General features: G+C 32.6%; 2 protein-coding genes across 6 annotated transcripts; one reads left to right on the forward strand and one right to left on the reverse strand.

Annotated features, from left to right (window-relative positions):
- Positions 1-698: 698 nt before the first annotated feature.
- On the forward strand, positions 699-35,378 carry LOC127698801 (uncharacterized). Of its 3 annotated transcripts, none has more exons than XR_007980957.1 (6): positions 699-997; positions 7,184-7,320; positions 21,111-21,192; positions 21,977-22,154; positions 23,053-26,301; positions 35,322-35,378. XR_007980957.1 is itself a non-coding variant. In XM_052202483.1 (5 exons), exons 1-5 carry the CDS (start codon positions 851-853, stop codon positions 24,234-24,236), a joined length of 1,728 nt encoding a protein of 575 aa, XP_052058443.1. In that variant the 5' UTR covers positions 699-850; the 3' UTR covers positions 24,237-26,403. The 3 variants fall into 3 exon arrangements, 1 of the variants encoding a protein (XP_052058443.1); XR_007980958.1 differs by lacking the exon at positions 35,322-35,378 and having other exon boundaries at positions 23,053-25,725; positions 25,799-26,403; XM_052202483.1 differs by lacking the exon at positions 35,322-35,378 and having other exon boundaries at positions 23,053-26,403.
- On the reverse strand, positions 9,894-17,918 carry LOC127698800 (uncharacterized). Of its 3 annotated transcripts, none has more exons than XM_052202482.1 (2): positions 17,843-17,918; positions 9,894-11,692 (listed from the first exon to the last, which is right to left on the reverse strand). In XM_052202482.1, exon 2 carries the CDS (start codon positions 11,678-11,680, stop codon positions 9,935-9,937), a length of 1,746 nt encoding a protein of 581 aa, XP_052058442.1. In that variant the 5' UTR covers positions 11,681-11,692; positions 17,843-17,918; the 3' UTR covers positions 9,894-9,934. The 3 variants fall into 3 exon arrangements, with proteins under 3 accessions (XP_052058442.1, XP_052058440.1, XP_052058439.1); XM_052202480.1 differs by lacking the exon at positions 17,843-17,918 and adding an exon at positions 17,699-17,769; XM_052202479.1 differs by lacking the exon at positions 17,843-17,918 and adding an exon at positions 17,623-17,769.
- Positions 35,379-52,009: the final 16,631 nt, after the last annotated feature.

A 52,009-nucleotide genomic window follows, 5' to 3' on the forward strand; every position in this document is an offset into this window, starting at 1 on the left:
ATGTTCCAGAGAGGTATCATCTCCGCTAGCCAAGGGTTACGACCCAGTCCTCTCCACGCTACCCCTCCTCTCGACATGGAGAGGAAGGGACTTGATCGTAACCATTGGCTAGCGAAAATGGATAGGTATACAGCCAATAGAAAAATAAATTGAAGTTGGTACTCCAGGACTCCTAATTTATTCGCATAGCAACATTTTAAACACCTTTTAGACGGCAGAGCTCCTATAGCATGCTTTACTCGTCGTTTGCTATTAAATGGATTTTTTTTTCAATTTATTTTTATCTGTTACCAAACTAAGTAGCCAGTAGCCAAGACTTTGATGCATTTGTGTCTGGTCCACCATCCCAAATATATTGCTAGAACGAATAAATGTTTTTATCTATAAACAAATAAATGTTTTTGAACATAAACAAATAAATGTTCTTATCTATAAACAAAAAAGAATAAAATAGAAAAGTTTTGGAAATTTATTGTAAATTTGTTCAGATTTTTATTTTACCTTGAATGTTCCTTCTTGTAATCTTCAACATTTTGAAGTCAGTGGCGGATCCAGAACTTTTTGTAACGGGGGGGGGGCGCTGACTGACCTAAGGGGGGGCGCTCTAGTCACGCTTCAGTGATTCCCTATATAATCAACCAAATTTTTCCCACGAAAGGGGGGCCCGGCCCCCCCCCCCCCCCCCCCCTGGATCCGCCTATGGAAGTTAAGAAGTATAATGTAGATGGTACCCGTGAATCGGGTATACGTGCGGGATTTGTACTCTTACTTTTAGAAATTTCGTTCCAAAGGGAAGTTACTCTGTCTTGGTTATTTAAATTTTCCCGCTTGATATTTTTGGCTGGTCAATATGGAAACAGCATTTTCATTTTCAGTATTGGTTGGTGGCAAGCCTTTACCAGAATACAACATAGACGGAAATAAATACATAGAAGCAGACTTACACTCTAAATCGTCGTACATAATAAAAGACCTGGATGATGAAGGCTACCCACAGGTTCATTTTTTTAAAACCATAAGGCATAAATTTTGTTAATCAGGTTGGGAACAACCCCCCAAATGAGGGATATCCCATAAACGGACCTTCTTTTACTTTAGGGGTCCCAGCCCATATAGCGCCATACTAAATTATCCTTTACCCATAACCTTACCCTAACCCATACCTAAAGGCTAAACCTAACACTAGCGCTAACCCTAGTCCAAATAATTATGACGTCTTGGAAGGCTATTTTAAATTTTTGCTTTGATGCCTTCCTGCGTTGTAAGGCGTCAAAGAAAAAAATATAATAGCCTTTCAAGATGTCATAATTATTTGGACTAGCACTAACCCTAAAAACTAACCCATACTTAGACTCAGTAACTTAGAGGCTAGAACATCCCCAAACCTAACCATAACCATGAATGAACCATAAACCCTAAAGTATAGGGACCCCTAAAGTAAAAGAAGGCCCATAAACGAGGGACTGTCCCTCAGACAAGGGGTTATAATTTTTGCTGTTATAGAATAGAAAAAAAGAAAAACTTAGCGTTTTTAACTTAAAAGGAGGAAAATTCATCATATTTGGAATAACTTTTCTTAAAGAGCTTTAAGAGGGGACCGCCTCGGTGGTCTCATGGTACATGTAGCAGGTTTGCCTTGAGTGATGGAGGTCATGGGTTCAAATCTGGCCGGGTCAAACCAAAGACTTTAAAATTGGTACAAATTTGCTGCTTCTCCACTAACTGACTAAGCACTTGGCAATAAGAGAAAAGACTGGTCGGCTCGGTGTCAGAATAATGTGTCCAGGTCAGATGGCAGGTCTTCCTGCAGACTGTTACCTTGTGAGCTAGCACGTTAAAAATCCGGCTCAGCATGTCGGTCAAGAACAAAGCATTACTTTAAGGGGTTGTTCCCAACCTGTTGATTGGGTTTCTCCCTTATCCCTTTTGTGATTGAGGCGGTCAAATCAGAAAATTCTCTGGACATAGAATCCCAAAGCCTGGCAAAGGGGATTAGGTTCCTCTCTACCTATTTTATCAACATGTAATATCCAAAGGGTTTCCCCAAGTAAATGATTACATTGTAAAATATATACATATTACAGTTATGTACCTGCAGCATCTGAGCAATAAACCAATCCAGAGTCTCTGAAAGTACTGACTGAAAAGTTCATAATTTCAGTAATTACAAACACATGGTATGCATCAGTAATCATCAAAGTTGATAGATATCTGGATAGCAAAAGAGGAATATACATGACTTTCGATTCATGCATTATTTTTTACTGTGCATTATTAGATCACAGTATTAAGAAGTACAATAAATCGTTTGTTCAATGACGTAATTTACACTGATTGACCTCGGGTCAACAGGTTTAAATCATTCATAAAAAAAAACTTGAGATTGGTTTATAAATGTAATTCGTATTCCCATCATATTTTTCCATGGTTAGATATTTGATAAACGAGTGTATAGATGTATTCTCTAAAATTAAAGGGCAAGGTACTCATCAGCTTCTTAAAAAGAAATAATCATTAATTTAAGTTTCATTATTACTTTTTGGCAAAAATGGCTGTATTTCCTATGACTGGACCAACACATATAGTTATATTATGTACATCAAGGCTTCCAAAACGGTCATATATTCCGGACATTTGTATAATGTCCAGTAAAAGTCCGGCTGGGCAAAGCACGAAACGGTCATCTACTTTTTATATTTCAAGGCTTTCTTAAGAGACAGTCATTTTAACATAATTCGCGATCTTTTTGACCCAACCTTTTGCCTTTAACAGCCACACATTTCCGGTCATAAAAGTGACATGATCAATAAGTACTATCAAAACAACCCCTACTTTAATAACATCTCATTTTAATCAAGGCTAATTAGTTGTCGAACAGCTGAAATTTACCTGTTCAGGTGACAGGTAAACTATTTTGAACCGGACATTGATCTGTCTATTCAAAGTTATTTTCTTACATTTCACCGGTTAGCATATAATTATTTTAGTCAAAAAGATTTAAATTATCAGAAATACATTTACAAATAAGATTTGATGAAAAAATTAAAGAGGTGAAAATGAAAAATCGTCATAACCACGTTGTTTGAACCAGAGACATGTCTCTGTTTGAACTAGTACACGTGTGCGCATGTGCATGTGCGCAGGTGTGAAATTTAATTATGCATCCTAATTTCTTTTAAAAATGCTTAAATTGTCGTTGATACCTTTATCTCACGTTTATTTCGAATATTTTCTTGAAGAAATAACGTAGAATGAGCTACTTACACTCATTCATGCTTTGCAAATGTACACAGAATTTACGTATCCGTCTCTGGTCCATGTTTTACCATTGTCAAGATAACATCCGGTTTCAGAATAAAAACGAAAGTAAAGTTTTTGACAACGTTATTTTGCACAAATAAAGAGTCTAAGGCAGATATAAGTACGCTGATGTTGCACACTTCGGATGATGCACTGCCAATTTAACAGTTTACGTCAGAACTTCGAATTTGAATCAAAGAAAGTTTAATATCGTTTTTTTTTAAATATCAATCATTGGGATGGCCAACTCGGCAACTGATTACCATAATTGCCTTTTGTTTATTTAGTCTTAATATAAGGGATTAAAATCGGGATAATATTTAAAATGTCCGGCTGGCTAAAAATAATTTTGGAAGCCCTAATGTACATGTACATGTAAAATATATAAGTTAAATACAAATTATATCAAGTTTATATAAAGGTCACCTGAAGCAAGCTGGTCTCATCAGAAGGATCATTTATTTCAATACAATGTATCTAAATTTTAAAAAGATTTTTGTCTCCTGTCGACAAGGTCGAGAAGGTGAGACTTACATTTGCAGGTGTGCTGTTTCCGTCGGTGGCGTCAACAATGTATTAGTTTGAGATAAGGTCAGTTTAAGGGGAACTATAACTGGTAGGTCAGTGATATTTGGTATGCAGATGCATTGGCACATCTTAACCTTGTTATTACAAGTTAAAGTTTGTGTTTAACTTTAGGTTAGTTTAAAGGGAACCGCTTATAATAATTCAATTGTATTTGGTATGCAGTTTTATAAGCATTGATTGGCATTTCACATTTCTATAGAGGTTGTTTGGCCTAGCACCTTCAGTCATTGTTCATTGACTTCGAATGATGATTTGCATAGTTTACATCCAATTACAGGTTTAAATTAATAGTGCCATTTTAATTTCAACCTCATTATACTATCAAAATTACAAATAAAATGCTCCGCAGGGCGCAGCTTGATATGACTGCAGAGGTCGAACCCTGAACAGTTGGGGCAAGTATGGACACAACATTCAAGCTTGATACAGATTTGCATTTGGATTGTGATTAAATATTTGACACAGCATAGGTTTCTGACACAGAATGAATGTGGTCTAAGAACTTAAAAATTTTAAATTGGACATTCACCTATTATGGTCCAATATCCAAAATCTAAATACATGGTTAGATTCAGCATATCAAAGAACCCCAAGAATTCAATTTTTGATGAAATCAAACAAAGTTTAATTTTGGACCCTTTTGACCTCAATGTGGACAAGGTTGATAACGGGGCCCAAAAATCAAAAATCTAAATACATGGTTAGATTCAGCATATCAAAGAACCCCATATATTCAATTTTTGTTGAAATCAAACAAAGTTTAATTTTGGACCCCGATTTAGACCAACTTGAAAACTGGGCCCATAATCAAAAATCTAAATACATGTTTAGATTCAGCATATCAAAGAACCCTAAGAATTCAATTTCTGTTAAAATCAAACAAAGTTTAATTTTGGACCCTTTGGACCTTAATGTAGACCAATTTGAAAACAGAACCAAAAATTAAGAATCTAAATACACGGTTAGATTTGGCATATCAAAGAACCCCAATAATTCAATTTTTGATGAAATCAAACAAAGTTTAATTTTGGACCCTTTGGACCTCAATGTGGACCAATTTAAAAACGGGGCCCAAAATCCAAAAACTAAATACACGGTTAGATTCAGCATATTAAAGAACCCCAAGAATTCAAGAATAAAACCCCATTGAAATTGGTCAAGAAATAAGCAATTTATACGAAGTATCTTCTTTTGCACAATACTGTGCAATTAAATATTTCTTGCTATTGCACAATACTGTACAATTGACAATTTCTTGCTATTGCGCAATATTGTGCTATTGGATATTTCTTGCTATTGCGCAATACTGTGCAATTGATGATTTCTTGCTATTGCGCAATACTGTGCAATTGAAGATTTCTTGCTATTGTGCAATACTGTGCAATTGAAAATTTCTTGCTATTGTACAATACTTATTATATAATAATTTACACATCCTGTTTGGTGTGTATCTCCTACCATATCATTATTATTTGCTTTTAAATATAAATCAGAAATAACCAACTTAAAATGGAAAATTTTAAAAGAGAAAAAAAAGGAAACCCCCCCCCCCCCAAATTTTTTGAACTTTGAACCCCCTTATGATTCATCACCCCCAAACTCAATCCCAGCCTTCCCTTTGTGGTATGGTACCTTGCAGTACAATTTCAGAGAGATCCATACACTTGAACACAAGTTATTGTCTGGAAACTAGAAAAATGTGTTTTTTGGCCCCTTTTTGGCCCCAAATTCTTAAACAATTAGGGCAATTACCCCCAAACTCAAACCCAGCTTTCCCTTTGTGATATGGAACCTTGTAGTACAATATCAGAAAGATCCATACACTTACACACAAGTTATTGTCTGGAAACTAGAAAAATGCTTATTTTTGGCCCCTTTTTGGCCCCCAATTTCTAAACGTTTCAGCAAGTACCTCCAAACTCAATTCCAGCTTTTCCTTTGTGATATGGAACCTTGTAGTACAATTTCAGAAAGATCCATGCACTTACACACAAGTTATTGTCATGAAACTAGAAAAATGCTTGTTTTTTTGCCCCTTTTTGGGCCCCTAATTCCTAATATTTTGAGGCAATTACCCCCAAAATCAATCCCAGCATTCCTTTTCTGATATGGAACCTTGTGGTACAATGTCAGAGAGATCCATACACTAACACACAAGTTATGTCTGGAAGTTACAAAAATGCTTATTTTTGGCCCCTTTTTGGCCCCTAATTCCTTTACTGTTGGTACCATAACCCCCAAAATCAATCCCAACCTTCCTTTTGTGGTATTGAACCTTGTGGTAAAATTTCATAGAGATCCATTCACTTAAACTAAAGTTAGAGTGCGAAAACCAATGTGTCTTCGGACGACGACGCCAACGTCATACCAATATACGACCACAAAAATTTTTTTGCGGTCGTATAAAAATGCTACACATACAAATGTATCTCTGTGTCAACAGTTTATTTACATAGAACAAAACCATGTTCAAAAAGTATTAACAAAAATTATGAACTCCAAGGTAAGTTAAAAAAGGGGAAAGTCCATAAAAACTGACTTGGTACAGACATTTTCAAAGGAATTTCAATGTGGGAAGCATGCAAAATGGAATTCTCATATCTTCAGTAACAGTGAAATACAAAATGATTTTGGAGTCTGCTTTGGCAAGATTTTCTTATTTGTTCTCTAATAGAAATAATTGAAATTGTTTTAAACATTGAGAAGGAAAAAATGACCAAAGTATGTTTGTGAGTTTCCAAACAGCATGAATAAAGAATTATAGCAAATGAATCAAAACATACATGTAGGGATTACTATGCATTGTCTGTACAGTTTTATTAATCAACAACTTATAATTAGACCCCTCCCCTCTTCACCACCAGTAGAAACATGAGAAACCAATCCACTTGAACACATACAAGCAGGGTTTAAGCTAGGATTTTGAGGGCTTTAGTCACTTTTTGTCAGACCTACAGATTAGGTGTTCGGTGGTGAAAAGACCGACCCAAAAGTTGGGTCCCTTTTTTAAAACCAGGAATCACAGTATAAATGAACTTGTTGAAATTTGTAAGACTATTACACTGCATAATCATCCTTATATATGTAAGATGTTTAAATCGATATTTGGATTAATTTCTATAAAGTTACAATGATACAAGTGTCTTTCAGGAATTGCGCAGTTTTAAATAAATTTTTTATCACATGTATTTTTCGTACATTTTAATTCTCATATATATATACATGATATACTAAGGTAGAACACATAGGCAACACAAGAAGTCTTGATATTCATATCTTGTTTTGTTTATTACAGCATTATCCTGTCACCCCATTTGAAATAACTGGAAATTTTAAGAACAGAATGAGACTTCCATGCTACCTAAGGTTATGTGTAGATGGACAACAAATATGGATGAAGCCATTTCCTCCAAGTTATAGAGACCAGTATTTGTAAGGACAAATAACACTGAATAGAATGTAGTAAACACAGGTTGATTTAGTTAAAAATGGCTCGTGCTGGAGATTTTTTATTATGTATTTTTGAGATTTGCGCTTGAAAATATGGCTGTTTATTCTATACATGTACATGTATTACAAAAAAATTATATGTCACGTTTTCTAATGTGGTTGTTCTCATGCCAAAAACAGCAGATTTTTAACATAATCACATTGTGTTTACTAATACTGTAATGTCTGATATCCACAGAAACTATTTAGCCCTTTACCTTTAATCGCAGCTCATTGACTGAATATTTGCATGTTAAACTATTGTTGTTTTAATTTCAACATTTGCATTTTACTACCAAATTTACACCCAGTTGCATATATCTCTGCATCAACAATTTATTTAAAAAAATTACCTGAAAAATGACTTTAATAGTTACAAAGTCTGACAAAATATTGGTTGAATCCTTGTGCAAATTCATTACAGCTACATGTAGTGCAAAACATCAATATTTTGCCGTCTTTCTGTAAGTACAGGACTTGGGTAAAAATTATAAGATATATATATTTTTACACAAAAGGAACCAACCTTTCCCCAAAATATTATCTGATATTACATGTTCCATCTTATAAGCTGGTTTGGCACTTCATGAACATATCATCTGTGTATTATATGTCTCTGCTTCCACGATTAAGAAATTAACAGACCATTCAACAAATGTTCAATTATTTCATCTAAAGTCAAAATTTTACACTTGCTCTAATAGATATCGACAACACGTCACTTGCTGCAAAATATGATGGAATAACAATGATCAAACTAGTTATTTTCTTCAATTGTCTATTGCCAATAACCGATTTGATTCTGTTTTTCAACACTTTTGAGGTAAATCTAGAAAACACTTTGGATGCATGCAATTATAAAGTGTTGATTTTATTTTATTTAAAGCAAAATGGGCTGCTGCCCATGCAATGCATGATAAGTTGAAAGTGATATGTAGCAGTTTTAACTAATTTCTTTTTAACTAATTTCTAATAAAAAAATAGATATTGATATCAAAATTGTTTAGATTAAGTTGAATGAAGAGATTTGAAAAAGTTAAAAGATTATACATATTATGCACAGATAAATTTGGTATTTCCACTACATATAGTTATTTGTCATGTTTGTTGTCTAGAAAAATTCCTAGTTATTTTCTTCAATTGTCTATTGCCAATAACCGATTTGATTCTGTTTTTCAACACTTTTGAGGTAAATCTAGAAAACACTTTGGATGCATGCAATTATAAAGTGTTGTTTTTATTTTTTTTAAAGCAAAATGGGCTGCTGCCCATGCAATGCATGATAAGTTGAAAGTGATATGTAGCAGTTTTAACTAATTTCTTTTTAACTAATTTCTAATAAAAAAATAGATATTGATATCAAAATTGTTTAGATTAAGTTGAATGAAGAGATTTGAAAAAGTTAAAAGATTATACATATTATGCATAGATAAATTTGGTATTTCCACTACATATAGTTATTTGTCATGTTTGTTGTCTAGAAAAATTCCTGTCTGTCATAAGGAAAGCAACTCAAACATAGATCTCTAATTACAGGGTCATTAAGGGAGTTGGCAAATAGACTATTGACAATAACGCATCGACTTATTCTATTGAATCATTTTTTTTTTTGTGAAATAACTGTAATGGTTATTATTTGAAATTTAATCAATTTGACGCTAAGGCCAAAAAAAAATATATGTCTGTTTAAGGTTACATACTTTAAAAAAAAAAGTTAGGTAGGTCTGTATTCCCATTTTATTTTATTTTTTCATTTTATTTTTTGTGACATGATTTTGAGTCATGCCGTTTCGACTTTTCGTGGTCTGAGTTGATCATGGGCCGAGTTTACTCGTAGTTTTGATGATTGGATTATTTCCCTTGGAAAAAAATGGCGGCAAAGTGTTTATTTCATCACACGAGTTGCGAATTTCCTTAAAACAGCTGTCATATTCACGATTGTGAACATTGGGATGTATCAGGCAATTGATTTATATCATTTGCAACACAAACTTCGCTTTTGACACCAGTTCAGTTTATTTTTCACTTTACGACGGAAATAAAATGACTTAGGGTTGGCGCTCAAAAGTAGGGTCGGTCGGGTAACTGTAAACAGACATATATTTTTTTTTGGCCTAATGGTACATGTAGTAGAAAATGACCATTTGACGACTAATAGTAAAAGGCTTTACCACCCTCTAAGAGTAGGTATCAGAGACACATCAATAGGATTGATTGATTGATTGGTGTCTAACTCCACTTTCAGCACTATTATGCTATTTCGTGGTGGTCAGTTTTTATTCGTGAAGGAAGCCTGAGTGCCCAGAGAAGAACCACCGACCATGGGTAGGAAAACTGACAATCCTAGTCAATTAAGATTGGAATCTAGCGCACCTGTCACATGTGGGATTCGATCTCACAACCTCAGTGTTGACAGGCTAATGATACAGTAGTTTGTTTTCTAAGACCACTCAGCCACTGAGGCCCCAACGTCAATAGGAAGACTTATTACTGTTGGTAACAGTTAACACTAAGGATCTACTATAGAATTTAATTCCAAAATAAAAAATCTTACGTTTCACAATTTATAAACAAAAGCTTTGTGATTATATTTACAATCACTATCACCACTATCAATGCTTATTTGACTAGATACTATCATCGTTCCTGTTTCAATGTTGATATCTATTGCTTTAGGAGATTTAATTCCATTAGCCTCTGATAGTATTGTCTTACAGGTTTGACCATCGTGTGATACTACCACAATTCTGTTGTTATTCTTACAAGCTATATAAACACAGCAATTTTTGTCTAATGCAAGTTTTCCTGGAATGCCAATGTCATGGTGCTTAAATGTCCAGAGATGGGTACCAGAACTTTCAATGCAATAGACCTCATCTACAGTGGTACCATAGATATTTCCTTTAAATAATGCAACACAATAGGCCTTAACTCCTTCTAAGATTGTTTCAGACATGTCATTCAGATTCACTATGGTACTTTTCTCATTACCTCCCACAACCATTATTTGACCATCACTTGCTAACCCATAACAGAAATGAGAAAGTCTAATTTTTTTGATGATTTTTTTACTTTCTATATCCACCAATGCTGTCATCTTCTTTTCTTTTGATGATCCTAATGTAACAGCCACTGTATCAGCTTTCACAAAGCAAATATCCGATGAGTATCCAGTCAATGTCTTTACATCTCTCATAAATATGCCATCATTACCAAACAGCAGCAGATGACTACTTAAAGAATCGCTATCAAGAATTAAATATTTACCATCAGGTAATATTCTACAGGCAATTATATCAAGATACTTCACACTCAAATAATCTGATTCTTCTGGCATTGTCAGCTGTCTTAACATGGATGGCTTAATTTTTTCAATTATGGAAATCGTCGGAACGAGGTACTGTGCTTGATTTTTTCTTCCTGTCTTTACTTGAAGAGAGCATGGGCTGGTATTGATATTAATATCTCCAAATGATTTGACATCTTTTAATATTGATTGAACTTCAGATGAGATTGTCACTTCTATGTAATTTTCATCAAATTGGCCTCCACTTTTTAAATCTTCAATGTATTCTGCTGCTTGAGATGTAGTTTTCTCAATTTCTCCCAGACCAACATACATTTGTAAGTCAGTTGCATATTGTGTCATTTTAGAAAACTCACTCTGCAATTGACTGATCTCATTGGCTCGCTGTGTCAGTTGTTGTAGAAGAGTGTTTATCTTTGATTTCAGTTTTGATTGTTTAGATTCAAGATCCTCCAGAATGTCTTTTTCTATTTTGTTTAAGTAATCATCTATGGACTTCCTCATAGATTTAATATTTTCAGCTGCTTTCTGTGTTTGAATACTGCTGGTTTCCATCCTACTGTTCAAATGTTTTGTAATCTCTTCAAAGATTTCTTTCATGTCCTTCAAATCGTTTTCAAGAAGTTGAACGGAGGCTGATGATTTAACTTGCTCTAGAACGTCTGACAGGGATTTCATTTCTTGACATTGCTGGTGTGTATCAGTGATGCACGTGACACAGCAGGGACAGGCATGGAAAGAACAGTAAAGGTCAAACTTCTTCTTGTGGTCTCTGCACTGGTTACTTATTTCTTGCATGAATTTTGGTAGTTCATGGTAGTCTTCAGTAGACATGGTTTTATGGTCTTTAGATGTTCTGGACTTCTTGTGATGCTTTCCACAATCTGTACAAAGGAACACCTCACATTCTATGCACCATTCGACAGCATCTGTAAATGATCCGTCGTCATCATCCTCATAACAGAGGCTGCAGATTTTCATATCCGATGAAGCCATATTCTCTTAATTCTGAAAATAAGAGTAGAAAAAGTTTTTTTATAAATATTTCAATATCAATTGAAACAACACAATTACCAAGAAACAACTTGGCCAAGGAAGAAAACACACTAACATGTGGTTACACAAGATGTAGCAAGGATAGCATGACTTTCAGAATATTTAACTTATGGATATTTTTAGATTTGCAATGTATGTATGATAAAAAAAATTGCACTCTGATCAAAATATTGGATGAGAATCAGAAGTAAAAACATTTTACACTAGTCATTTTGGGGCACTTTATAGCTTGCTGTTGGGTGTGAGCCAAGGCTCCTATTGAAGGCCGTACTTTGACCTGTATAAGGGTTTACATTTTACAAATTGGAACTTGGATGGAGAGTTGTCTCATTGGCACTCATACCAGGGATCCTATACACTTCATATTTAAAGAAGTGATTACTGTGGATTCATTTATTTTCGTGGGTATTAATTTTCGTGGATTGAGGAAAACTTGCAATTTCGTGGATATTTGATTTCGTGGTTTTGCCAATCTCTGTATACAAAGCCTATAGAAAATTTGTAATTCGTTGAACATTTAAATTCGTGGTTCACCTGTACCCATGAAACCCACGGAAATTGGTATCCAACAAATAATAATGAATCAGTAGTACCCTTATTACCAGGAATAATCTGTTTGGATGAGTATTGAGGCCCTCATTGGGGTGTCCAAGAAATCACATAATCACAAATGTTTTGCCAATATAATTACATAATCATTAATTATTATTTTAAACAAGATAATCAAATAATCAAAAATACAGTCCTAGATTATCAAATAATCAAATAATCATGAAATATTTGGTCTGGTCATCAAATAATCACTAAAAAAACGGTCAAGTAATCACATAATCAAAAACCCCATGAGGAGGCTCAGTATTAAAAAAAAACAGGCTTGGGGTAGTAATAGAAAATTTGCTGAAATTAGTGTAGTACAATGTATATACTCACCAAAATATTTGATTATCAGAAAATTTTGATATACAAGACTATTAAAATGATGAAATTGCAAAATTATCCCATATATGATCTTGACACTGTGATGATGCTTTCATTTTTAGCTCACCTGGCCCATAGGGCCAAGTGAGCTTTTCTCATCACTTGGCGTCCGTTGTCGTCCGTCGTCCGTTAACTTTTACAAAAATCTTCTCCTCTGAAACTGCTTGGCCAAATTTAACCAAACTTGGCCACAATCATCATTGGGGTATCTAGTTTATAAAATGTGTCCAGTGACCCGGCCAACCAACCATGATGGCCGCCATGGCTAAAAATAGAACATAGGGGTAAAATGTAGATTTTGGCTTATATCTCTGAAACCAAAGCATTTAGAGCAAATCTGACATGGGGTAAAATTGTTAATGTGGTCAAGATCTGCCCTGAAATTTTCAGATGAATCGGACAACCCGTTGTTTGGTTGCTGCCCCTGAATTGGTAATTTTAAGGAAATTTTGCCGTTTTTGGTTATTATCTTGAATATTATTATAGATAGAGATAAACTGTAAACAGCAATAATGTTCAGCAAAGTAAGATCTACAAATAAGTCAACTTGACCAAAATGGTCAGTTGACCCCTTAAGGAGTTATTGCCCTTTATAGTCAATTTTTAACCATTTTTCGTAAATTTTTGTAATCTTTTACAAAAATCTTCTCCTCTGAAACTACTAGGACAAATTTAACCAAACTTGTCCACAATCATCATTAGGGTATCTAGTTTAAAAAATGTTTCCGATGACTGCCTGCGAACCAAGATGGTTGACATGGCTAAATAATAGTACATAGGGTAAAATGCAGTTTTTGGCTCATATCTCTAAAACCAAAGCATTTAGAGCAAATCTGACGAGGATAAAATTATCATTAGGTCAAGATCTACCTGCCCTGAAATTTTCAGACCAATCAAGCAACATGTTGTTGGGTTGCTGCCCCTGAATTGGATATTTTAAGAAAATTTTGCAGCTTTTGGTTATTATCTTGAATATTATTATAGATAGAGATAAACTGTAAACAGCAATAATGTACAGCAAAGTAAGATCTACAAATAAGTCGACATGACCAAAATTGTCAATTGACCCCTTAAGAAGTTATTGCCCTTTATAGTTAATTTTTTACAATTTTCATAAATTTTGTAAATTTTTACAAAATATTTTCCACTGTAACTACTGGGCCAAGTTCATTATAGATAGAGATAATTGTAAGCAGCAAGAATGTTCAGTAAAGTAAGATCTACAAACACATCACCATCACCAAAACACAATTTTTTCATGAATCCATCTGTGTCCTTTGTTTAATATGCACATAGACCAAGGTGAGCGACACAGGCTCTTTAGAGCCTCTAGTTTAGCTATCCAGGGCCCAAAGGGCCGCATGTGAGCTTATGCCATCACTTGGCGTCCGGCGTCGTCGTCGTAAACTATTTAAAAAATCTTCTACTCTGAAACTACTGGGCCAAATACCTTCAAACTTTAAATAAATGTTCCTTAGGGTATGTAGTTTATAAATTATATCCGAAGTTTTGATCCATCGACAAACATGGCCGCCATGGCTAAAAATAGAACATAGGGGTCAAATGCAGTTTTTGGCTTATTTCTCAAAAACTAAAGCTTTAAGAGCAAATCTGACATGGGGTAAAATTGTTCAATTGGTCAAGATCTATCAGCCCTGAAATTTTCAGACGAATCGAACAACCCATTGTTGGGTTGCTGCCACTAAATTGGTAGTTTTAAGGAAATTTTGCAGTTTTTATACGCCTGTCAATTTTTGACGGGACATATTATGTTATACAAATGTCCTGTGTCCGTCTGTCTGTCCGGCGTAAACATGTCGCACCGTAACTTGAGAATGACTTATCCAAATTTCATGTAACTTAACATAATAATTAATTGTTTCTTATGATGGTCAAACAATCTGTATACTTTTTGGTGAAAATAAGATTAAAACTTTTTGAGTTATGGGACTTAGTAACTAAAACAGGTGTGTGATTTTTTTCACGTCTCGCCGTATCTCAAAAACAATTTATGATTATTGCTTAAAACTTTACACACTTCTTAATTATATTAATCTTAAGATCTGTATACTTTTTGGTGATGATTCAAAATTTTATTTTAGAGATATTGAGTATTTTGTTAAAAAAGGGGGAGGGGTTTTTCACATGTCGCGCCGTATCTCAAAAGCAGTTTATGATTATTGCTTAAAACTTTACACACTTCTTAGTTATATTAACCTTAAGATCTGTATACTTTTTGGTGATGATTCAAAATTTTATTTTTGAGTTATTGAGTATTTTGCAAAAAAAGGGGGAGGGGTTTTTCACATGTCGCGCCTTATCTTAAAAACGATTTATGATTATTGCTTAAAATTTTACATACTTCTTAGTTATATTAATCTAAATTTCTGTATACTTTTTGGTTTTGATTCAAAATTTTATTTTTGAGATATTGATTTTTTTTTTTTTAAAAGGGGGGTTGTCACATGTCGCGCCATATCTCAAAAACGATTTATGATTATTGCTTAAAATTTTACACACTTCTTAATTATATTAATCTAAAGATCTGTATACTTTTTGGTTTTGATTCAAAATTTTATTTTAGAGATATTGAGTTTTTTGTTAAAAAAAAAGGGGGTTTTTGCATGTCATGCTGTATGTCAGAAACTATTTATGCTTATTGCATAAAAATTCACACACAAGACGACGGGCGTATCATGCGCTCATGGCGCAGCTGTTATTATCTTGAATATTGTTATAGATAGATATAAACTGTAAACAACAATAATGTTCAGCAAAGTAAGATCTACAAAAAAGTAAATATGACCAAAATTGTCAATTGACCCCTTAAGGAGTTATTGCCCTTAAAAGACAATTTTACACAATTTGTTCATCAAGTTTGCTAACATTTAAAAATCTTCTCCTCTGAAACTAATGGGCCAAATTCCTTAAAACTTTAACTAAATATTCCTTAGGGTATCTAGTTTATAAATTGTATCCGAAGTTTTGATCCATTGACAAACATGGCCGCCATGGCTAAAAATAGAAGATAGGGGTCAACTGTAGTTTTTGGCTTATATCTCAAAAACTAAAGCTTTCAGAGCAAATCTGACATGGGGTAAAATTGTTCAATTGGTCAAGATCTATCAGCCCTCAAATTTCAGACGAATCGAACAACCCATTGTTGGGTTGCTGCCACTAAATTGGTAGTTTTAAGGAAATTTTGCAGTTTTTTGTTATTATCTTGAATATTGTTATAGATAGATATAAACTGTAAACAACAATAATGTTCAGCAAAGTAAGATCTACAAAAAAGTAAATATGACCAAAATTGTCAATTGACCCCTTAAGGAGTTATTGCCCTTAAAATACAATTTTACACAATTTGTTCATCAAGTTTGCCAACATTTAAAAATCTTCTCCTCTGAAACTACTGGGCCAAATTCCTCAAAACTTTAACCAAATATTCCTTATGGTATCTTGTTCATAAATTGTATCCGAAGTTTTGATCCATTGACAAACATGGCTGCCATTGCTAAAAATAGAAGATAGGGGTCAACTGTAGTTTTTGGCTTATATCTCAAAAAAACTAAAGCTTTTAGAGCAAATCTGACATGGGGTAAAATGTTTAAAAGGTCAAGATCTATCAGCCCTGAAATTTTCAGACAAACCGAACAACCCATTGGTGGGTTGTTGCCACTAAATTGGTTATTTTAAGGAAATTTTGTAGTTTTTGGTTGTTATGTTGAATATTATTGAAGATAAAGATAAACTGTAAACAGCAAAAATGTCCAACAAAGTAAGATCTACAAAAAAGTTTTATATGACCAAAATTGTCAATTGACCCCTTAAGAAGTTATTGCCCTTTAAGGACAATTTTACACAAGTTGTTTATGTTTTTTAACTTTAAAAAAAGAAATGAATCTAGTATAAATTTTGTATTTTATTTCCTTGTACGTCATGAAACATAGAAACTATGGCTAAAATGGAACATATGGGTAAAATGCATTTATTTGCTTTTGAGGAAAATATGACAGATACAATGAACATTTAAGTGGCATTTTTAAGCCACTCATTAATATATATTGAAAAGCAAAAATAATCATTGATGAAAGATTTAACCAAAATTTTAACAGGTGAGCGATTCAGGCTCTTGAGAGCCTCTTGTTATGATATCCTTCTCAAATTTGTTTCAAGATTTTCACTAAAAAAACATTGAAAGGGTCTTATAATAAGAAAAATCTGAACTTGTCAGAAATAGGGGTACATTTCTTCATGGAAGTTTGGGTGGGTGATTGTAAAATTTTCCAATATTAATTATGTGGGATGTAGGGTACATTGTATGTGAGCTTGCTTACTTCAGGATTCATTCATTATACACATTAAATGTAACCAATACAAGATTTACAAAAGGGAGGTTTTGTGGTCAAAAAGCAAAACAATCATCCTACCCTCTTTTATTGATAGTGATATGCCCCAGTTAGTGGTTGTCTCTAGTTGTAGTTGGAGTGTTTCTTCCTTTAGAGAATTTGGTGTTGGTGGTGATTTCTGTTGGATTTCTTTTTCTTATGTGGATACTTATAGCTTCACATATATATGGTATAGACCATGGGTTTATGAGGGTGTGAATGGGGTATAATAGAATAGAGAATAATAGGCAACAAAAATAAAGAATAGAGAAAAATGGCAAAAAAAAATAAAGAATAGAGAATAATGGGGTGCTAAAATATAAAGAATAACTGCAACAATAAAAGAATTGGGTAAAATATACTGAATAAAGAAAAGAACAATGTCCAGAATACACAGTTATCAAGTAATTACATTATAGCCATTATCTTTAAAGATAAAGAATAATGAGCAAAAAAATTAAAGAAGACAGAAATGAAGGACCGCGATCCATCTATTACTAATTATCACAAGTTTACCTGTAAATGCCTTTTCTTTTGCTGTTGGATTACTGTCTCATTACTGTATACCCCTGATCTCCAAAAGCATTCTTACCATTAATGTTGCGAAAGTGAATGGTGATGCTCAGGAAGTTTCCATAGGGAAGTAAAATGTCTAATAACTGGGATTATATATAAATAGAAAACAAAAGTGAAAGACATCTTTCTATTTATAGATTATTTCAGATATGATACTTACCAATGTTAATTACATAATGCAGTATTAAATATGTTGTTTAAACCACTTTTCTTGTCTTGTGTCCTTCCTGCTTATTTTATTTACCAAACTTTATACCTAAAAACAGTATTACATGTCCCATTCAAAGGATAATGACGAAAAGACCATAAAAAAGAAGACAAACAACAGACCACAAAACATGGAAAACTAAATATTGAGCAACAAGATCACCACAAATAAAGAACTTAAAGAAAACTCACAAGCTCTGAGAGAGGGTCTGGATGGGGGTCCTTAATTTTTTTATTCTTAATTTTTTGAGATCATTTTTTCTATTCTTTATTTATTTTGTCCATTATTCTTTATTCTGTATATTTTAACACTCCATCATGTCCATTATTCAATCTCTTTTAATAAGCAAAAGCTGATTCATTCATGTTGTCATTTTAAATATCATACTCATAACTAATTTACATTCATATTTCTCACATGTTCTTGGGTGCCCCTGAGTGGGAACACCCTCAGGCCTGTCCACAAGTACCTGTGATATAATAATTTGAAAAACAAATACTTTATAAGCAGATTTCTTCTTACTATCATCTCTTAAGTATAAGCAACAGGTCAACTATATATGTTGCATTGAATGATAGAAACTGTACATGTCTGTCTGGCAGAGTCATTGTCATGGATAATTGATAATGTTAAAAGTTTATTTGATACTTGTAGTAAAGTCTTTATCTTAAAGTCATTCAACATAAAATCAATCATGTCAGATCTGTATATAAAAGCAGGAGAGACATTTTAGCGTGTGCACTCTTATTTGTGAATTTCAGACACAAATTGTTGTAAAAAAACTCATCCCCATTTCTATGTAACATCTTTTTGTGCTAGAATTTCAACAAATATTTATATAATTTCATGGTATATGTAACGATTGTTCTCAATCTTTCTTACAATACCTTTAGTCTGTAGATATTTATTCTATTCAATAGCTTTTCGAAATACATTAGCCAGGTTTTCTAAATAAAATAACAACTAAACTACTATTTCAAGAAATAGAAATTATTATTATTACTATAAATAACTACAAAGAATGAAAGTACAATATGTTTAACGGTTTTCTGTGATTTTCGTGCGTGAAGTATTTACCTATTAAGTTTCTGTAAAGATGAGTTCAAATTCGTTTTGCTATTCGGAAAATCCCCTTTTTATAATCCTTAGCACGCCTTATCCTTGCGCGTAAGAAAATAGGTCGCTACTGGTCAAGGTTAATCATATAAATCACTGTCAATACATACGTAAATATTGGATTATAAAGAAAGCAATCACGATTTCATACGTCTCGACACCGATTTATCAATATAAAGCATATAAACACAAGTAACTAAAGAAATGTAGGATTAATAACAAGTTAGAAAACAAAGATGTTATTCGAATGCCACATGTTGGCGGAATTTCGTAACGCTAAATCGGCAACTGCCAATTTTGCCGGGAACGACGTTACGTTAACACAAAGGTAAAACCGCGTTATTGAATGTTTACAACAGTATAATACATGTAATATGCTAATCAAAATTGTTTCTTGATGTCTCTGATTGTAGCAAATGAAAAAAAAGCAGATTATAGTGTTATGTAGTACTGTTAATTGGTAATATTGCTATGCAAGCAAATTAAAAACATAGATAGACAACAAGAGTACACACGCTGAAATGTCTCACCTATTATACTGACCATTGATTTTATGTTGATAGTCCTACATATAAAGTTTTACTACAACACATTAACATTTATGATCCAAGAAAATGCGGTCAATGTCAGATAAACCAAGCTGGAAATACATGTCCACCTTTAATACAATCATTCCATACACAGAATATAGATAACCTATTGCTTATAGTATGAAAGAAACAAGACCAAACGATGGAAATTCTATATTGACCAATGAACCATAAAAATCAGGTCAAGGTCAGATGAACCCTGCTAGACAGACATGTACACCTTAAAATCATTCCATGCTTCAAATATAGTTGACCTATTGCTTTAAGTATCTAAGAAACAAAGATAACCAGGAAAACTGAACATTGACCAATCAACCATGAAAATGAGGTGAAGGTCAGATGATACCTGCCAGACAGACATATACACCTTACAATCATTCCATACACCAAATATAGTTGACCTATTGCTAAATGTTTAAGAAAAACAGACCAAAACACAAAAACTTAACATTGAGCAATGAACCATGAAAATGAGGTCAAGGTCAAATAAAACCTGCCAGACTGACATGTACATTGTAAAATATTTCCATACACCAAATATTGTTGACCTACTGCATACAGAATTAGAAAAACAAACCAAAACACAAAAACTTAAAATTGAGCAATGAACGGTGAAAATGAGGTCAAGGTCAAATGAAACCTGCCAGACTGACATGTACATCGTAAACTATCTCTATACACCAAATATAGTTGACCTACTGCATACAGTATTAGAAAAACAGACCAAAACACAAAAACTTAACATTGAGCAATGAACGGTGAAAATGAGGTTAAGATCAAATAAAACCTGCCAGACTGACATGTTCATCCTAAAATATTTCCTTACACCAAATACAGTTGACCTATTGCATACAGTATTAGAAAAACAAACCAAAAACACAAAAACTAAACTATGACCACTGAACCATGAAAATCAGGTCAAGGTCAGATGACACCTGCCAGTTGAACATGTACACCTTACAATCATTCCATACACCAAATATAGTAGACCTATTGCGTTTAGTATCTGAGATATGGACTTGACCATGAAAACTTAACCTTGTTCACTGATCCATGAAATGAGGTAGAGGTCAAGTGAAAACTGTCTGACGGGCATGAGGACCTTGCAAGGTACGCACATACCAAATATAGTCATCCTATTACTTATAACATGTATAATAAGAGAGAATTTAACATTCCAAAAAATCTGAACGTTTTTTTCAAGTAGTCACTGAACCATGAAAATGAGGTCAAGGACATTGGACATGTGAATGACGGAAACTTCGTAACATGAGGCATCTATATACAAAGTATGAAGCATCCAGGTCTTCCACCTTCTAAAATTTAAAGCTTTTAAGAAGTTAGCTAACGCTTCCCCCGCTGCCGCCGCTGGATCACTATCCCTATGTCGAGCTTTCTGCGACAAAAGTCGCAGGCTCGACAATAAAACTATAGTATTTTCTTTCAAAACAAAATATCAAACCTTGGTTGAACCATTTGATTTATTCATCAAAATATGCAATTTTATTTTGCAGTAAAGTCTCTGGTATTAAAGACAATAGAAATGGAACTGTGAAAGAGCTTCTGTTTTCGTTGCCAAAGATAACTTCACAAAAGGTATGTTACTATATTTAAATACTTGTCAGGTTAGTCAATATTTTAGTAAGTTGGTTACATTTATTAGTTGATAAACTTTCTTTAAAAAAATTTTTTGTAAGAACAAAGATTTATTTGGTCCCAATTTAATGTTTAGTTTGCCATAGCAAAAATAGATTTATGCCTACATGCATATGTATCTACAGTCTCAGGCAACAGTCTTCCATCCAATAATTGTTTTGTAATTTTAAAGTTTTATAATTATTGAATGAACTCCAGTAAATTATTGTTACTGTGGATTCATTATTATTCGTAGGATACCAGTTTACGTGGATTTTGTGCCTCAATGTGAACCATGAAGTTTTTAAATGTTTAAAGAAGTACAAAGTTTCAATAGGCTTCAGATGCAGACTATGAGAAAACCAATATACACAAAAATAAAAAAAAGTTTCCTCAATCCACAAAAAATTGGTACCCACAAAAATAAATGAATCCACAGTAGCTGAGATAGAAATAGGAAGATATGGTATGAGTGCCAATGAGACAACTCTCCATCCAAGTTACAATTTATAAAAGTAAACCATTATAGGTCAAGGTACGGCCTTCAACACGGAGCATTGGCTCACATCGAACAGCAAGCTATAAAAAAGATGTTTGTAATGGTTCAGATGCTAGTATTGAATTAAATGTAAAACGTATAGTATACTTAACTACTTTGCTATTGTCAACATTTATGCTTTAGTCATTCAGCATGTTCAGAAGGTTATGAAATAAAGTTGACCCTGGTAAGTTTTTTCTTTAACAGGACAAAGGTTCTAAAAATTGGAAAGCAGATCTAGGTACAATAACCATGGAATGTTTAGAAGCAATTGAAGATGGATGCTTCCAGACTTACAAGAGACAATTCATCCAAACAGAGCCTAAAAATCTTTCAGATAAAGCAGTTCACCAGCAAGCAACTAAGCAAGATTGCTCAAAGAGAGGTATGAAAATGATTTTTTTCCAAATACAGATCATGTCTCATAAATTAACTCTTCCTTGAGTAATTCACTACAAAATGGGATGTAAGTAAAGCACATTATGAAGTAAAGATTTGAGGCAAAAGCCGAAAACATTTATGCAAAGGACAATGCACCATAATATACCTAAATACATGTAAGATGAGATAGATCCAAACACCCATCAAGAATTTCAAACTGCAATGCATCACAGGGGTACAAAAATTTAATCAAAGGATTTAAAACAACAACACGCCATAACTTTTGTTAATGAAAATGTAAGTTCATGACAAATGGAATAAAACAATTCAACTTTACTACAATATTTTACATACAACATGAGTTCTTACGGTATGAACTCGTCTGTTGACAGTGTGAATATAGAAATGAATCTTATTCTTGTCACCAAAAGACATTGTGGTTCATGTACCCCAGGAATATCAATGAATACACAAAATTTTATAAAATACAACACTTACCAGAGGAAGAGTAACAGAAGTTAATTTACAGTATGTCAAAGGCAATTAAAATGTAAAAATTATTTTTAACCAACTTATTAAAGGCTAAGCTGCTTAAAAGTGAATCTTTGGTAAATAACCTCAAATTTTGTTGGAAAAAGGGAAGAACAGATCATTTCAAGGTGCAAGACCTCATGAAAGATGAAAAAGGGCACATAGCATCAGATAAAGAGGGTGGGCTATGTGCCTTCTGAAAATGGCTGAGATGGAACAATGTGTGACACTAGTTGTGTAACACTATTAATATAAAGCAGACATGTTAGACCTAAAAATTGAATTGCAAGAGCCCTTTGTTTTAGAATTTCAAGGATTTTACTCATTGTTTGAGTCCAATCATTTAAATATGTACAATTATTTGTTTTAAGGTGGCATTGGAGTATCAACTAGAGAGGGAAGAGGAATTTGTACCATTGAGAAGTCCGATAGAATGATTACCATGATCAGGTATAAATTGGGGGAAAGAGATTTTGGAAAACTTACACTGAACTACAGAACAAAACACGTTCTAGAGGAATTGGGAATAATTGACAAGGCATGGATATCAGACAAACATATTAAGGACACTGTTGAAAAGTCACCATCTGAAAAAGGGAAAGTTCCAAGTATCAGAAAAGAGAAGGAAATTTCAATAGCTTCAGAGAAAGAAGATGTCTACATGAATTCACCAGTATCTGAGAAGGAAAATGAACATCCCTCAAAACACACAACTGCTTCAACAGACAAATCTTACAAGATTTTAAAACCAGCAGTTGAATCAAATAATCCTCACATGACTTCATCAGCCCTGGAGAAAGAAGATGTAGGGCCTTCTAAGAAGAAACCTGTATTGGAGTCTAATGAGAATAACATGGCTCAGAAGCGGAAAAGTATGGAAGAGAACAATTTTGAAATGGAAATCGACAACATTAAAAGCAGGCTCAGGTCTAAGAAAAATGTTACCAAGACCGTAGAAGGTAATGCAAAGGCAATAAAAAAGAAAAATATTACTAGTAAAACAATTAAACAGGAAGCAATTAGTGCTGATGATGAGTGCAATGAAAAAGGTAAAACAATTAAACAGGAGGCAATAAGTGCACAAGAAAAGTTCAACGAAAGAGTTGAAAATGTTATCTCAAAATTGAAAGATTTGGATTGTGCCGAAACAGTTAATTCAAGGAAACTTTTCTGTTTCTCACCTTCTTCTGTTTCGGTGAAAAAGGAAATGATAGATGAGACAAGTAAATTAGGTTGTCACACTCCTTCAGATATTGGTAAAAATCTCTGCAATGGTAAACTGGGACACCATTCACAATCAGATGTCGGTAGACACCTTTTCAGAAGTAAACTGGAATGCCATTCAGAGTCAGACAGGGGACAGCTACTCGAGTTTCATCAAATCAAAAAGGAAATGATCGATAATGAAGAGAGACAGTTCCGTTACATTGAAATTGATGATGATGTAATCATGTTACAGGAAGTTGATGATGATGTGGTTTGGATGGGAGATGAAAGCTGTTGTTTTATTGACATCGAACCAGAAGATGTGCCAGTCATCGATCTTGTTGCTTAAAATTACAATCATGTTTTAAAATACCATTTAAGTTAATTTTAATGGTAAACTGAACAAAAATAAAGAAAAGTAATTTTGCTTGGAAGATCAAATAAAAAAAATGTGTGTTTACGGTTTCACTACTGACCCTAATGTTTCCATGAGAATATCCTCATCAATATATTGCATAGGTGTTGAAACTGCTACACAGTCCCTTTATTGTACATTTCTGAATTAAAAAAAGTTGTCAAATAATATTGAAAATTACGAATATACTTTCATCATGTTCATGCATGCACTGATAACCAGATGTGTTGTGTTAATCAGGATCAAACTTGGAGAAAGCAAGAAACAGACATATTTGTTTTTGGCTTCAGTATCAGTGAATATGGTCGTTCTACATTTATACCAATGTATATGGAAGATTATATCAGCAATGTCTGGGATAATTTCAAAAATCAGTGCTGATCAATTATTTTTTTCAGAAGTTATTACCCTTAGAAATGAAAATTCTACTAAAGAAAATTGCATTGTAAGCTCTCCCATGTGTGCAATTTTTGCCAGGTATTTATGAAATTCATATCAAAGGTTTATATCAGCAATGTCTTGAACTTGATGTCAATCAACTTTTATAAAAACAGTTATGCCCTTGGAAATATTATTTGGAACTGTTCTTTTAATTAATTTTTGTGACTCAATTTAACAAAAACAAAATTACTTGTTTTATTTTGTAAAGTTTTGTAAAAGTCATCTCAAAAAGTTTTAACTGATCTGTCAGAAGTTACTTGACACATTTTCTAACATAATTCACATTTGGTTAAAAAACAAGGTCACCTGCTAAAGATTCATTTTTGCATTGCCTTCAACAAAAGTTGTGGATTGAGACATAGGAATGCCAAGCTCAATGCTGTTTCAGTTTGTCATATGCCCATTGTCCTTGAACTTTTGTCATTTTCATTGTTTAGTGACCATTGATCAATTTTAAGGGTCCATTACTCTCATACTATTTATGTCAAGAATAATGGGTGTATGGAATGATTGTAAAGTGTCGTGTCACCTTGACCTCATTTACATGGTTCATGGTTCATTTATCAATAATTAGTTTCTTATTTAGGTCATTTTCTCAGATGCTATAACCAATAGGAAAACTTTATTTAGTATATGGAATGATTGTATAGTGTACATGTCTGCCTAGCAGGATCCCTCAGACCTTGACCTCATTTGCATTGATCATTCATATAAATGTTATGTTTCTGTGCTATTTGTAGTTAAACCTTTATCTTCTCTGATTCTTCTCTATCTTTCAACATGAATTTTAATCATGATCAGACAGCAGGTGAGGCAATTCAATGTGTGCAATCTTGTAATAAATGAATGTTATTTGTAATAGTCGAAAGAAAAGTGTGAGGCATTAAATGGTCAGTGATAAACAAAAAGGGCAAAACATGTAGATACAACGAAAAAGGGGCATTAACTTTGATATCAGATGTAAAGATCAATTTTGACTTAGGTTTGTACATGTACATATAAAGAAAAAGGGGCATTTATTTTGATATAAGATGTAAAGATCAATTTTGACTAAGTTTTGTGCATTTATGAGATACTGTTGTGGATTCATAATTATTCGTGGGGTACCAATTTTCTTTGATTTTGTGGGTAAAGGAAAACCATCAATTTAAATGTCAACAAAATACATGTAATTTTTTCTACAGATTTACATACTCACTTTTGCCAAACAACAAAATCAAATATCCATGAAAAATAAAAATATCCTCAATCGACAGAAATTCCAAGAAAATAAATGAATCTACAGAAGTACTGGTATATATTGTAAACCAACATAATTTCACAATTTATTATTTTTGTGACTTTCAGGAGTAGAAAAATTTTGCAAATAAAAATGGTTTCGAAAATGTCAATCTCTAATCTGTCAATTTCTTTTATGAATACATCAATAATAATTAAAAAAAATCACTGAAATAAATCAAGGCCACGTCAAGTTAGAAATGGCCAAGTGCTTAAAAAATCTTTTTTTGTGAAAATAAGTTGGTTTACTGTAAGTGAACACATGGTTGAATATGTCTAGGTTTGACCTATTAGCATTTGCAATATTGTGTAAGAATATTCAGATTTATATATTAACTACAATGTTTAATCTGGAAAATAAAACATGAAATGAAAAATAATGGGTTTTTACTTAATAGCTACCATTTAATTTAGACGATTGTTTTCTTCAGCAAATTTCTATTGAACCTGAACTGCTATTTCCCCATTTATCAAAATTGGTATATTTTTCAAGATTTTGGTGTCAGTCACTATGTTTATTCAGAGTGGAACTTGAAATTTAAAAAAAATTGTATTGGTTAAAAGTTTATAGAATCTGAGGAATGTTTCGGAATTTCGTTTCACCATGTCAGATAAAGTCACGAAAAGACATGGAATTTTAATTTTGATAAAAAGACCTTGAAAATTCCTTACACTTTACAAAATTTTACTTTACCTGAAAGACATAGTAATCATATTTTATTATGCACCTGCTGATTATTCAGCAGATACCTAGAGTAATCACAATATGGGATTTGATGATTGTTGACTGTCCTACAGTGACATTTAGTTGCTTTAATTTACTTCATTTGGTCTCTGGTGGATAGCTGTTTCATTGGCAATCATACCACATCTTATTTTCATATAGTGGATGCTTCGGTCACAAATTGTTTCTGCTTTCTTAACTTTGAAACCCCTTCTTGAAGTTCTGTTATGAAATTTTGATTGATTAGTCACCACAACTAGATAAAAGAAACAGTACATTGAAAATCATAGTAAAACCTTAGTCATCCCTGTACACATGTAAACAATCCTTTCCATTCTCTAATGCATAAAAAAGGGATAACATGAATCACCAAAACAAATTTAAATATGTTAAGATATAGTTTCTGTTCCTGCTTTACACATTTGAGTTGGGTAAGACAATTGGCATTTAGCTTTCACAAATTCTAGAAATTGTGTACACTGAACTAAACTTTAGAGTTTACATACATGTACCAAATTTGTTTTCACTCTCTAACTTTAAAACCCTTTGAGTTTGGGACAAACGGTGGCATCATTATTCACCAGTAATAGATGTCCTTGGAGGAACACTGTACATGTTAAACTTTCTAACACAATTCTTTATATAAGTTGAATATCACTTTTATTAGTTGTGTATCAGTAAAATTTCTGCCATCCATAGGTATAACTATAAGCCACAGTGAAATAACTTGATTCATTTAAAAATTGCACAGATTACTGTCATGCAGCGGGACCCTGTGATGGCGTTCATCAATTTCCTTTAGTTTTGATACTTTTCTGAGTTTTAGTTTTGCTATCATTGTGTGTGTTGATACCTAGCCCTCTTATTTGTTGTATTTACATAAAATCTACCCGGAAATGTGTTTTTAATTATAGCGAGGTGTGTTAAGATGTTAATATCAGTGACGATACACCAATGCTGCAGTCCGTACTATGATAGACGATTGAAATCTGCATGTTTCATTAAAATAAAACATTTTCAATACATTTCCCCAAAAAATAACACAATTTTCAAACGGAAAGATTTATATTCTTTTTTTTTTTTTGGCAGTTTCGATATTCCATTCCTGAGGCAGTATAATCGAAGACAAAATATGTTTCTAATGCCTGAGATCCCTTTTCCTTTTTGGCACTAAATAAATTCGCAGTGTATTCTAAATGCAACATCGTAGCAAAGCAATCCCCACCGTGCATCAAAACGCTATATGAATTACTGTCATGAAGGATTAATTGATGATGGAAAAGTAAACATATTTCATTTGCCTTTAATTTTAGGTCCTTGGTGTAGATTTTGAGTGCGAATTTTGGAAGCTTATAATTAGCAACGTTGCGAAGACAACGCGTTAAATTGTGGATGCATTGTCTTCTCTTGCTACTGTTTCGTATGTCCTTGGGTGAAATAAATAATAGATAATTCATTTTGTTATTTTTAATGAAAATGTATATGCAGAGGCTCAAATATTACAATTAAAACAATGTATTCGCAATACTTTTCATAGACCTTCATTGTACGGAAGATTGAACATAAAAAAGTGAACTACTTTTATGTATTATCTACTACACTATAACTTCATCATTTGTCTTTGTTGAGTCTACATTCTTTCTCCTTCCTACCTGAAATATTAAACATTTTTTGGCAGTTTTATCTCTTCATTCAATTGATACTGTTGGAAAGCACTGCTTATTCTGAAAGACAAATGTTAGATATTTTGTATGATGTTAAAAATATTTCAATACAATTCCCACCTTAACTACTAATTCTAGCATCGATCTTATCTTGTATGTACCTCATTTGATGAGTACAAACTTATCTACTATATACAACAACTGTGAATACTATTTTGAAAATAAAAAATGTTGATTTTTTCTATTTTCTTTTGTATTAATTACCAATTTTTTGTTTATTTGTAATAACAAGAAATAAACACCAAACTTGCTTAAATTGTAATAATTATCATGGCAAAATTATGTATACACCTAGAGTAAAATCGAAATAAATAAAAGGACAAAACAAAACTGAGATAGCTAAATACTTTCATTTTTTTATGAGATTTTCTGTCTGTTTTAGTGTTCTTTATTAAGTCTCCCAAACGAAGTTTGGGAAGACTTATTGTTTTTGCTCAGTTCTTCTTATTATTATTATTCTTCTTCCTCTTCCTCTTCCGCCGCTTTTAAATTTGAACTTGTACGCACCCGTTCTCCAAAACCGCTGGTCAGATTAACTTAGGGTTTCACAATATGTTAGACTAACATGTCTAGTGGTGCAATCAGGGTTTTGTTTGTGCAATGGGGTTTATTAAGGGGTACTTTGAGGGGTAAAAAGAAAAGAGGGTTTTACTATAGAACCCTATGGGATTTTATTTTTTAAAATTTTCAAATGATTATAAATTGAAAACCGTTTGTGATAGACACAATCTTTTTAATTGAAAATGTTCTAAATGATAAAACCCATTAAATGAAATACAGGGTTAGTCCCAAGGGGTCATCCCCACCCCCTGCCATTTAAGAAAGTTCTAATACCTTGTAAGTGGTCAAGATCCCCACCCCTAAACAATATATATTCTGGTTTGTCATGCTAAGATGGTTTGAATGATATACAGGGTTAGTCCCCAGGGGTCATCCCGACCCCCTGTCATTTGAGAAAGTTCTAATATCTTGTAAATGGTCAAGATCCCCACCCCTAAACCATATATATTCTGGTTTGTCATGCTAAGATGGTTTGAATAATATACAGGGTTAGTCCCCAGGGGTCATCCCGACCCCCTGCCATTTGAGAAAGTTTTAATATCTTGTAAATGGTCGAGATCCCAACCCCTAAACCATATATATTCTGGTTTGTCATGATAAAGTACATGAAATGAAATACAGGGTTAGTCCCCAGGGGTCACCCCCACCCCATGCCATTTAAGAAAGTTCTTATTTCTTGTAAGTGGTCAATATCCCCACCCCTAAACCATATATATTCTGGTTTGTCATGCTAAGATGGTTTGAATGATATACAGGGTTAGTCCCCAGGGGTCATCCCGACCCCCTGCCATTTGAAAAAGTTCTAATATCTTGTAAATGGTCGAGATCCCCACCCCTAAACCATATATATTCTGGTTTGTCATGATAAAGCAAATCAAATGAAATACAGGGTTAGTCCCCAGGGGTCACCCCCACCCCCTGCCATTTAAGAAAGTTCTAATATCTTGTAAGTGGTCAAGATCCCCACCCCTAAACCATATATATTCTGGTTTGTCATGCTAAGATGGTTTGAATGATATACAGGGTTAGTCCCCAGGGGTCACCCCGACCCCCTGCCATTTGAAAAAGTTCTAATATCTTGTAAATGGTCGAGATCCCCACCCCTAAACCATATATATTCTGGTTTGTCATGATAAAACACATGAAATGAAATACAGAGTTAGTCCCCAGGGGTCACCCCCACCCCATGCCATTTAAGAAAGTTCTAATATCTTGTAAGTGGTCAAGATCCCCACCCCTAAACCATATATATTCTGGTTTGTCATGCTAAGATGGTTTGAATGATATACAGGGTTAGTCCCCAGGGGTCATCCCGACCCCCTGCCATTTGAGAAAGTTTTTATATCTTGTAAATGGTCGATCCCCACCCCCAAACCATATATATATTCTGGTTTGTCATGCCAAGATGATTTGAATGATATACAGGGTTAGTCCCCAGGCATCACTAATGCATATAACTTTACCGGACCAAACTAATTTTCACTGGACTTTGCCCAATGTCAGGCGACCCTGGGAATTACGAATTATGGGAGCTTCGTTTGGGAGACATTGTAACAGCATCCTGTTACAATCATTTCTTGTTTTTTTTGTTTGTTTTGTTTTGTTTTGTTTTGTTTTGTTTTTTTGTTTTTTTTTTTTGGGGGGGGGGGGGGGTAGGGGTAGGGGTGAGGTTATTAATAATAAAAGACCAAACAACACAAAGAAAAATAGTAATCTATCTAGTTTATCGTTTCATTTGAACCTCACATGTTATACAGTTTACCTTGACCTTCTTACATTGAAGGAAGTATTTAACTTATAGATACAGTTATATGCCAAAAAAAAAGTGTATAAAGGATTTTTCTTGAATCATTTGGAAATGGCATTTTCTCAACTTACAGTGAAAGCTCAGACACCAGCTGTGTGTCAGTTCTGTGAAGAGTCGTCAGATATACGGTGGAAATGTATAAACTGTGATGTATTTATGTGTCAAATTTGCACAACAAAGATTCATAGAAAAATTAAATCAGCCGAAGAACATGAAATTTTAAATCTAAAAGATTGCGGAGGTATTGACGCTGCACAGACAATCCGAAAGGTTGATCTTCTGGACATGCCATGTACAATTCATAGAGGACAAAAGTATTGTGTATTCTGCATTGATTGTGAGAAACCAGTTTGTGCAAGCTGTTTAATAGAATCCCATCAAAAACACAATTATAAAACACTGAATGAAGTTTATGATACCACTATTTCTAAAATGAAAGAATTGCAAAATAAACTTTAATCCAGTCAAGAGTTTTTTGACAATGAAAAGGAAAGACTACAAAAACTGCTACTAGATAGTGACAAAAATTTCCAAGAAATAAAAAATAAAATTTTGTTAACTGAGAAGAAAATGACAGAAACCGTAACTAACTATGCAAAAGAACTTGTACAGGAACTTGAAACAATATGGAAGCCAACAGAAAATAAGATCAAAGCAGAATTGTCTGACATGTATAAGAATAAAGAAGACTTATCAAAGAGGGAAGAAAATTTGAAGAAAACCTTGCAGTCTCATCAAGCGTCTGACATTTTCTATTCAAGAAAATTGTTGGAAGAGACTTTGCCAAAAAATTCAGTGGAAACAATTAACTGCGACATTCTGAAAACAAAATTCATTTGTGGAAATATATTTGAAAAGCAAAACATAAGAAGAACAATATTTGGTGACCTTTATGCAGTTCCAAATTTAGAACTCGTCAAAAGCTATCAAAGTGATTTTCCAAATGAAATGAACATACTTCACTGTGATAGTAAAACGGCATTCATTACATGTCCTACTGAGGTAAAACTACAAAAAGTAAAATTTCAAGAAAATATAAATGTAAAAGTAGAGGAAGGCATTAGTTTATCAGCACTTAATATGGCAAAATTAAATAAAAATGACATTATTTTGTCAACAGGGGGAAGTGAACTACAAGTGTATTCAACTGATAAACAATTCAAACCATTTAAGCCTTTTTCTTCCTTAAAATCCATTAGTGTTCATGTTTCTAAAAACAATAAAATATTTGTGGGGTTGACTGAATGCTATCCTGTCACATATCCAGCTACTAAAGACAGTTTTAGAAGAGTTGTGGTTCTAAATCAGGACGGTAATAAACAACTTATCTATGAGTATGACAATGAAAACCAGAGACTGTTTACAGAACCATATAGAATCATAACCATGAATGACATAATTTATGTTATTGATTGTTTAAATAAACAGTGGGAAGGGAGGGTTTTGGGATTAGACTATGGTGGAAAAATACTGTGGACATATAAAGGTTGTGTTGTCGATTTTATAGAGATAGTAAAATTTTATCCTAGTGACATAGCAGCAACCTCTTCTGATATGATTTTAGTTTTAGATAAAAACAACCATGCTATACATATATTAAATTTTGCTGGGGAGGTTATTGCATGTTAGGCCATAAAACCACTGGGGATTGAATTACCACTTAGTCGTAGTATTGACAGTAATGGAATTTTGTGGATTGGCTGCAATACATGGCAAGCTGACAAAGATAGTAGGGCGAAAATATTTGCTGTAAAACTAGTTTAAGTTAAGCATGCATTGAAAATATTAATAAAGCATTATTTCATTGATTTCTTATATTATTTGATGGGGTTCGTGTTGCTAATTATTTAGTTTTCTATGTTATTAGTAGTTATCAAAGGTACCAGGATTATAATTTAATACGCCGGACGCGCGTTTCGTCTACATAAGACTCATCAGTGACGCTCAGATCAAAATAGTTATAAAGCCAAACAAGTACAAAGTTGAAGAGCATTGAGGACCCAAAATTCCAAAAAGTTTTGTATACTGTTGTTTGTCTTTTGATCTTTTTTTTGACATGGCGTTGTCAGTTTATTTTCGATTTATGAATTTGAATGTCCCTTTGGTATCTTTCGCCTCTCTTATACCAGATGAAATCGTCTTCAAATTTTAGAAAAATATATTGTCTTTTAGCAGAAACTTTCTACATGTTATAATCAGAAAGTTACAAAAAAAAATATTTATTTTCAACCTAATGAGTAATATTGATTGCTTAACGTGGTAAATATTCTTTTTTTGCAAAATGGGGCGACCTTTGTAAAGGATGGGAAATTAAGGCGACAGTAGTTTATCGATGTTCAAATCTCGAAAATCAATAAGAGACAAAAGAAGGTACCAAACAAAATGTGGGGGAATAGCAGTTTGAGAACGAGTGCGTCTGTTGCTATAGATGCACTACAAGCCATGCGAATTCACAGTCAAAATGAGGACACAATCGGTAAACAATCAAATGACTATACTGGTATCTAAAGGTCAAAGACTTCCAAAACATGTCGCTAGTAGGTTGATAACACTATGTATTGGGCAAACAAATCGTGAAGGTGACCGTAAAACTTTGGCAGTGTCGTTTTCATTACTCTATTGAAGCAGTTTGTGTGTAAGGAACACGCCCCTTTAAATAAAGTCCATAAAATGTGAATATATACGATTGTAACATACTAAATGATATATGTAAACGCCATACGATGGCACAGACGGTATGTTACAGTTGAGAAATTGGTGTTGTCTAAAATCCCCAACTGAAAAGTGTATTTTTGTACTTGACAATTGGTCACGTATGTCAAAGATTCTAGTTTGAAGTCTTCCGTCTGTGTCAATATCGAGGAAAAAGATCAAGATATGAAACAGACCTTCTACTTTCGGTAGTATCATTAATTTCAATTTCACTGGGATATATGTAAGCACTCATTGAAATATTGGTTATTGAGAGTGACAGATCATCATCAATATATCTGAAAGTGAAATAAAAGTGCTTTTCTTGGTGCTTTTTCTTTTTGTCTTTGAGAAGGTTCTGCTTCATATGTATACAAAAACAAGTCGCCCAATAGTGATGCACAATTAGTACCAATTGAAATACCGAATATCATTCCACCTAACGCGATAAATGTGTTGTCTGTCAAAAAGTCCAGCATTTGGACATTACCTTAGGTGTATTTGTTGTAGGAATCAGTGCGGTAAGATTTTTAATGGCTTACGTTTCCCATTTTTGTGGAAAAAAAGCTTTTTTTAACGTGACTATGTAGTTGATTTTTCAATTGCTTATGGGAAATAGTAGTGTTAAGCGAAGAAAAATCAAAGGTTAAAAAAAAAAAAAACTGAAAAATTGTAAAGATTGTGATTGAAGACTGAACTTTATATTTAGAAATTTTAAGAATCCAAATCTGATTGACACCGCTGGTTGAATATATTTCATAACGATATTTAAGATGGCCATCTGTTACCGTAGAATGGAAGAACTTTATAAAGATGTTTAGTCGAACATTTTGACGACCAAGCTATATATAATGCCTTAAAAGGATGTTTGTAAAGTTTATGTATCCTTCTTCATGTTAATACCAAAGGAGAGAAGGACGGATTTGTGATTTTCCAAAATCTCCTCTATCGTGAATGGTGTATAGCTAGCTATAGGTTTATGTGGGATTCCCAGTTTTGCTGTAAATTCCAAGTTCGCTAATGAGATATTCTGAAAAATGGTTTTTGCATATATAAAAATAATGTTGTTTGAGGCTTTGTCTGCTGGAACAATCACAGTTTTGCCGTGAAGAGAGGATAAGAGAGGCATGTGAGCTCATTGCACATCGTCGATTTTTAACGCGCTTCTGATTGCATGCCCGAATAGCTTTGATTATTCAGATGTGGTGACCAGTTTTGGTTTATATGGCTCGCGCTTTATGCATGTTCTGGCATAGTTCTCAACTGCATCCATCAGTAACCTGAAGATTTTTTTCCAGTTGATGGGTTGGGAAATTGGCTAACAACTCTTTAAGTTGTTGATTATTCAAAATAGACTTTCACTGGTAAAACACTCATTAAAGATACGAAGCTCATAATTTGATCTAATTAGACTCATCAGTGGCGCTCGAATCAAAACAGTTGCAAAGTCGAATAAAGTAAAAGAGTTTATAGAGAATAGGGGTAAAATTTTGCAGTGCAACAAGCCACTTCCTTTTTCCTAAATAGTTGTTGCAAGGGCTCTTTCATGTGCAAAGAGTGGCACTCTCCATACACAATGCAATTGATCGTAGCAAATATGTCAATCCTGGTTTTTTTCATTTAATATGAATATATCAACAAAGTTATAGGAAATCGTGAAAATCAATCGAGGCGAAGTCAGTTAGAAACGGATAGAAATCATCTGTGAAAGTTAGTTGGTTTACAGTAGGCGAATTTGAAAAATGACAAGTGAATGCGTACCTTCCTTTGAACCTATGGTTGACAATGTCTAGTCTTGACCTATTAGCATTTGCAATATTGTGCGAGAATATTCAAATTTATATATCAACTACAATGGATATTCTGGAAAATAAATGTGAAATAAAAACAAAATATTAATATTTTATTAAATAGCTGCAATGTAATTTAGATGGTGGTTTTCTTCAGCAAATTTCCAAGTGTATCCGAATTCTTCTAATTTTCAATGGTTTGGTGTCAGTCGCTATGCTTTTTCAGAGTGTAAATTGAAATTATAAGGGTTGATGTTGGTTACATGTTTATGGAATCAGGGAAAAGTCAAGGTATTTCGTTTGAGGATAATGAAGTTATGAAAAGACATGGAATTTTAATTATGCAAAAAAGACCTTGAAAATTCCCAACACTTCAAAAGTGGTACCTAAGCTGAAAAACATAGTAAACACAATTTATTTGGACCCTGGTGATTATTCAGAAGCGACTTATAGAAATCATCTTGTCTGTGCTCTCTACCTTTAAACCCCTAAGAGTTCTGTTTTCAAATTTTGCGTATTATTCACCACTACTAAAAGATGCACATGTGTTGTGTACAAAAAACATAAATTGGAAAGTCACAGTCAAAAACTAGGTTCACTTAGTTGCCCCTGTGAATATGTACAAAAATCGTTTCCACTCTAATTAAAGAGATTAAAACAGGAATCACAAAAACGAATATGAATATGTACAAATATAGTTTCTTCTCTCTGCTTTACATTTTGGGTTGGTTAAAGACCTTAGCATGATTATTCACAAATACAAATACCTGAAAGTGTGTTGTGTGCACACAATATTAAAACTGTTAGACCCAATTGTGAATAATTCATGTACAAATGTGGGTCCTGATGAAAACATCTCAATCTTTTCTTACTTTGCAGAATGCCTTTAGTAAGAATTCATAAAACTAAGTGTATCGTTAACTTTTTTACGCGTAACTATTCTGTATAATCTGAATTTTACATAAAGTTGTTCAAACATTTGGTATTTTAATCAACATTGCTATTAAGACGAAACAGCTTTCTTCAAGACATTTTACCTTATATATACTAGTCGGAGTTCCATCAGCAATTTTGGTTTCAACTCCAGATAAAACAGTACTTCATCAAATAGAAATAAAATCGACCACTTGAAAGAAAGTCGTTTTAATTTTGTTGTAAGCACTGTACAATAAGGAATCAAACAGTTTGATACAACAACAAATCATGAGATACAAAAGTATCAATTTTTTTAATAAGCTAATTCAAAAGAAAATGATGTTATACAAAATATCGCAGTTTATGAGACACAATGTTCGAAAAATAAAACATATTAAGGTCCTCAAAATATAAAAAAATACACTCAGTCTGGTAAATCAGGTATTTAATTTGCTGGTATAGTATACAATGATCTGGTTAACCCTTAAAGGTGTCTAATAACCTTAAATTGACTGTTCAGAATGCTGCCTTAATAGTTTTTTTTAAATAGATTTGTGTATATAGTTTTTGCTTCTAGTTATGGTTGGACTTTTGGAATGGGACAAAAATGTTCATGTTAGCAAACATTAGGCAAATCTTGATATAAAATCCACGTCTTTTTATGTCTTAAATGTGAGAATGAATGATTCATTTATGAAAAGCATGTTGAAGCGCACAGTATAAAAAAGAGTCTATGACAATTTTCTTCGATTAAAGCATATCGAACCACATTATTTAGTAATCTTACTTCAACCGGAAATGTCATCTAAATGTTACCCCTGATTTTGATTCACCAGATCTTTATGCATCATAGCAATAAGTGGGAGTAATTGTGAGACCTGATTTAATAAGCTTGTCCACACTGCAAGATCATAATAAGCAAAAACAATTTTTGTAGAAAAACAATGTAATTTAAACTCAATTTAATCAGAAAATACTGAAATAACACGCTTATATAGAAGTATATGTAAAATCAATGATCCCTGTAAAGAATTTGACAATGTAAAATTAAATTAAAGTAGTAATATGTCAGCACTCGTATAAACAACAAAATATTGATAAGATTAACAAAACATGTATGTCATGTACCAGGCATGGGGCGAATTACATTGCAATGTAATGCATTATATTACAATTACTTTGACCAAACCATGCATTATATTACAAATACAATTACATGCATTTATCAAAGTAATGCATTATATTACAATTACTTTTGCAAAGTAATGCCTTGAATTACACATTACATTTGAAAATTTTATTAGTGAATAGAAAAATTAAACATTTGGAAAAACAACTAGAAGTCACAAAAGATTCTAGCATATGCAGTAACTGTTCCATGAATTGAATATAAGTATACATGTAAAAAGTCTATTTAATTTGACTTTTACAATTTTTAATGATTTTAACTTAATGTTGACTTTACTTTTATAAATATATTTTTTGTTGTTGTTTTTTTTAATTTTAAACGAAATATTTAATTACTGTGAATTACTTCCCTAATTATAAAATAAACATAGACCTTAATTAATGAACAATTGTCTAAATGGTGAAAATATTGATTGTTAAACAAACTAATTAGTGTTTTATAACAAAGTTCAATTATCTTTTATCTAAGCAAAACAAAGATATTCTTTGATCTTATGACAACAATACAGCTATGCTTTTCAAATATCAATCTTTTTATGCAGGAAAATGTATGAAATAAGATGAAATAAAGAATATATTCTAATGAATAACATATACTTAGTTAATCAAGAAATCTTAAATTTGGTTTAGTTAAAACTCCAACAATATGTTAAAGATGTAGTATGTGAAAAAAGTAATGACATGTAATGCCATGTAATGCATGAAATTACACAACTTTTTGCTAAAGTAATGCATTATATTACAATTACATGTAATGCACAAATTGCTGCATTACGCATTACATGCAATTACTTGGAAAAATGTACTGCATTACCATGCATTACAATTACAAATTTGCATTACCCCATGCCTGTCATGTACTAAATAGTAGGGTACATGTTTTATATCAGTAACAACAATTCATCTTTGCCATCAGAAATTACTATGTTCTTGTACAGTAAAGTAAGGTTATTATTTCAAAAATTGGAGACAGAGTTCACCTTTATCTCATACATGATTTGTTTTAAACACTTTCACATTAGAAAACTTCATATTCATATTAAACATACTGTGTAAAGCATTAAAAGCTTATAGAATGAAATTACTCTTTTCAAAATATAAGAACATTGAACAGGAGGTTGATGGTTTGTCCACGATGGTAACACCAGCACAGTAGTCAGCACTCCTGCACTAAAATGGAATAACTGTCATTTTCTGTAATATACTGTTATACTGTTTTAAAATGTTTAATTATTCAAAACACCTAGGTGTTTATACCCACAGGCATAGATGGTCTTAGCACAATTTGGCAAAGATTTTGGGAATGTGGGGTTTTCAATGCTCTTGAATTTTTGCGTTCCAAATGATTTGCTTTTAGCGCCACTGTTGAGTCTTGTGTAGATGTAATGCACTTCTGACTATTATATTAAATAATAAGCCTAAGTATCTTTGATGAGTTTTTACAACTATCTGCAACCCTAATTTAAGTTATGATCACATTTCAGTTTGCTATATGTAGTCAGTAAAAGGTTAAATGATTATTGGTTACTTGCTTATCATCTTGAATCTTTTGAAGCATATACAGGACAAAAACAATAAAATTTGACGTACTACACTGAAAACTCACAAAATTATACTCCCTCCCTCACAGAAAGCAAAAGACTGATTTGATGAGGGAAACCCCAAAATAATTTAGATCAAAAAACAAAATGAGAGGTGGACAATACATTATATGATTAAGATTCAGAGAAAAGTTTCAATAAATTATATCAAGGTGTTTATGATGAATTGCTGAAACACAATGGATACCCCTAGATAAAGCAATAAATAGTTTGGTAAATAAGCAAGGGAGTGGTATCATATGGAGAGGATTTTGAGAAAGTTTCATTTAATTCTGATTAGGGGTTTAGGAAAAGCAGATACAAATGTTTAAGGTAGTAAGTTGATTATACTAAGTCCATGTCATAACAAAGTAAATCCTAAAAATCGTTCTGATGAAAAAAAAAATTATAGAAGATGCAAAAGTATAATGTGAGTAAGATTTCATACAAAATTCCAAAAAATATGCCAAGAGGTTCAGGAGCAATAAAGTACTAAAGTGGAACAAAGAACAGACAGACAGACTCCCTCATTACTATATATCATACACTTTAGAAAAATAGGGGTATAATAAAGAATATCAAATGTAGGTTCCACAAATGGGTCAACAAGGATCAAAAGCTTGAAATAATCAAAATTTGAACTGGCACTGGAAAGAGGGCTTTCAGGATGTAGACAGAAGTTTTGACTTACATAAGGCCACTTTTTGACACCTTATTGAGTTACTTAAACTAGACATTTTAGTAGTTATTAAATACAAGGCATCAAAACTGAGTCTAAATTCAGTTCAGATGGCCATATATATAAATTATTTAACAGAAATGAAGAATCATCAAAGCCAAAACCCGGTTAAATTATACAATTTAATATTTAAAAATTGTACTTTTAAATAATTTGGTAATTTGTCAATTTATCTGTATATTAAGGGTAAGGGAGATAACCATATATATTCTATATACAAGTTGTGCTCCTTCATCTTGATTTAATATGAGAACCTTCCTTTTTGAGTTTTAGATCAAATGAGGGAAGTTGAGTTAATAATTTACAAACAGAATAATTTAGATTATCTATAAGTAAATCTTCTTCTTAATTAACTAGGATAGTCAGTTCCTCTGCCGAGTTCTTTAGCTTCCTCAATTAATAAAACTGACTGCCTTGATAAAGCCAAGAGTGCTTCAGGCGGCATAAAACACCAACAATCAATTGTGGTATGAAGTAATTATTTAAAGGTTATTTTTATTCCAAAGTTACCGGAAGAAGATTTTATGTTAACCGACCAACCTCCAAATTTTCAAGGCTTTGTCTTTTATTAACACCAAAAATCAATTTGATAAACAAAATAACATTATATAATAAGGAGAAACTTGAAATAAAATGAATTTTAGAGGATTATGTGTTGACAATATTCATTATAAATATAAATGATAAAGTGGATTTTTTTCTATGGAAAACTAAAAAAAAATCAATCTTATCAAATTGTTAAATAGGAGGTACACAACTACATGGTGAAGTTGTTCTATTTTAACAGATTGCTTTCATATACTTTTATTACAGACAAAAGCAATATAATTCTTGAAACATAGATGAGGGGATAGGGACAAAATACCCGATAGATAAGAAATTAATAAGGCATAAAAAGCAAATCCTGCAAAAAAAACGATAGCAAATGCTAGTAAGTATTTCTTTTCAAGATTTTTAAATCATTAAGTTAAAACAAAAGCAACAGCTTATAATAAATATTTCAACTCCATGTTCATAATGGTGCAAATATAAAAAAACATATCTTACTTTGACTGAGGAAAATGTTTGCATGTAGTGTCAGAAAATATTGCATAATTTTGTTTTGTTTTTTTCAACTTTCAATGGCTTCAATACACTTTTGATTATGTTACATAATTTTACCAACAAAACTGTTTAATTGTGTTTCATTGAAACAAGAGCTCTCTGGATAGTATCCCTGTCTTCATCACTAGGATCTTTCTTCAGAAACAGTCCAAAGTGATGAATTACTTTCTTCAGAATTTCTTTCTTCTTGTATTTACTTTCTATGTGCATCATTCTTTCACAAACCAAGGCAAAGTTTCTGTGCCAGTAGTTAGGAACGTCAAAATGTCTCTTGATTGCTGAATCATTAAGCTGAAAATACACAAATGTATTTACAATCTTTTATCTTCATAAGTTTGTTCTGTAAAAATATATAAGTCATAGAAAACCAGAATGCACACGATGTCCTGCTTAGCATACCCCACATGTAAATCAAAGTATCTGATGACCGAAAGTACTTGTCTGACAAATCCAGGAAATGCTCATTTGTTACTAGTCATCACTGATCAGATGCTGTTAAGCCCTTTTCAACTGAGTTTTATAGTTTGTTGTTATGTTGTACTGTTACACCACTATTCCAGGTTAGGGGAGGGTTGGCGTCTTCAAACATGTTTAACCCCACCATATTCTATATGTGACTATCCAAAGTCGAGAGCCTGTATTTCAGTGGTTGTCGTTGGTTAGTGTCCGTCATATTTATTTTTCGTATATTGTTTTGTTTTAAAATAGGCCGTTAGTGTTCTCAATTGAAATGTTTCATATTTTTCATGTTGGGGCCTTTTATAGCCGACTATACAGTATGGAATTTTCTCATTGTTGAAGGTTGTACGGTTGCCTATAATTGCATCTCCTTATTTTTAAAAATATGAAGTTTTTCTGTTCAGCAGTAGTTGCGAAAAGTGTGAGGAATAATTTTAAATTCTTTCAACATATTGAAAAATTCAAATTATCAGCAAACAGGAAGAATGTGTCCGTTTAGTCTGAAAAATGCTCAGAGTATACAACTTATCCCTGTATACCAAGTATGATGTAATTCTCTTTAAAAAGTACTACGGGATGTGTGACCAATAATTAAAAATTCATCTTAAATATTGAAAATTTTTAAGTATCTACGAACTTGAAATGGTGTCTGACAGATCTAAAAAATGCTCACACATTGCAACTCATCAAGCATCATCAGATAAGTTACAAGTATTCTGTGAAGTAGTACTAAATAAATGTGAGAGGAAAATTTGAGCCATATTTTAAACGTGCTATTTCAAAAGGTACAAAAGCGCAGAAAGACTTTACTGTAAACATCATCCTGGCGCTGGGCAGATCAGTCTTTACTCATACACCTAAATGCCATGTTCTTAGTGGAAAAGCCGGCAATATCATTTTCCAAGTCTTTTAATTGACCTGGCTCAGGATAAAACTATCGACCTACTACACTCGAGGCAAGCACACTACAATATCCACCTGGCAGTTAAATAAAGGCAACCGTAGTATACCGCTGTTCAATAGTAATAATTCGATTATGCAAAACCATTTTCGGGTAAAAAATCAAAACCGGGGGAAACACATCAACTATATATATATAAAAGGAAAACAACGGAAACACTGAACTACAACAAAAGCAAACGCCAACATACATAGAAACGGACTGTGTGATAACAACTTCCGAATTCCTGACTTGGTACAGGACATTTCAAGAATAAATGGTGGGTTGAACCTGGTTTTATGGCTAGCCAAACCTCCCGCGTATATGGCAATGTTAAAAATACAGCTAAAATGGCAACACTACGTGACAGGAATACAGTATAAACAAACGCAAGTTAAAATATTCCTAGAGTGACGGTATACCATTAGATTTATTATAGATTATGGCTCTTATAGAATATCATTTTGTCAAATAAAAAAATTAGGGGCTTAAAAGTTAGTTATCCGGCTTTTCTTCAGCAGATGTTCATTACATATATACCGGGATATGCTGAAAACTCCGAGCTTTCTCAACAATGATTATATTTTTCCCCTTTTCAAAAACCTGCTCTGTATTTTAAAACGTATTCAACTTTATTAAACAGTGATAAACTATACTCTATGGCTATAACATTCAAAACCTCTTTTGTCCTGTGTATCTGTTTTCTTTCTACTTCATACCTGATATGAGGCTAATAAATATTCTGATTTCTTCCTTGTGCTTTTTGTTTTTTCAGCCATTTGATACATCTGAAAGGCACTGCTTATTCTAAAATAAAATAAAAGTGGATATGTAGTATTATGTAAAACAGTCACTTGTTTTTTAAATATTTTTGACAGTAAAGGCTATTTAGGAAAAAAAATAAGTGAATATCTAGCTTTCAAGAACTGCATTCAAAATACTAAAAGCATTATATGTAAGCAGCAATTGAACTCCTATATTTTGGGCATGAAATGAGTGGTTCATAAAGTTCATATACAGTAGCCTGTCAACTCTGAGGTTGTGAGTTTTGAACTCTTCTTATTGTGAGGTGTGTTTGATTCAGATCTTAATTGACAATGACTGCTAGTTTTTTGCCAAGATGGTTCTCTGGATTCCTCCACCAATTTAAACTGACCAGAATAATATTGCCAAGGTTGCCGAACTTTGAGCTAAACACCAACAAACACACAAGCTTCAACATTTTATATGTTCAACAATGGCTCAATAAATTTAGAAGTATTATAAAAAATCAAAGTGACATGTTTTAAAGTTTTTTTTATTATTTAACTTTCAATAGAAACATTCTATTTTGTTCAATTCCTTTCTGAAACAAAATTATGCATTTTTTAAGAAAGGTAGAATCACAAATTCATTTTTAAAAAACCCTGTCTCCCTCCTTTTACCATTACAAATGATGATTGGTTGGGGTCTCAAATTCAACCCTTTCTTTAACAGCACATTTTAATTTACAGAGTTTTAATTTGAAAATAACTTAAGACTATTTAATCATGAATTTACTGTACTGTCTATTTTTCTTCGTAAAAAGCAAACTACAGGCTTTAAAGAATCTTTGTGGCTCACCTGGATCTATGTTCATCTTCAACAATTGCCACTCTCCAACATTTTTGACTAGAATTCAGGACTAAAATTTCTTTTTTGTTGATCTTGTATTGTTGAATTTGTATTGCTGATAGTTTTTTCAGTTTACAGTTTCTCTCTATTTACTATAGCTTTTGTCAAAAATGGGTAAAAAATACCTGTGAATGCCAATAACTCTCATAAGAATTGGACTGAAATTTTCGGCTTTGTTGATATTTGTTGATCATGTCTTGCTTATTATTTTTGTCAACCCTGCAACATTTTGTTGTGAAAGCGAGAAATAGATATTCTACATTCAATATGTGGAAGAGGTGTCAACATTTAGGTTCGGTCTGTGGTTCAAATTTTTGTACACGTAAATAAATTTGTCAAACTTTCATGGAATTTTATTTACTCTGACAGAAGCTTTTTCATCATGATTCAGTGTGAATTTGATTTTTTTCCCTTTCTTTTTATTTTTAGTATTTTACAGATAAATGGACTATGTTGTATTTTTCGCAGTTAAGAATAAGATAGTCAAAGGTTTAAATTTTTCAGACATCAATTACTTTGTCAAACCTAAATGGAATTTATGAAACTTGTTCAGAAACTTTTATATGATCAAAAAACAGTATCCTCAGTAAAAATATTTTTTTGAAATGATAAAAGAACTTAGAACTTTGCAGTAAACATTTAGCTTCAGTCTGGGGTTAAAGTTTTTTATACATCAATAACATTGTTAAAACTTTGTAGAATTTTATGAGACTTTGGCAGAAGCTTTTATATAATTAAGAGATAATGTCGGATAAATATTTTAAAAATGAAGTTTTCATTTTCCCTTTTTGTAGGTCTTGATTTGTTGATCATTTTAATATTGACAATTTTTTCTTTTTCTATTCTAGTCTTTGCGGAAAAGCATAAAAATAGGTAAAAAAAATTTCATTTAAGGGTGTTTACTCCTATTGGCAATTTTGCCCATTCTTACATAATTGTAGATCTTGTCCTGTTTATCACGTTTGCTCTCAAAAGTTTCTGGCTATTGATTATATTTATCAAGATAATATGCAAAAAATTGTAAAAATCATCATTAAAGGGCAATAGCACCTACCAGAAGTTGTCTAAATGTTTTGATATAAATGGAGTGCATGAAAGTCTCAACATTCTGAGACACAAAAAAAAACATGACACAAAACTAAGTTTCGGATTAAAATATGAATAAATGATTTCACTACTTCATCTCTTGATAATGAAAATTCCTAAAATTTTCTTTTAACAGATACAGACTGTTACAGTGTATTATCTACATTAAATATCTAGTTTATCTATCCATTTGATACGCATATAAATATATTTTGTACAAAGTTTAACTTCTATTTAGTAATATGCATTAAAAGTGCAAAAAAGACTTTCTGTAATCAGTACGAAATGGCATCTTTGCAACCAACAGAGGAAGCTCAGACACCAGCCTTGTGTCAGTTCTGTGAAGAGTCCTCAGATATAAGATGGAAATGTATAAACTGTGATGTAGTCATGTGTCAACTTTGTGCATCAAAAATTCATGGTAAAATAAAAGGGTCTGGAGAACATGAGATTTTAGATCTGAAAGACTGTGGAGGTGAGGATGCTGCACAGTCAATCCGCAAAGTGGGTCTTCAGAACATGATATGCACAATTCATAGAGGACAAAAGAACTGTGCATTTTGTATAGACTGTTCCCAACCAGTTTGCATGGATTGTTTGATAGATTCCCATCATAAACATAAATATAGAAAACTGAATGAAGTATATGATACCACTATTTTGGAAATGAAGGAATTACAAAATAAACTTGAATCTTGTCTTCAATTTTTTTGCATTGAAAAAAGAAAGTCTAGAAAAACTTCTCCTAGATGGTGATAAAAATTTCCAAGAAGTAAAAGATAAAATACTGTTCACTGAAAAGGAAATGACAGAAACAATATCCAAATATGCAAAAGAACTTTTGCAAGAACTAGAATTGAACTGGAAGCCAATAGAGAATAAAATCAAAGCAGAACTGTCTGACATAGAGAAGAATAAAGAGGACTTAATAATGAGGGAAGAAAGTTTGAAAAAAACCTTACAATCTCATCAAGCATCAGAAATTTTCTCTTCAAGAAAAACATTGGATAAGAATTTACCAACAAAATCAGTTAAACAAATTAATTGTGCTTTTAATACAAAATTTATTTCTAAGAAGATATCCCATCAGAAAAACACAAGAAGTACAATATTTGGTGACCTTTATGCAGTTCCAGACTTAGAACTAGTAAGAAGCTATCAAAGTGATTTTCCGTATGTACTAGATTTACTTAACTGTGATAGCAATACAGCATTCATTGCTTGTTATAATGTGAGAAAACTACAAAAAGTAAAATTTGAAGAAAATAACATTAAAGTAGAGGAAGACTTTAGTATACATGTACTTAATATGGCAATATTAGGTAATGATGACATTCTTTTGGCAGCAGGGGAAAGTGAACTACAAGTGTATTCTATTGATAAACAATTCAAACCATTTAAGTCATTTTCTCCCTTAAAATCCATTAGCGTTCGTGTTTCCCAAATCAATGAAATATTTGTGGGGTTGACTGAATGTTTTCCTGTCACATTTCCACCTACAGAAGACAGTGTCAGAAGAGTTGTTGTTCTTAATCAGGACGGTGACCTTCAACATACCTACGAGTATGACAAAGATAGTCAGAGGTTGTTAACAGATCCAAGGAGAATCATATCCTTGAATGACAATATTTATATCATTGATAGGATAAATGAACAGTGGGAAGGCAGAGTCATCGTATTAGACTATGGTGGACAACTTCTATGGACATATAAGGGATGTGATATCAATTTAGATACAGGAAAATTCTATCCTAGTGACATAATAGTAATCTCCAATGATATGCTTTTAGTTTCAGATCAAAACAACCATGCTATACATGTTTTAAATTATAATGCGGAGATTATTGTATGTAAAGCTGTAAAAGCCTTAGGGATTGAATTACCATTTAGTCTTAGTATTGACAATAATGAAATTTTGTGGATTGGCTGCAATACATGGGGAACTGACAAAGACAGTAAAGCGAAAATATTTGCTGTAAAACTAGTTAAACATGCATAGAAAAAATATAAATAAAGCATTATTTCTCTGATTGGTTATACATGATGAAAATGTCTCCAAATTTATAACAACTATTTTCATTTTCATTTGTATATGCACACACTTAATAATTTTCAACCTTGAATATTCATTGCTGAACTTCAAGTGATAAATATTTCATTTAGCAAAATGGGCCAAACAGGATGAAGGATGAGAAAATGCAAAACAAATAATACATTTATCAAAGTTCCATATTAGAATTAGGCGTAATAGAAAACTGTCTGCCTGTCTGTCCAGATCTATTATCTACATTCAAGTTTACATGCAAATCTTCTTCATGACAACACGGTACTGATTGATTTAAGTGTTAAGTCATCTATAACGAAATTAAAGACTAAATCAAATCTGAAAGAATGTGGAGGTGAAGATGCTGCACAGTCAATCCGCAAAGTGGATCTTCAGAAAATTGTGGTTTAAATTTTTGAAAAAGTTTACAAGAAACAGTGATTGTTGATCATTCATACCAATATATCACTTGGTGCTTTCGGTGCTTCGAATGACATAAAGTACAACTGGATATCTTAATCTTGAAATTTTGATAAAGGGATATGTTTATACAATGATTTTGTTGAAAGCCTATTCCATTTTAAAATATTTACATTCTTAGTTAAAAAAAATAATTACAGCCTAGAGGATAGTGAGGGGAGCCATAACATAGGGCCGTATAGCATGACAATAAATAAATTGTGATGTTATATAAGCAGAAGTAATCAGGGTTATCAAATTTCTACATAGCTTATATTATACATCCAAAGGAAGACACAGATTTAATGATACACTATATTCCACTAGTCTATAGGATTATGTCACAGTTTAACATTGAATTATGTCACAAAGTTTAACATTGAATTATGCCACAAAGTTTAACATGGAATTATCAAGGCATAGAAGTGATTTCCTTGTTACTTCTGTGGAAAAATATTTTTGTTTCACATGTTTTCATGTCTTTTGTAGCTAACTATACAGTATTGTTTTTTGCTCATTGTTGAAGGTCGTATGGTGACCTATAATTACTACAATTCACATTATTCGCACTCTGTAGGATAGTTATTTATTATTTTATATAAGCTGTTTTGTTGTGGTATGATAGTCTAAAAAATGGTCAATGTCCAATTCGTATGGGACGTACGTAGAAATAGTCTAATTAAAATGAGGGTATAATATGGTTAACTACACATGATGGCAAACAATCGTACTAAGCATGATAGTTTTCTATTAAACCGTCTCAGAGGAGTTTCATTCACAAAAGTCGTGACAGATGGTTTGAGAACACATGCACAGACCAGCCAATTACTATAGGCCTTCTATCGATTCATGGGCAGGCCCACAAATAACCATTAAATATTTATTTAGGGGCAGTTACTCCTTTTAGGAATCCATCCCAAATTCAGTTATATTCACCTATTTATAGATTTATTAAGATGAAACAGCTTTCTTTAGGAAATTTTACCTAACAGAAACTTGTCTGAGTTCCATCAACAATTTTTGTTTCAAGAAAGTCTTTTAGTTGTTGTTGTAAGAACTGTACAATAAGGATTCAAACAGTGTGATACAACAACACAGCATGAAATACAAAAGTATAATTTTATTTTTAATAAGCTACTACAAAAGAAAATGTTATACAAAAATATCACAGTTTATGAGACACAATGTTCGAAAAATAAAACATATTAAGGTCCTCAAAATATAAAAATACATTCAGTCTGGTAAATCAGGTATTTAATTTGCTGGTATGATATACAATGATCTGGTGAACCCTAATAGGTGTCTGATAACTTTAAATTGTCTGGTCAGAATATTTTTTTTGGATAGATTCGTGTTTATAATTTTGCTTCTGGTTATGGTTGGGAGTGTTAAAAATCAGACACAAACGTGGAACCAAGCAGACATTAGGCAAATCTTGATATTAAAGCCATGTCTAAAATGTGAGAATAAACGATTCGGTTATGAAAATGCATGTTGAATTGTACATTATAAACAAAGAATCTTTGACAGGTTTCTTTGATTCAAATATAACGAATCACATTATTTGGTAATCTTATTTCAACCTGAAATGTTACCCTAATGTTACCCCTGGTTTTGATTCACCAGATCTTTATGCATCATATCAATAAGTGGGAGTAATTGTTAGACCTGATTTTAATAAGTTGTCCACACTGCAAGATCATCATAATAAGCAAAAAAAAAAAAAAAAAAATACATTAGAAAATCACTGTAATTAAAAACTCAATTAACACAGAAAATACTGAAATAACACACTTATATAGATTTATATATATAAATATAATGATACCTGTAAAGAATTTGACAATCAAAATAGTAATATGTCAACACTCGTATAAACAACAAAATATTGAAAAGATTAATAAAACATGTATGTCATGTATTAAATAGTACTAAATAGTAGGGTACATATTTCATATCAGTAACAACAATTCATCTTTGCCATCAGTAATTACTTTGTTCTTGTACAATAAGGTAGGGTTATCATTTCAATTAGGAACAGATAAAATTGAGAATGGAAATGGGGAATATGTTAAGAGAATTGTTGAGATTCACCTTTACCTCATACAGGATTTTTTTAGACACTTTCCCATGACACATACACATTAGAAAACTTCATATTCAAATCAAACATACTGCTTAAAGCTTTAAAAACTTATAGAATGAAATTGTTATCACTCTTTAAAATTTAAAAACATTAAACAGGTGGTGGATGTTTTTTCCACAGGGGTAGCACCAGCATAGTAGTCAGCACTCCTGAACTAAAATGTAGTATCTGTTATTTTCTGAAAATTTATTGCTGATAAAATGTTGAATTATTCAAAACATCTAGGTTTAACTACCCCCTCGCATAGATGGCCTTAGCACAATTTGGCAAAAATTTTGGGAATGTGGAGTTTTCAATGGTCTTAAATTTTTGCCTTCCAAATGATTTTGATTTTAGCGCCACTGATGAGTCTTGTGTAAATGTAATGCACTTCTGGCTTATCAAATTATAAGCCTAAGTATCTTTGATGAGTTTTATAACTATTTTGATCTGAGCGTCACTGATGAGTCTTATGTAGCCGAAACAAGCGTCTGGCGTATCAAATTATAAGCTTGGTACCTTTGATAACTATTTACACCACTGGGTCGATGCCACTGCTGGTGGACTTTCGTCCCCGAGGGTATCACCAGCCCAGTAGTCAGCACTTCGGTGTTGACATGAATATCAATTATATGGTCATTTTTATAAATTAACTGTTTGCAAAGTATAAATTATTCGAAATACTAAGGATTTTCTTATCCCAGGTATAGATTACCTTAGCCGTATTTTGCACAACTTTTTGGAATTTTGGGTCCTCAATGCTCTTCCAACTTTAAACTTGTTTGGCTTTCTAACTATTTTGATCTGAGCGTCACTGATGAGTCTTATGTAGACGAAACACTCGTCTGGCATATCAAATTATAAGCCTGGTACCTTTGATAACTAATTACAACTATCTGCAACACTAAGCAAATAAATTCAAGTTACGATCACAATTCAGTTTGCTATATGTAGTCAGTATAAGGTTAAATGATTATTGGTTGCTTGCTTAAAATAAGTTAATAAATTCAAGTTACGATCACAATTCAGTTTGCTATATGTAGTCAGTAAAAGGTTAAATGATTATTGGTTGCTTGCTTAACACCTTTGATCATCTTTTTAAAGAATATTCAGGAGATAAACAATTGAACTAGATGTACTACAAGCAAAACTCACAAAATAATACCCCAACCCCCACATAAAGCAAAAGCAAAGACTGATTTGATTCAAGGAAACCACAAAAATAATTATGATCAAAAAACAAAATAGGAGGTACACAATAGCATCATATGGTTAAGATTCAGAGAAAAGTTTCAATAAATTCTATCAAGTTGTTTATGATGAATTGCTGATACAAAATGGTTACCCCTGGATAAGGCAATGGTAAGGTTAATGATTTGGAAAGGGAAACCACAAAAATAGTTTGGCAAAAAAAAACAAGGGAATGGCATCATATATAGAAGATTTGAGAAATTTTCATTAAATTTTGATTAGGGGTTTTGGAGAAGCAGATACAAATGTTTATGGTAGTAAAACTAAGTCCATGTCATAACAAAGTAAATTCCAAAAATCATTCGGATTAAAAAATACAATAAGAGGTGCATAAGTATAATGTGAGTAAGATTCTGTACACGTTTAAAAAAATATGTCATGGGGTTCAGGAGCAAATGCCAATACTAAAGTGGTATAAAGAACAGACAAGCAGACTCCCCCATTAATATATATTGCATCTTCAGAAAAATGGGGGTATAATAATATACTTTTAATGTAGGTTCTACATATGGGTCAACAAGGATCAAGGGCTTGAAATTTGAACTGGCACTGGAAAGAGGCATTCAGGGTAGAGGTAGAGGTTTTGCATAACAAAAGCCACTTTTTGACACTTTATTGTGTTTCTCAATTCTACTCAATAGGAGGCATCAGAATTTAGTCCAAATATAGTTCAGATGGCCATTTACATAAATCCTTGAACATAATTGATGAATCATTAAAGCTAAAAACCAGTTTAAATTATCCAACTTACTATTAAATTGCACTTTTAAATAATTTGGTAATATGTCAATTTGTCTGTATATCAAGGATAAGGGATCACCATAAATGTTCTATATATGAGTTGTGCACCTTCATCCTTGATTTTATGAGAACCAACTTTTTCAGTTTTATATCGCACGAGGGAAGTTGAATAAATAATTCTCCAGCAGAAAAATTAGAATTATCTATTATCAAATTTATAGGATAGTCAGTTTACAATCCAATGTAAATTCTTCAGCTTCCTCAAACTGACTGCCATGATAAAGCCAAAAGTGCCTGAGGTGGCTTAAAACATCAACAAACAATTGTTGTATAAAGTCATTGTCAATGTTAATCTTATTACAAAGTTACCCGAAGAAGATTTTTTGTTGACCGACCTCCAAATTTTC

Source organism: Mytilus californianus, unplaced genomic scaffold (genome assembly GCF_021869535.1).
Source record: "Mytilus californianus isolate M0D057914Y unplaced genomic scaffold, xbMytCali1.0.p SCAF_4, whole genome shotgun sequence".
In the NCBI taxonomy this organism is placed as follows: Eukaryota; Metazoa; Mollusca; class Bivalvia; order Mytilida; family Mytilidae; genus Mytilus; species Mytilus californianus.

Bases quoted from the DNA above. Each gene is read 5' to 3' on its own strand.
- LOC127698801 (XM_052202483.1), top strand. From the start codon at position 851: ATGGAAACAGCATTTTCATTTTCAGTATTGGTTGGTGGCAAGCCTTTA. The intron at 7,321-21,110 runs GTAAGGACAAAT...TTTATTTTGCAG, and splicing joins AGTTATAGAGACCAGTATTT to TAAAGTCTCTGGTATTAAAG. The intron at 22,155-23,052 runs GTATGAAAATGA...ATTTGTTTTAAG, and splicing joins GCAAGATTGCTCAAAGAGAG to GTGGCATTGGAGTATCAACT.
- LOC127698800 (XM_052202482.1), bottom strand. From the start codon at position 11,680: ATGGCTTCATCGGATATGAAAATCTGCAGCCTCTGTTATGAGGATGAT.